This window comes from Ochotona princeps, chromosome X (genome assembly GCF_030435755.1).
Source record: "Ochotona princeps isolate mOchPri1 chromosome X, mOchPri1.hap1, whole genome shotgun sequence".
NCBI lineage: Eukaryota > Metazoa > Chordata > Mammalia > Lagomorpha > Ochotonidae > Ochotona > Ochotona princeps.
Window position 1 is genome coordinate 43,952,079 of NC_080865.1, and position 72,089 is coordinate 44,024,167.

Here is a 72,089-nt window from a genome sequence, read left to right on the forward strand (position 1 = left end):
TATGCTTCAACACTATATAATGCTAAATACTATAATGAGAATAGACACGAGACAGCTGAATAGTAATCTGTACCCATTTTAAGGTGTATAGAACCCAGTCATGTATAAACTAAAATTGAAATGTCAACGAAGGAGTCACAGGATGTGGTAAAGAACTTGCATTTTTTTTTAACATGTTGGTTACTCAATACCATGTCAATTAATTCCATAACGTTATAAATTGTTGCTGATGTTGTGTTAGGGCTTTTAATTGATAGGGATGATACTCTCTCGGCTCTACCTTCAGACCAGAGATGGTCTCCCCAACAAGCCGTTGAATTTGGACAATAAGATGCTGGACTCTATGCTTGGTATATGCTTGCAATGAAAGAATCTCAACTGAACTTGAACTGTGGTAATGCAACAAGGTGGAGGAATCCACCATGGGGGGAGGGTTTGGGGAGGGGTGGGGAGAATCCCAGTACCTATGAAACTGTGTCACATAATACAATGTAATTAATAATATATATATATATATATATATATATATATATATATATATATATATATATATATAAAGAGTGATGTGTGGTGACTGTGTAATGGAGACTATCATGTCCAGATGTGAGGATGCAGTGCAGTGTGCATCTCTACTTCCAGATCAAAGATGAACTACTAATGAAACTATTAGCTGTATCTTGCCAATGGGAGGCTAGACTCTCTGCCATTGCCCATGCCCACAATGATGAACATGTGACTGTTAATGAAGAGCTATGCTATAGTAATAATATGGGGGGAATGTGGGGAGGGGAGGGGATTTGGGAAGGGGGCGCAGGAAATATAAATAAATAAATAAATAGATTCTGTATATCTGCCTTTCAAATAAAACTTTTTTAAAAAAGATTTTATTTATTTTTATTGGAAAGGCAGATATACAGAGAGGAGAGACAGAGAGGAAGATCTTCCATCCGATGGTTCACTCCCCAAGTGACTGCAACGGCCAGAGCTGAGTCAATCTGAAGCCAGGAGCCAGGAGCCTCTTCCAGGTCTCCCACGCGGGTGTAGGGTCCCAAAGCTTTGTGCCATCCTCAACTGCTTTCCCAGGCCACAAGAATGGAACTGGATGGGAAGCTGGTTGCCGGGATTAGAACCGGTGCCCATATGGGATCCCGGTGCGTTCAAGGTGAAGACTTTAACCACTATGCTGTTGCGCCAGACCCCAAAAACACTTTAAAATAAAATGTACAGGGGGGTGGGAGTTTGGGGGGGGGGAATCCCAGCCTATACGAAATTGTACCACCTAATGCAAAATTCAAAATAAAAATATATTTTTAAAATGTACAGTAGATCACTGCATGTTTACAAGTACAAATCTGTATCTACTGAGAACATGGTAAGTCCTTGAAACAGCCAAGATTCATCTGAAAGGTGACAAAGTGAATGCAGTGGAGCTGTTTCTCAGTAGCTTATCAAACCGGTCATGAAAGCAATTTAAGCAGGTCCTAACCTAAGTATCTTCTGAACAATAACATTTTTGTGATGCCTATGGCTGTCCAAGGCAACTAACTGTAAAGTACATTGAAGGGGAAGCCAATAAGTTGGCTGAATGCTTAAAGAATCCAGCTGTAATTCTTTCTAACCTATTTCTATTTCAGACCAAGTTGTAATTGGGTCAAGGGAACATTAAAGGGTTGAAATCAAGACTCCCCCAATTTTATTTCAGCCTACTTAAAAAACTTTGGGAAATACAGCAACTTGATAATTTTTACCCCAGGGAACAGTACAAGATTTGAAACCTTCTAAAATGAAGGCTGACATTATTCATGGCTAAGGTACAGGTGGTAACTTGCAAAGTGATTTGCTGAATTTACAATACATGGCCTCTAATCCTCCTCAGAAGGAATGATTTGTCCTTTTAATTTTCCTTTACCAAAACAGCCCAAACTATGGTATGTTCTGAGAAAACATAACTTATAAGCCATATATCTAGAGCTTGGAGGGAAAAAACAAACAAAAAAAACTAGAGGCCATACAAGCAATGGGATTAAGATACCAAGAACTGGGTAAAACTGCTACCTGGTATCCCATATGGGTATCTCATGGCTGCCAATTTGAATCCCAGCTGCTCCACTTCTGCACTTCATCTTATTTAAAAGGCAGAGAAGGGATGCTCCATTTCTAACCCAGTTCTCAGCTAGTGTGCCTGGAAAAGCAGCAGATGGCCCAAGTACCTTGGCCCCTGCTAGTCATGTGGGATACCAACAAGCTCCTGGTTTCAGCTGAGCCTTGCCCTGGTCATTGTGGCCATTTGGGGAGTAAACTAGCAAGATCTCTCTCTCTCCTCTTGATAAGTGTGCAAATACATCTCTTTCTAAAAATCCCAAGAAACCTTGACTCTGAAATCGAAGATCTGCATGGCAATACACTGCCATCCACCATATAACCACAGGTAAATTCAAATATCTATTTCTCAACTGTGTCACCAATAGTGGTTACACTTCTGCCGTAGTCACTGTGAAGACCAGAATAAATTGTCCTAATACAAAGTCTGATTGTAATCACAAGTGTATTTTTTTTAAATTAGTAAGGCATTTGCAGGGTGCCTAGGCACAGACTCACACCGTACGGATTATCCAGTGGTGTTGCTCAAATAATACGGTCATGAGGACTAGAACTAAAACCTGGGGAGGCTGTGGAGTGAACGGACTCCATCAAAACTACCCTGAGGAACTGAGTTCCAACTCTAGGAAGAGTTTTTTGTAGGCAGCAAAGGAAATGCAACTAGGGAATTGTTATAGTTTATATGGTAGGTACAGCACCAGCATCCCAAGTGGCCCCCCTTTAAGAATTCAAGACTACTTCACTTCCTTCCGGGAAAAGCGTGCAGTCTAAGTGTCTGGGCCTCTGTAATGCATGTGATGCAGAAAAACCTCCTGGATCTGGCCTGGCACAGCATTAGCCCTTGTGGCCATCTGGGGATGGAAAATATCTTTCACATAAATAAATCTTTAAAAAAAAAGTTCATGGGAGTGTTCCATACTGGAATGAGTGGGTTAAAGGCTCGGCCAGCTGTGCTCCTGACTCCAGTTTGCTGGTAAAACAGACTCTGGGAGATAATGGTGATGGCTTGGCTAACCTGAATCCTTTTCACCCACATGGGAGACATGGATTGAGTTCTGGCTCATGGCTTCAAATGCCAGGCCTGATGCCATTACAAGCACTTGGGAAGTAAACTAGTGGATGAGAGATTTCTCTCCGACCTAACACATAGCTTGTGGGAAATGCCTATTATGAAAAATTTATGCACATAAAAAATTTCTCACACCAAAATAAACATTTTAATTCCATTTTCCCACAAACTTTCAAAAGGTCATCATATAACAAAATTCATTTACCAGTGAAGTGAATACTAAGGGAAAATCTCACAAAATGAGATTGGACACCTTCGTGGTTTGAGCTGCATATTTTAAGAGGCGGGGGGTAGGGATGGCAGACAAGCTGAAGGAATAACATGCATCCCTACATGTTTGGGCATAGAGGATCAAGCAAGTTCAGGGCAATGATGAGAATACCAAGAGCAGCAAAGACGCATCTACTGAAAATATCACTTAAATTCTTGTACCAGAATATTGCTTTAGTCTTATTTTATCGAAGATTGGGCTGTTCTTGATATTATGCTGATAAAATGGAATTCTCACATAAACCATTAGCTGCCCATACTCAAGCAGTAAATGGGGACTCAAAATCAGAATTGCACTGTAATTGCACTTGGGTCTAAAAATCAAGCTTCTTTAATATTGTTTTGAAGCAGAGCCTTTATCAGATTTCCCTTTTGAAAGAAAAACTCAAGATGATCAAACCAAATGATCACTTCATGCATTTTATTGATAGTCTATATTGTAAATCTGCAGTATGACATTTTACATAGGGAAAAAGCTTCTTCCTAAAAGATAACTATTAATAATCAAACCAGCTTTAATATGACTGACCTTTCAAGGTCTTATTTTGCATTAAACAAGTTAATTTTTAGCAGTTGTAAAGCACTGTACAAAAAAAAAAAAAAAAAAAGAGGAAAATTGGGTACATTCTCAAGATTTAACACAGGGCTTCCCAACCAGGAGTCTGCTAGATACAGATATTGAAAAAGGGTATTATGTCCAGATTGAAACTGAAAGAAAATGAGAAACCAGATAAATCACGCCAACCAAATTCATTTCATTTTGTGCTCCTCTCTGCTTTGTGCAGTCTCTCCCAGAGGTCAGGAAGCCCTGGTATCACAATCACTTTAGTCTTTACAGAACTACATTTATGTGCTTCATGTTCAAAGACATAAAAGCGACCTTTGTTACTGCCCCCTTCAAATCCCTTCAGGTTCTTAAAGGCTTCAGAAAGCAAGCTTTCCAACATTGCTGCCCAGTTCTTTACATGAATCTAAGTAAATGTCCATACCAAAGCAGCACTTCCTGGGAGAAGATTAAACAGGCACAGATATATAACCAGGCCAACTGCGTACCTACTCAACTTGCAATCCAAACATGGGACAGTTAAAATACACAAATCAATCAGTTAAAAGAATGTTAGTAACAGGGCTTAGAGTTAAGGCTGGGCAGCTGGTTCGACCATACCTTGCTACTGGAATCAATCTGTAAGATAAAGAATTGACAGAGGAACCTTCCCAAAATGAGGCACAGTGGTAGGACTGGGTTCACATTCACTGCATGTCGTTAAGATATCCACCACTCGACCCAAGTGACCATAACGTAGCTTAGCAAACTCATGGTAAAACAAATTCCAATTAAAAAAAACGAGTATATCACTATAATTTTGGATGATGGAGGGTATCCTGTTTCCTTCAGACTTAACTGAAACCACATCAACAGGAAAACAATGACAAAATTCACAAATTTTGAGCATTCTGACACCCTGGATTAACTGTTCTATGCTCTACTTTTACATACAAAAAGGGTTAATTAAATAAGATCACTCCATTGTAGGGATTATCTATTTTAGAAACGTTCAAGTGAATGAAAATCTTAATTTCAGAACACTAAAAAATGTCAAGCACGGGGACTGAACTCACAGCTGTTTCAGCTTATGTCCAATTGAAAATGTAGTGAAATACTACCTCCTCAGACCTTCCACACTTCAACTTTCCAAATGAAGCATGCTACATCAATTTACATTTTCAATTCTTTTCAAAAGAATACAAAAAAATCACTAGTTAATTTATCACAAGTTATTGAATATTAAACATACTAAAAAAAATCATAACTCAAGGAAAAAAAAAACACCACACCTGACATGTGTTTTCTCGAGTTCCTGCATTTAGGTTCAGAACGCTTCAGAAAAGCAGCTATCAGTATAGTCTCACAAGAATAAGAAAGTGCCCAGTGAATTTGGCTTCTGTGTACTTAAGTGTCAGCAAAAGGGAATCCAGAAATGTAAAATTTTAAGACATTAAGGTAGATAACATTTTTTCCATACACAAAAGGGGGCAAGAATAAAAACATCCTTCACCCTCCAAATACCAATTACCACAAGGTGCCACTGTATTCCAGCAAGCTGTAAAAATGGCCTTTTAAGAGGCATTTTGACCCCCCTTGTCACATAGGTTAGTTATCTTGTGAACCCATTGACGTCATGGATGATGCTTGACCCATTTCATGTTGTGGACACTTGGGAAATAAGTGGCTAAATACAAAGCAGTGATAACCCCTCCTAAATATAATTTGAGACACTGACACTAGGAGAGAATTCTTGGCACAGTACAGATGTGTTTAAACAGAAAGAGGAAAGAAAAACCATTACTTGAGGCAACACTTAAAGCTAACCAGTTTCCTAAAGCTTGAATGAATTCAAACAATCACAGTTCTGAAATGTGTATGTGTGTTTGTAAAATGACTCCTGGTGCTAAAGGGTTTTGTTGTGGTGAATTGTCTACATTCCAACACAAATGTGAACACTTTTCTCAAAATCCCAATTTCCATGAATACCACTGAGATATAGCTATTGTGTTCCTTTTAGTGCAAATATTCCAAATTAACAACATGGCTCATCTTCTAGTGTTGCTACAGATCAAAGTCTGCGAACTGCTATCCTAACTTGCTCAATTTTGTCTCTAGTACTAATAAATCCCAACCTGCCAGCTGCTTGGAGTTCAGTAACAAAACAAACATTTCAGACCAGTAAAAGTGGAGTTTTAGAAGATATCTGAAATACCCAAGAAAATTCAGGTTTTGGTACTTTCCCCTATGCTTTGAACAATGTCATGTCTCAACATTGCTTTTTCTTGTTCCTATTTACTGCATGAAGTTCAAACTAGGTCTCAGAGACAGACTTTTTTGTAATAAAGTAAAAGTGCAAAGATACAAAATGAAATGTAGTCTCCTGCAGGAAAATGCTCCCTTCAAAAATAGGTGTTTGGATGTTGGTGGGGAAAAAAGATTTTTTGTTCTCCATTGTACATCTGACACCTACAAAAGGACCTAATCTCCAATGTCCACAACGCTAGTATGCTTTAGTCATAGACTTAGCAAAAGGAAAAATTAAGTAGCAAATTTCACTAAAATGTTTGTGTCCATTCTATACAACCCAATGGCAATTACTGAGTGCTATTGAAAAAGGTGTCCACACGCACATGTTCAATGTGCGTTCTACTGAAGGCTAAACACATAAAAAAAGTCTATTTCCAGTGTTTATGAGTAGATTGAATATCTACATTCAGAACCAGCATTCTGCTCAAGTTACCTCTTAGTTTAATACTTCACAAAGGAGTAATACATTTTGGGAGGTTAGGGAGGTACCTGTTATCGGTAACTTTCTTTTATACATAGAATGTGCTGCAAATGTTTTTAGATTATTTAAGAATGAATATTTTTATACCAAGAGGAAAATGGATTTTTTTTTTAGCCAATCGGGACTACCCTGCAGATTTGAAACCATAGATAACACCCTTAGGAAAGGAGACAAGGAGGCTCACAATATAAAAGGAATCCTGACTTTTGCATGGACAATTTTTTTAAAAGATAAAATGTATTACATAAGCGCCATAAACAGTGAAATCTGCTTATATTAAAAAAAATAAGTGAAGCTTTGTTTCAACATTATTTCCTTGCAAGAGCAGTACATATCTGTTATAGTAAACAACTACTATATTTACAGGTTAATTTCCTTGATACTTAGGTAGGATTGAAAGTGAGAAGAAAACATGATAATGAATGTTGAAATAATCTTTACAGTGAAATTGCTATCAGTGAAGGTAGCCAGGTTAACAATTATTAAAGCAGTCTTGTTTATTTTCTGAAGATCCAAGTCTGGGTAATTAGCTCATTTTGTTAAAGGCCAAGGACATGTTCAAGCCCTTTTCTGGCCTGTTGGCTTTTCCCAGAGAAACAAGTATCTGCTTCAGACTAACCCCAGCCAGCCTTAAGAAAGGAAATTAGGCAAAAATGCTGGGGTTAACATTATTTACTCTTACTACTAAGAAAACATAAAGTGCCTGTCCATAGCAAGTGAACTGTCTCATCTTCAAATATGGACACAATTAAACTTTGAATTTTAATTAAGTCAACATGATACATCTTCAAGGAAAGGAAAAAAATCCCATAATTGACCTGGTCATTACATGCGAGACGTCAAATGTGCATTACACAGGCTGCAATGAAATATTAGGAAGTGTGCACTAGTACCTTAAAGGACAAAAATCTCGAAAACTGCAAATCCGAGACCTTGCTATGAGTGCACACATCTGTACCAATTGCAATTGATGCAAAAAGTGGTTTGTAGTCTCTTTCCTCCACCGTCTGAGGAGCAGACTTGCAGAAACACCAATTTGATTTGATGTAGTGGTTTGTCTCTCTGAAACCAGAGTCCTGCCGATCTGCCTCATCTGTTCCCATAGAATGCCAGGTCAGCAGTTACAGTATTATTGTCTTCATGAAAACTCTGAATTCCTCAGAGCAGTTTTCTTTACTCCAATCTGTCATTTCCTGCCTAAATTCAAGATAAACAATTCCCGTTGGTCTTTAGTGCAGTTTGACTCTGTGTTGCCTAATTCTAGGCATGTCACGGTAGCTGTTCACATACATTAAATATTATAGATATGTTCTGCTCTTGACGCCTACACACTTACAAAAGCAGCTTTGTACTTTGGGGTGTGTGTGTGTGTGTGTGTGTGTGTGTGGGTGTGTGTGTTTTAAACTATGTCGGCTCACAAAAAGCAGTTCTCTCATTTCTAAGCATGGTACTTTACAGTTTTTTATGCATTAATACAACAGTGCATTGGAAAAAGTACTGAGCCTCTACAAAATAGCTTTACATTTTTTAAACAAATGAATGTGATTTTTTTTTCACTTACACAAGCATAGGCTTTTTAATATTTCCACAAGATAAATATCTCAATTAAACTATAAGCTCACTCTACAGTGTGCCACAGTGATGGGCTTAAGGAGACGGTTTATACACTTAAAGGACTCTAACCTTAGTGTTATTTACACTGACATGTCCAGTATCACCTAGTCTGAGAGGTGAAAAAAACAATACTCAGAGTGTGACTGAATTTTATCAACCAGTAACTGGGAATGGTCCGGCTTTCAGTAATCACTTAGGAAACACGTACTGTCATTTAGCCTGAAGCGGGAAGTTCCTTCACCCCTCTCTTTTACGGGGTATGAAACCTTATCAGTACAGATGCTATCAATTTAGCTGGTACTGACAACAGATTGTTAGGTCCTAAAGTGTTGTTTTTTAAGTACTTTCTTGTGTTCTGGAACAGAAAACTGGAAAACGAACAATGATTCCTTCAGAAAGCAATGACTCAAGTCAGGTTGTAACTCAACATTTAAGCACCACTCAAAAAGTGGACATAAAACAAGTGATTCCTGCTTGCCCATCACTATATCAGCTACATAGCTGAGAGTTCAGATCTGAATTACACAACACTTTCTCTGTTACCAGAAGCTAGAACTGCTCTGCGACAGATAGGGCAGGTAGAATTCTCAGACAACCAGCGATCGATGCAGTGCACATGGTACTCATGGGAACAAGGTAGTTTACGTAGTTTGTTGCCTTCTGTATATTCTGTAATGCAAACACTACAGGTTTTTAATGCATCATTTTCACCAAAACTTCTCATTGCCAAGTTGTCGATCTGTTCTTTGGTGAGTCCTCTAGGTTGGTCATCATCATCCTCATTTAAGAGGAAAAACTGAGCCAGGCTAAGGAAGGGCAAAGAGCCACTTTCATCAAATGTGACCGGGGCTCTATGTCGACCCTCTCGCCTGTTGCCTGATGATGAGCTTCCTTCATTACTGCCTTCAAAGACCTCCGAGCTACTTTCTGAACTTTCACCACTGGAACTGGAACTAGGGCTTGAACTGGAACTTGAACTGGAACCAGAACTGCTACTACCACCAGAACTCCCTCTTCCATTCCGTGACTCTGCCCTCTCCGTATTTCGACTTGGGACTGAGCCACCAGGTTCAGAATCACTATCACTGTACATGAAGTAGCTTAACTCACCAAAACCTGTCATAATCTGTCTTAGCATGGTCTGAATTGCAACAGAAGTAGTCTCACTTAAACCAGTATTCAAGATTCTACGAATGGGAATTCTGATGGTACTGACATAGGTTCTCACACCTGCCCGTTCAGAACGTGAAAACGTACGCCTAAAACCCCCTCGTTCACTTTCATAAGTGACAGTGTTGTTTGATGTCTGAGACCGTGACCGAGTTCTACTAGCTATACTATCTCTTTGCCGATATTCTCCAGGACGAACTCTTCTCACTTGAAGGTCAAGGACTATGGTTGGAGGTCTTTGCCCTGATCCTGTGGCTTCACCATTGCTGGCTGTATCGGAAGAACTTGCTCCTTGAGAGGCATTTCTTGTTCCAGAAGCTGCAAATAGACCTCTACTTAGCAACTCTGGTCCAGTGATCTGCTGTCTCAATGTTACATGGTGCCTGGTTCTAGAACTTCCCTCAGTCTCATTTGCCAAAGGATGCTCAAAAGTCTGAGATGAGATATTATGATGAGACCTCCGTGGAATTTCACTCATTGGATGCAGAGGTGACCTACTTCTTTCAGCTCGGGCTCTGGTTCTCCGATGGTCAGGACTCCTGCTTCTGGCCCTCCTCAGACCTCTGGTAGGTGTAGCTTCTGTTACTGCTTCAGCTGAATTTCGTTCTGATCTCGATGATCTTGTAGATGCGGATTCTGACCGCGGATTCTCCACCTGCCTTTGACTGTTGGTTTCTACATTTTCTCCACTAGAACGTCTTACAGGTGGCTCATTATCATTCTCTGAATTTTGGCTCCCATTATTACGGTTAACATTTATTTCTAAGCTGAATCTGAAATCACCACTGTTTGGATTAGTCCGGCTCACTGCTCTCCAAGACTGGTTTCCTCTCTGTCCACTTCTTGTTGTGTTTCCGGTTTGTCTGACAGAGTTAAGCCAGTCTATTATAGAGTCACCATTAGACACGTCATCTGCGGAATCTCCACCTGGTGAAAACACAGGGAGGAAAGAAGGAGAAAAAGCAACTACTGAAACTAGGACAATCACGCTACTATTCCAAAATCTTGTAGTAAAGAACTTTTTGAAAAGTCTGAACACATTTCACAACTACATTGAATAAACTTGTTAAGGAAAGCAGGAAAATTTCTACCCCATATTGAAAAAGCAAGTTAATCTCAGAGAAATTTAGACGTTTTATGTCAAAGGGGATCTGCAATAATCCTTTCGCCCAAGTGTTTCATTATATACTAAGCTGGGCAAGCTACGGTGGGACTGTCAATAGACAACTTTTTTTTTTGTTTTTTAGCTAATGAGCAAAACACCAATATAACCAAACCAGGTAAGCTCTAGTTAAGGTATCTGCCAGTATTTGAGTTCACATCCCCTCCCCCTCAAATTTTCATTATTCTCTATTTCTTCTAGGCTCTTGACATGAGTGGCTGATAATGCATGAAACTGTTTTAAAATACAAGAGTTTTAGTAATAGTAAAAACATAAATGCTTACCATTTACAAACACTTGAATATTTCTTAGCATCAATCTTAGAGCACATATCAAATAAACATCCTGAACATGGCATGTCATATATAATGGCATGTTCAAGAACCAAACTGTTTGAGTGGGCACTGTGGCACAGCTAGTTAAACCATTGCTTGAGGTGCTAGTCTGAGTCCCAGCTACAATCTACGTCCCTGCCAATGCACCAAGGAAGGCAGTCGAAGACAGCCCAAGTGCTTGGGGCTCTGCCACCTACAGAGGAGACCCAGATGGAGTTCAGGCTCCTGGTTTCAGCTTGGCCCAGTCCTGCTTGTTGCAGATATTTGAGGAGTAAATCAACAGATTAAGATTGCTTTCTTTCTGTCTCTGTCTCCATCTCTTTTCCCATCTCCACTTCTCACTGTCACTCTGCCTAATAAATATTTTCCAAAATATCTAAACAGTTCTCATTAGCATTTTAGGTTACACAATCAAATTTCCTATTTCATGCTAGGAGGAAAACACCAGATATGAAACGAACAGAATTTCTTAATAGCAAGACTATTGACATTTTGAGCCAGTCAATTTTTCTGTCAGCAGGGGCTGTCCCTTACAGGATGTCAGGCTATTTGTAGTCATCTTTGCTCTGCACCTGCTAGATGCTAGTAGCAAACTTCCAATAAACCAAAACTGTCTTCAGATATCACTAGCCCACCAGCAGCAAAATTACACCCCACTGAGAACTGCTATGTTAGAGAATACACCACTTCTTTTTGCTGTTGAAGTCTCATGTTTATAAATACAAAATTAAACAACAAAAAATTTCCGTGCAGGTAAAAAAAAAGGGGAGGGGGTGGGGAGAAACGGGACCACACTTAAAAGGCCTATTTCTCACTGCCTCAACTGACACAGATAATAAAGGTGAGGCAGAAAAAAACATACCGACATTCTCATCAAATACCAAGAAAATGCCAGTTCTCTTTTTATGACCAGATACTTGGCACCAAAATCATTTGTGCCATTTCTGGATAATCTTTGGCTGACATTTACTATTATGAAGTTCCTATCATTCCAACCCCTCTGCCCATCTCCCAAAGAAAAACATACCTCTATTTTCATCTGGGCTTTGTGGTGGTGGACCCTCTTTAATCTGCTGTAGTCGTCTCAGCAATTCCTCCTCAGTACTTTCACCTGAAAAGTTGTAAAATGTTTTCTAAATTACAAGTGAAAACCAATGACTCTTGGCTGACACACTCTCTCTCCCCACAGCTTAGAGGCAAGGCAATCAAATATCTTAGCAGTCCATATTAATGGCAAAAAATATCAGTAAAAACTTAGCAATTTTTAAAAGCTAAAATTAGGAACCTACCTAAAATTCACTCCTTTGGGAGCACAGAATTAGAAGCTATATATAAGTGTCCAGCTTATACAGCTTTTTGTATGTAATCCTCTTTTAAAAAAAAATTTCAACTCTAAGAAGTAGATCTCATTACCTGCATTTTAAAATCAGTGCACAGAGGTAGATATCTGGCACAGCAGCTTGAGATGCTTCCTAGGATGCCTGCATCCCATATCAGAGTGCCTGGTTCAAGTCCTCCTAGGTCTTATGCTTCTGATCCAGCTTCCTGTTCATATACATTCTGGGAGGTAGCAGATGATAGCCTAAGTATTTGTTCCTTGCCACCTATATGGGAGACCCAAATGGAGTTCCCAGCCTGGCACTGGCCTGGCACAACCTTGGCTACTGAGAGCATTTTGGGGAGTGAACCAGCAGGTGGAAGATCTCTACGCATCTATCGCTCTGCCTTTCAAATAAAAGAAAAATAAATAAAAAAAAAAATTTAAATGAGGACAAGTACTAAAATGACAGGCCTGAGAACATTCCAAAGAATAGCAGAGCCAGAACTCCAACTACAGCATGTTGATTCAAGTCTGGTACAACTGGCTCAAAATGCACCCTCTTTCCTAACATTTATGCCAAAGCTTACTTTTGGAACCAACCATCCAAGGATTAGTGGAATAGAAATGAGCAGCAAGAGAGATACTGGATTTTAATCAGGCTCAAATGAGATTTAGTATGGTAAAGACAATCACTACAGACCACAGTTGTGATTGCCATTTTCTCACAGCTAGTTTTAGAGCACTGCAACTGGGATGCAATCACAGAATCAGAGACAACAAAACAGTCTATCTGAAGAACTCAAGTTCTCACTAGCTATTCTCACTAAGACACATGTCTAATAGTTTTTTTTTTTAAACTGACTTTGTTCAGCTCCATTCTTTTCCATTCAGTTCATTAAAACATCATAATCAGAAACTTAAAAAGTCTAACACACTATGTCTCATACAAATATAAGATATTAAGCAAAGCAGTATAGGCCATTTTGTATTCGTTGTACTAAGCAATCATACTTCATAATCGCTAAACCTTTTCAAAGCAGTACTTTCAAAGAAAAACAGGCAATTTATGTTGATAAAATACATGCAACACACCTGGGGTGCCCAACAAATTATTATCTCTCATAAGCCTATATTCTTCTTCACTCAGGTTATTGACAAACTGGTAGAAAGCTTCTTCCCTATCCAACCGATCCATCTGACTTCTGCGCTGTGCTGCAGACCGGTCACCACTTCCTTTATCGTTGGACTCTGAGTTTTCCATCTTGCCGAACAAGTGGAAAATTACCTACAAGAAAGGAGACCAATCTTGAAAACAAGCATCAGTGGCTTTTCTACACAAGCTTTAATTATGTGAAAATCCAGAAAGCAGGTTGAGACGTGGAATTTTTAAGACCTCAAATGAATGCAATTTCATGTAACAGGAAAACTCCTGAAAAGCATTACTGTACCACTATACCAGGAAAAGACTAGGTCAGGGGTTGGCAGACTATAGCCCTTAAGCCAAGTCTAGCATTGCTGCCTGTTTTGATTTTCATTCAAATCTAAGAATGTCTCTAAGAGATCAGAAAGTATTTTGTGATGTGTTAAAATCACGTGAAACTCACATTTCACATAGTTTTACTGAAGCACAGCCATACACATTCATTTACATACTGTCTATGGCTGTCTCAGTCCTATAATGGCAGAGTTGAGCCTTTGTGACAGAATGTAAGTGATGCTCCCCCTTGCTTGGCACTGCTGCTGTGTACTGTAATTTGCTATGATGCAGTTGTAACACGAAAGCACTGTTAAGTGTCAGCAGTAACACTACTCTAACTTTTTAAATTACCAGTATATACTCTTCATGACAAATGAAAAGTGGACTATAAATGTCAGGCTTAAAAGCACAGTAGGTAACTTTTTTTTTTTAAACAGATTAGAGGGCCAAAATTGTATTTATTATGCAAAGATACTGTAATTGTGCTAAATACAATACACATTGATCCCCCAAATTATGAAGCTAGTGAAATATTAGAAATGATAAAAATTTAAATAGCCTAATCTTTTAAAAAATGTTTATTTATCTGAAAGGCAGAGTTGAGAGTGAGACAAAATCTTCTATCCACTGGTCTCCCAGATGGGTGGTAGGAACCTAACCACTTGGACCATCATTTACTGCTCTCCCAGGGGCACTAGCTGGGAGCTGGATCAAAAGTGGAGTATCTGGGACATGAATCAGCATTCACATGGAATGTATGTGTCACAGGCAGTAGCTTAGCCCCCTGCACCAAAATGCTGGCCCCTAAAGTAAAATATTTAATCACAAAAATAGAACCTGTAGTGAGGTTTCAAACAAAGTGAATGTGTCACATACTGGCTAAGCAAGGAAGGCAGTTTACTGATGACAAGTCAGACTGTGTTCCAGTACAGAAGTTGGAAAAAATAAACTTCTTTAAGAATATCACTCTGGGGCCCGGTTCTAATTCCGGCAGCTCCACTTCCCATCCAGCTCCCTGCTTGTGGCCTGGGAAAGCAGTCGAGGATGGCCCAATGCATTGGGACCCCGCACCCGCATGGGAGACCCAGAAGAGGTTCCTGGTTCCCGGCATCGGATCAGCACAGCACAGCACAGCACCGGCCCGTTGCGGCTCACTTGGGGAGTGAATCATCGGATGGAAGATCTTCCTCTCTGTCTCTCCTCCTCTCTGTATATCTGACTTTGTAATTAAAATAAATAAATCTTTAAAAAAAAAATATCACTCTGGGGCTGGCACTGTGACCTAGTGGATTAAGCTGCAGTTTGTGACATCAGCATCCCATATGGGCACTGGTTTATGTCTCTGCTGTGCCACTTCCGATCCAGGTCCCCGCTAATTTGCCTCAAAATCATCAGAAGATGACCCAAGTGTTTAGGTTCCTATGACCACGTGGGCGAACTGGAGGGAGCTCCTGGCTCCTGGATTCAGCCAGTCCCAGCCCCAGCCATTGCAGTGAACCGGGAGATCAAAGATCTTCCTGTCTCTACCTTTAATTTCGCTATATATATATAATTTATATAAATGCAAATATATATTTTGCAAGTGCAAACGCATATATATATTTCATACATTACCCTGTGATGAACTTGAAAAAGCACAGTAAGATGGCTCTAGTACTTCTGCCTCTGCCCACTCATGTGGGAGACCTCGTAAGGGTTTCTGACTCCTGGTCTCATCTTAGCAAAGCAATGACTGGTTGTAGAAATTTAGGGAGTGAAATAGCAGATGGAAGATCAGCCAATTATTCTTTCTTTGATTTGTAGAGAAACAATTCAGCATAACCTGAAGTAGAATCTGTTAAAAGGTGTTACAACTAACATGGCAAAAAGTTGTGTGAAAAAGACCTACTGATTAATTTTCCAGAGCTAATGAAGACTTTCCAAGTAAGTCTATGGTTATTTATTATATTAATCAGCAGATACTTTGCAAAAACTAACTGAATCTATTGTTATTTCTGAATCAGTAGTGTTCATGGTGACTTTCACTTTTTGTGGACTTAAAAGCACATAGCACTGTGATGGCTTAACGTTGGCATAAAGATTTATTGTGATTTACTGTACTCAGAACAAAGATTAAATTCTTTTCTCTAATAATCATCCTTCAACTACTGTCATCAAACAATGAACAACTTAGGATATTAGCTTTTACTAACAAATAACAATGTCTAAATGTGATTTATACTGTGGAAAGTAATTTCAAGAGCAGGTACAGCACAGCACAAGCACTGTCAGGCTGTTTTATACATTTCTTGTACTCCTAAGATAAACTTCATTCCCAAAACAATTTGGAGCAGATCTACACAACTAGAGGGACTTGCATTATGGCACAGCTGCCACATCGGCATCCCGTATGAGCACCGGCTGCTCAAACAAACCAAAAAAAAAAAAAAAATCTACAATAAAAAAAGTGCTTTTTCTGGACCCCAGTAAGTGCAAAGGTAATTTCTATTTCAAAATTCATTTAAACCTGCAACTGAGGAATTTCTATGTAACCTTCAACTGGAAACAGTAACTGCAATGTGTTGATGAACTAAAAAGGTGTATGTAAAAACTCTAGCTAAAGTCTCTAAATGCAGTAACCACAGGTGAACATTTGAAAATGACTAGTAAGGAATATAAACCTGACTGTCAAAAAAAATCAAATGCTATATACCTTTGCAACAAATGCTATACACCTTAGCAATAAACTTGTATGGGAGAACACTACACTCAAATTACTACTACATTCTATCACGAAAAATGTTGTGGAAAATCTGGCTTCTCTCCAGTGAAAGCCTAAACATTTACAACCTGGCCTTTTATAGTTTGTCAGCCCCTGTTCTTGATAATATCTTAAGTAAACGTAATCCAAAGTTCTTAAATTGTTATTTGCATAAACTTAAAGAAATTAATATTAGATGATTTCCATACACTCTTAATTAGCCATACTAATGAAAACCAATGGCAGAAAACAATCTAAAATAAGGAAAAGCTTCAAATAAAAATTTCATTCCTTAGGTCCCAGTGTGTTGGTTCAACTGGCTAATCCTCCACCTCCACTTCCAAGCACAGGCATCCTATACGGGTGCTCGTTTGTGTTCGGATTGCTCCATTTTCCATCTAGCTCACTGCATGTGACCTGAGAAGGCAGCAGAGAATGTCCCCAAAGCCTTGGGACCACGTACCAGTGTGGGAGACCCAAAAGAAGCTCCTGCCTTTGTATCAGTTCAGCTCTAGCTGTTGTGGCCATTTAGGAAATGAACCAGCAGAAGGAAGATCTTCGTCTCTCCTTCTCTGTAAATTTGCTTTTCCAATGAAAATAAATCTTTTAAAAAACAAGAGAGGGCTCAGCGCAGCGGCCCAGCAGCTAAAGTCCTTGCCTTGAACGCACCGGGATCCCATATGGGTACCGGTTCTAATCCTGGCAGCTCCACTTCCCATTTAGCTCCCTGCTTGTGGCCTGGGAAAGCAGTCGAGGACGGCCCAAAGCCTTGTGACCCTGCACCCATGTGGGAGACCCAGAAGAGCTCCTGGCTCCTGGCTTTGGATTGGCTCAGCTCCAGCCATTGCAGTCACTTGGGGAGTGAACCATCAGATGGAAGATCTTCCTCTCTGTCTCTCCTCCTCTGTGTATATCTGCCTTTCCAATAAAAATAAAATAAATCTTAAAAAAAAAAAAAAAAGAACAAAGGACCTCCTCAGGTTTCTTTAAAAGAAGAGAGAAAAAAATAAAATAGAAAATTTCATTCTTTAGTTTTCTGCTTCCCAGTCTCAGGTTTACCATCTTTAACATTGACAAAACTTAATTCTACACACGTCTGTACCATGATCGAAATGTTTGTGCCTGAAAATCCATGTTGAAGATCCAACCCCGATGATATTAGATGAGGCATTTGTGATTAGATCGTGAAGGTGGAGCACCATCCCTTTAATGCAGTGACACCGTGAGATGGTATTGTCTATGAACCTCCACAACAGCTCTCTACAGATGTCAAATGTGCTGCCACCAAGATTGGACTTCCTGACCCCCAGCACTCTAAGAAATACTTTTCTGTTGCTTACAACCACCCAAGTTATGGATGAAACCCAATCTGAGCAGTACAGTCCAAAAACTTGATTTGTAGCAAATCAAGGCCATACTGCTCCTAGGATTTAGCCTCTGACACATAAACACACAAACTACTAAAACTTTCACAAATCCTAAAGAGAAAAATGAAAATCCTCTTTCAGACACAAAAATGCAAAGAATCCTATCTTTTCGCACTCTGATTGCTTACTGAGCATAAACACATTTTACAGACACAGGCACAGCTAGATCTCCATCCCATTTTCCACTATGACTATTTTAAGAATACCCTAACGTTCTTTTAAAAAAGATAACCATGTCAAGAAATTGAGGTTGGCAGGGGGAAGACACCATAATATTTCTGCAAGGTCTCTCCTAGTCTCAAGACTAAGATTTCCTAATTGTGTTAAGTCTAAACTACATAAATATCTGACAAATTTTGTTTTTATATCTTAAACTTTAGGAACACTAGAAACCAGCAGCTTAAGTAAAACATTCATAAAAATTATATGGGCCAGACAGAAAAGCAAAACAAGCACCCTTCCTACCTCCCTCCAAACAGCAAAAGCAACACCAAAAAGAAGCCAAAATTCTTTTACATGTATCTCAAAGTAACATCATTTCATATTTTTAATGGCGAAAATAGCTGATCTTTGAAAAAAAAAAAAAAAAAGAGGAGTAACCAAATAAAAATACCAGTAACATTTGATAACGTTCTTGAGCAGTTAGTATTCAGAAGGCTGGTAACATGAAGGGACAAAACCTACTTGTAACAGAAATCATTGGTAAACTGTTCTGAGAACAACTGCGGAGTAAGATGCTTTTAAAACTACGAATCATCTTTAGATAGGCCTTTGGCAGTGACTAAGACATCTCTTGGGCTGCCCATATTCCATATCAAAATGGCTTTAAGGCCTGTCTCTGCTTCCCATTCCAGCTTCCTTCTGATAAATAAATACTCTGAGAAACAGCACATGCTGGCCCAAGCAGTTGGCTCACCACCCATGTGGGAAACCTGCAATGAGTTCACTGCTCCTGGCTTTAGCCTAGAAGTTAAGATGTCTGCATCCTACCAGACCGCCTGATTTTGAGCTCTAGATGCCAGCTACCTGCCAGTGCATAGCTGGGGAGGCAGCAGGGGATGGTTCAGATTGAATCCCTGCCACACAAATGCGAGACATCAACTAAGTTCCAGATTTCTGGATTTGGCCTTGCACAGGTCAGCTGTTGTGCACATTTAAAAAGTGAACCAGCAGATGAAACATCTCTCTCAGTGTGTGGCTCTGTGTCTGCCTAAAATGAACCTTTTGTATGAATTAGCGAAAAGATCTGCTAACCAAATACAGACAACTAACTCAAAGCTAGGAGTTAGCATAAAAGCATGTCATAAATAATATTCTGAATCCTCAGTGAACTGAGGGAGTGGACTGAAACAATAAAAATGATGACACCTTGCACATGTGATAAGTATGAGTGATTGTTAGATTAAAATAATCAATAGTAAAAGAGTAAAACAAAGTATTTCGGCAGGTCTTATGAAAACAGCTAAGTTTTTAGCCAATACAAACTCAATAAAGTCTGTTGAATTGGGCAACTAAAAGTCACAGGCTGCTCTCCTAGACCACAGTGTTCAAATAAAAGCAGGGCTAAAGTGCCACTGAAACATACTGTTTGATTATATGTAGTAGTTGAAATTTTTTAAAAAGTCTCTTGAAAAGAACACTGACAAATATTAGAAGTGAACAAGATGCTGAGAAACCTGGGAATATCAGAAAAGAAATGGCTGAACTACCTGGAGATGTTTTGCCTGAATAAAAATGGACACAGATTACCACTTTTACGTATTTAGAGGTACAATATTGAAGAAGGTACAGTTGTAAGGTCAAAGAAAACCTACCATTTACATATATGTGAAAGCAGATAATTCATTTTAATAAAGCAGTCTAACAAAATCCTCCAAAATGCACACAGAATCAGCCTTCGAAGCAAGCCAGTACCAGTTTCTAAAAACACACCAGGGGGGAGGGTGGCTATCAGAAGAGGGGACTTTGAGGGGTGGTGCTGAGGCTCATCATGTTCAGCTGTCACCTGCAATGCCAGCATCCCATATGTGTGCCTGTTGGAGTCTAGCAGCTCCACTTCCCATTTAGTTCCTTATGAATGTGCCTGGGAAAGCAGCAGAAAATGCCCCAAGTACATGCTTGTGCCCTTGTAACCTACATGAGAGATCTGCATTGAGTTCCAGGCTTGTGCCTTCAGCCTGGTCCAGCCCTGCCTCAATAAATACACCTTAAAAAAAAAAAAAACAACAAAAAAAACAAAGGCCCAGCGCAGTGACCTGGTAGCTAAAGTCCTCGCCTTGAACGCACCAGGACCCTATATGGGCGCCAGTTCTAATCCCGGCAGCTCCACTTCCCATCCAGTTCCCTGCTTGTGGCCTGGGAAAGCAGTTGAGGATGGACCAAAGCCTTGGGTTCCTGCACCTGTGTGGGAGACCCAGTGAAAATTCCAGGCTCCTGGCTTCAGATCAGCTTAGCTCCAGCGTTGCAGCTCACTTGGGGAGTAAATCATTGGACAGAAGATCTTCCTCTCTGTATATTCGCCTTTGCAATAAAAATAAATAAATCTTTTAAAAAAACACTCACAAAAACTATGAAAGTCAACTAAAAAAGGATAATTTTTAAGGAAAAATAATGAAGTAGTAATATCCAAAAGAAACAATGCAAACCACAATATGTAATTTTAAAATCAGAAGCAGCTCCACTAGAATAAAAAAGCAGGTGGGGTTAACTTGAATATCTTATTTACCCAACACAGCCATTCCATTATTTCAACATGTTACCAATACGAAAATCACTGAGATGATTTACATCCATTTTTCATAATGCTAAGTCCTCAAATTATGTATATTTTACACATACAGCATATCTAAAATTGGATGCTAAATTTAAAATGGAACAGTGTCCAAAATAAAGTTATTTAATATAAAAAGTTCATACTACTGATTCAATTTTTAAACTTAAAATGAAAGAAAAATAAGACTGTTTCAAAGATACTCTAGCCACATTTCAAGAACCCAACAGCCACATGTAGTTTGTGACTAACACAGAGAACAGCTGTGAAACATTTCTTTATAAGGTAGAGAAATCTCACACACAGTTTTAAATATTCCCAATATACCGTTCATGCTCCATAAATTCACTATTTATATATTTATATACCCTCTTTTTTTAAGTTGAGTATTCCACAGACACGCATGGGCTAATTCTTGCTATGTTCACCATTATTCAGGAACTCACTTTTGAGCTTTTGGAATTCCTACAATTTCTCACATGGAAAACACAAACATTATTGGGGGCTTCAGAAAGTTCAGGGAAAATTCTCATCTTTTCACTCCATATTTCCATGAATTTTCGAAGCCCCCACATCTCTGTTCAAAATTCTCTTGGCACTGAAATTTTCCTGGATTCCATTTGAGATTTTTTAAATCTTAACTTCCTAATGCAAAATTTTTATGAGACAAAGTAACCTGTGAACAAACCTAAATTCCTCCTTCCACACAAAGATTCTGCTTCCGTTTGTTCCTATCTTCCTAGATTGAAGGTACTTCAACAAGTTCATGGAAAAATAAAATTAAAAGCTATATTTATTTTGGTGGAAAATAATTTAGAAATCGGGTTGCCCCTTTCTATGAGTTTTATGTATTTAATTGAATGGCACAGCGACAGAGATCTTTCATTTACTGGTTCACTCCAGAAATGGCCAAAACAGTCAGGTTGAGCCAGGCCAATGCCAGCAACTGGGAAATCCTTCAGGTCTCCCACACTGGTAGCAGAACATAAGTACTTTAGCCATCATCTGCTGTTTCTCAGGCACATTAGTACGGAGCTGCACTGGAAGCAGAGCAGCCAGAGCTCAGGCTGGAACTCTGATAATGGGACAGGGGCATCACAAGAGTCAACGTAACTCAATGTGCCGCAAGACCTGCCTCTTTCCATGATTTTATTTTGAAGACCTCATGTATACATAAATTTCAAAATTTTCTGCACCAAAATCTATCATTTAGTTCCAGTTCCAACAAATTTTTTAAAGTACACTAATAAATGCCAAAGAAAAATCAAGAAATTTTAGTTCTCCAACACATTGACTTTGTCATCTCAAAATCGTAACCAGGGTCCAGTGCGATGGTTAAATCTTCACCTTGCACATGCCAGGATCCCATATGGGTGCCAGTTCGTGTCCCAGGTGCTCCACTTTCCATCCAGCTCCCTGTTTGTGGCCTGGGAAAGCAGTAGAGGATGACCCAAAGCCTTGGGACCCTGTACCCAAGTAGGAGACCCAGAAGAAGCTCCTGGCTTCAGATCAGCTCAACTTCAGGGGAGTGAGCCAGTGGATGAAAGACCAGTGTAAGTCCTGACTGCTCTGTTTCTAATCCAGCTCTCAACTCATGTGCCTGGGGAAAAAAAGCAGAAGATGACTCAAGTTCTTGGTTCCCTGTCACTTACATCACTTATGTGAGCGACCTGGATTGAGTACTGGTTCCTACCTTCCACCTAGTCCAACCCTGGCCATTGTGTCCACTTTGAGGAAAGAACCAGCAGATGGAGGCCCTTAAAAAAAAATCACTTCATTCTTTCCCTAGTTGTGGTAATATCTATGCTAATATTTACACAGCCTTTTACATTTAATCCCATGAAGTAGGAATCACTTCCACTTCATAGGTAAAAAACAGAAGCATGACAGGTTGTGATTTACGAAAGACCAGGAGGCTAGTAAGTGGGAAAGGCAGTGATTACTCCACATTCTGATTCCCGTATTTTCACTAAATGACAACATGCATTCCAAGGACTATATATTCATTCACTCTCACTATGAACTTTCTTTACCATAGTCATTCCTTGCATGCAAATTTTGGAAATGACCTAACAGCTTTTATAAGCAGCATGAATTCAGCAGCTAAAGTCAACTTACTTTACAACTTTTAGTACACTTGTCTGAAATAGAGTATTAAATTAAAATACATCCAAATTCATTCTTGAAAACAAGCAGCCAAATTAGAACTTTAGCCCAGTCAAAAACTATTTGCTTTACAATTAATTTGCATGAAGAAAAGTTAAAACCAACTCTGAGATCATTCAATAATTAGGTAATTTCAAGAAAGCACATCAAAAAGTTCATGAGAAAATGGAATTAAAGGCTAAATTTATTTTGTTGCAAAATTTTTCTTGGAAATCATGTAGATTTTCATAATGCACATGAGCTTTTTGAGGTCCCCTCATATTTAGTATGATACTTTTTAAAGCAGTCAACACTTTCAATTTCTCCTAGCCTTCATTCTGTATTGGTGTAAATTATATAAATGTTTCACTACTGCTAAAAGTACCTCATTTAATTGTCTTGCTCCAACAACATGAATCTTGAAAAAAAATTAACGTTATTAAAGCAAAAAGTCACTTAGAATATTGTTGAGTACTAATATGGGCCCGGCGCTGCAGCCCAGCAGCTAAAGTCCTCGCCTTGAACGCGCCCAGGATCCCATATGGGCGCCGGTTCTAGTCCCGACAGCTCCACTTCCCATCCAGCTCTCTGCTTGTGGCCTGGGAGAACGGCCCAAAGCTTTGGGACCCTGCACCCACGTGGGAGACCCAGAGGAGGTTCCTGGTTCCCGGCTTCGGATTGGCGCAGCACCAGCCGTTGCGGCTCACTTGGGGAGTGAATCATTGGACAGAAGATCTTCCTCTCTGTCTCTCCTCCTCTCTGTATATCTGACTTTGTAATAAAAATACATAAATCTTTAAAAAAAAAAGAATATTGTTGAGCACTAATGTGTCAGGAGGCCTGGTGCTAAGTATAAAGACACATACATGTTATATTTGATACACACTCCATCACAGAAGTCAATTTAGAAGATGTTAGTTAAGGGTCTCCATCAATATTAGAGAACTGGATGAAACCATCTACAAGATGCCTTCCAGTTCTAAGAATATGATTTTGAAGTAATCCAATACTGGTGATACTAAAGCAGTGACAGATCACAAAATATTATCTGAATGGCAGTGTTAGCTTAGACTCATTGATAATTGATTTTTGCTGCTTGTAAAGGGCAGCAGAAACAAATTCAAAAGGCTCAGATTGCCCATGCATCTAAACTCTTGGCAGCAATTCTGATTACACTAGAAACCTCTAAAACGTTAAGTCAAAAGAATTTTAAGAAGTTCAGTAAATCAAAGGTCCAAAGACCATACCAAATGCTGTCAATTGACAGGATCATATCAATTCACAACAGGAAGCCATTATGACAACATTTTATCTCACTCAAGTATTCTAATTTAAATAGTTAATTCAATCTTCAACTACCCATACTGAGCTGTATCACTAAGTTATAATTTGATTTCATCCATTAAAAACAATTTTGACTTCTTTCATTATTCCCAAGAATGAAAAAGCTTCAAAACATCCAAGTTCACTTTAAGAAGTTATTAATGAAAAATCACCAGTTTCAAGCAATGCTGGTGCTCATGAGTAACAAAAGTGCTATTTTAAGAATCTAAGTTTCTGGAGTTTGCTCTGTGGGAACAGTGGGTTAAGCCACCACCTGTGACACAGGCATCCCATTAGTGCTAATTTAAGTCCCAGCTGTTCCACTTTGTGTCCAGCTCCCTGCTAATGTGCCTGAGAAAGCAACAGAGGATGGCCCAAGTGGTTGGGCCCCTGCACCCACAAGGGAGGCTAATCAGCCCATTTAGAGAGTGAAGCAGTGAAAGGAAGATCTGTGCCACTCTGCCTTTCAAATAAATAGATACTTTAAAAATCCCCCGAAGTTTCTTGCCATAAAACTCGACCTTTTAAAAAAGAATGAAGCAAATTTTTAAAATTAAAATCACTGGGCCAGAAAAGACAGTCCTATAGCAATCACTGTTACATTTGAGGAAAACAAGTGCATTTAAAACCAAACATACCAACCAACTGTCCTTGCCCAAGCAGTGCTCCTATAGGGAAATGACACAACAGAGACAACGCATCTCTGCTCTGTTCAGGACAGTAATGACTTCTACTTAAATTTTGCTAAAACAGGTATTAACATGGTTCCCTTTCCCTCTCAAAAGCATCCTAACTTTCAGTAATTTATACAGTCATACACGGGTTATAACTGACACCAAGTAGAATTTGGTCAAAGATGGAAATTGGGGCCAGCACTGTGATACAGTGGGTGGTTAAAAGCTATTGTCTGCAATCCATTTGAGTGCTGGTTCCAGTGTAGCTACACTTCAAATCCAGTTCCCGTAATACTCCGGGGAAAGAAGCAGCGGATGGCCCAAGCGCTTGGGCTCCTGCCATCCAAGCAGGAGATCTGTTTCTCCATCTTAACTCTGCTTTCAAATAAATAAGTCCTTAATTGTAGTTAACTTCTTTTTTTTTTTTTTCTTACAGTCAAGGAACAATGAGAAGGAGTAAGACTTCTTCGCTCCAGGCAAAATTTAAAATATTAAGCACAAATATCTCCTCCCCCTACCCCATAAGTATTATGTTCGTCACTATGTAAATACCACTATACTATCAAATATTGTTAACAGCAGCCAAACATACTTGGGAAAATTTCTCCAAGAGATTCACATAAATCTATAATCATAAACCATGTACTAGAATACACACTGTTCTCACACACATATTGGTGCTCTTATGACTACAGAAATTTAAAACTTAGTTTGGGGACTGAAATAAAGAATAAATCAGAGCAAAAGTGTCTACTGTATATTTTAGGAGGAAAACTCAAATTCATAAATGCATTCTAAAAAGCCATGAAAGTGAAACAGGTTTATGATATTGCAAGTTAAGCTGCCACCTATGCCCTGGCTTTTGCAGTCATTTGGGGAGTGAACCAGCAGATGGAATATCTCCAGTCTCTCTCTCAACTTCTGAATAAATCTTTAAAAAAAAAAAAAAAAAGGAAATAAACGAACATAGAAGTACTACTATGCCTTACAGTGCTAATCAAAATTTCTCAATTTCACATAAACTAGATCTTTTTCAAAATCAGTGTATTGCATGGTTTGGGAAATCTGTTACATAAAAATGTTGAAGAACTGAACTGAGGGCCTGGCACAGCAGCCTAGCAGTCCTTGTCTTGCTCGGGCTGGGATCCCAAATGGACGCTGGTTCTAATCCCAGCAGCTCTGCTTCACACCCAGCTCCCTGCTTGTGGCCTGGGAAAGCAGTTGAGGATGGCCCACAGCCTTGGGACCCTGCATCTGTGTGAGAGACCCAGAAGAGGATCCAGGCTCCTGGCTTCAGGTCAGGGCAGCTCCAGCTGTTGTGGCCGCTTGGGGAGTGTATCAATGGATGGATGATCTTCCTCTCTGTATCTCCTCCTCTCTGCATATCTGACTTTCCAATAAAAATTAAAAATAAATCTTAAAAAAAACTGAACATGAACAAAGCTTGTCCCTATCTTAGTGCTCCAAGATTCTAGAATCTCAATGGTATGGGTGTAATAGAGGACTTCACTTTCTAGTCTGCTATGCATTCAATCCACAGTAAATCCAGGAAGCATGAAGTCATTTGTTGATCTGTTCTATCTACCAGGGCTAAAGATAAAGTAATGCACATATAAAATAATTCCATAAATAAGACACTCCATTTGACCTACTCTATTTTCTAGGGCTTAACCACATGTTCATTAACCTGAAAGATGGCCACCAACCTAACATTTCTAGATACCATTTTATTATAAAGCAATTTCTTCAAACAATGTCTGATTTCAAATTAAGTTTCTCAAATCATATCAAGGGCCCTCACAGCTGAAACAAGAACAATTCACAGCCAAAAAAGAAGGCCAACTGTCAGATAAGTTTTATTTTCATGAGGCAAACCATCTTTTGAGTATTAACCAGTTTCTGGTGCATTATGAACTACAGATTTTGCATAGAACCTTTCATTCTCACTGCATTACCAACCTAATTTACTAGCAACTTCAGTGTCAGACATGAGACAAAATGAGGGCTCTGCCGTTTACCAGCTATTTAACTGAGGATATAGTACTTTGGCTCTTTACTGAGCCTCAGTTTCCTCTATAAAACACCTAGACCCTCATAAGACTATGCTATGACGATCAAGAAATATTGCACATACAGCACAAGGCCTACCATGTAAGCCTTCAACAGCAATTAGTATTAGTTCAGGCCAACAATCCATCCCAGTTTGCCTGGGACTGTCCAGGAATAATTACCAAGGTCCCTTTTGTTAGCCTAACAAATTATGTGGCTATGATGATAATAAAGTAATGATGATAAAGTAATGATGATAAAGTAAGGTGTTAATGCCAATTGTATTATTACATATCAATTAGGACTTTTCTACTGATATTTCACTTATTCAATGAACATTCTATTTCACTTACATCCATGTCATTCCAACAATGTATGGCCATTAATGCCTTTTTTTATTCTTTCTGTTCTAAAAGTTTTTGTAAACCTCAAACATTATTTTAGAAGAGTAAAATTCACAGATAAAGCACTGGTGGGTTCCAGGTACTTGGAAACATTACCCTTGAATTCCCAGTGAAAAGTACCCATTCTCATCATGAAGAATGCCCAACACCAATTAACATATATCAATGAGCCCATCCAATCACAAGGCCTGCAAAACAGAACAATAAATATTTGTAAACATGCATTCTACATATAAATTATCAGGAGACGCAACAAAAAATAAATTACCTGACTGTTATGACATAGTATTGAAATACAATAAACTGGATTTTAGTTTTCTTCACACTCTGCTCTAGAAAAAAAAAGAATTCATTATTCTTCCTCTTTTATAAGATATACATTTTTTGACACAGTCACATCCTTTAAAAATACACATCCTATGTATGTAAATTGCACACCATAACCCAAATCTAATTCATTATTATTAAGATACTTGGGACTGAGAGCAATTCTTTTAAATAAACTTACTTAAAATGGACCTGCTCTTATCAAACCAGTATCTACTTTCAGATTCTTATAATCACTTTCAAGGAGATATCTGGCACATTACATTAACCCAAGCAGGGAATAGGAAGTATTAAAAAGCATCAGGACCTCTTCAGCTAAAGACTGCTAACATTTTTCAGTAAGAGGGCAGTGCTCTACAACCACATTTGGCTTGGCCTCTGCATACTTCATCTCTATCGCCAGTTTAGAAACTGCCGGTGGGTGGATGGAGGAGGAGGTGGGGGAGTTAGAATCATTTTTGGCTGTTCTCAAAGTCCTCATTCCAGGACAGACAATGTATCGGATAGAGGTAACTCGAGTACTTTTGTCTGTTGTCAAGGAAACTCCGAAGAAATGAGAACAAGTAGTACCTTCATGATTTCTCTCCCACTTCAATCATCAAAATGTACTGCAGTTCTAATAAAAACAATGCAGGCTTCTGATTTCAAGCAAAAAATTACTTTGGGGCCTTGCAAATGGTAGATGACAATGTCACATAAACGTCTCCTCTTGCCCCCAAATGAGAAAAATGACCTAAATACCAAGTTAGCTAGGCCTCAGATGCCCGGACTAACCTGTGGAATAAGTATGGTGAAATTGTCTAGGGAAGGAACGTGGCTGTCTCCTCCATCTTGAAATTAATCAGCATAAGGGAAGCAGAAGCCCAACCGGTTAATACTAGTTACTAAGCTATGGTGTACGTGGCAGGTACCGCCCGCAGAAGTCGAGACCCTTAGGCATTTTTTTTTTCACTAGGGTTGGGGGCAGGAGGTTGAGCTGTCGGCAAATTGAGCGGAAATTAACTTGAAAATAATTTGGCCTAGTTTCTGCTCTCACCCAGGGAAAAACAACAAACACGCAACGGCTTTTCTCTCCCTTTTGGAAGCAGGGGGGTGGGGGGAGAGGGAATCCTTCTAGTGGTGTCTGGCCAAGGATACACCAGGGTTATAAGAGCAAGGGAGTAAATCACATTTGCCTGGAAGCTCAGGGAAGATGTCATCACGGCCCCACAGAGCGCCTAATTGACACTGCCCTGCAAGAACTCCAAAATGGGCTCTTGCAAATAAATCCGGGGAGATCTACAGGCCCACGAGTTCTCGGCATACCTGACTGGGAGCAGCCTGCTCTTGTCCTCCTGCCTCCAAAACCAAAGCCACCCTGGAATGCGCGGGCCAGCAGGAGAAGCATTCCGAGAACACAGCAGAGGAAAACCTGAGACGCTCTAAGATTCTCATGCCTGAGGCCAGAACTCGAGAACCGCCTGTCCCGAATCTTAGGGCTCCGAAGGGCCCCGACTGCGGCTCGCGCGGCTACGAAGAGGAAGTATACTCCCACCTCCTTCCCCTTCTTCAATGAGCCTGTCGACTACCATCCTACTAAAATGGCAGCGGCGACTACGCCACGGAGCCCCCCACAGCAACGGGCCTGGGGTCCGGAGGCGGCGCTGAGGCTCCGCCGCGACGCGTCACTCGGGCCATTTTGGGAGAACGCGGCAGCCGCGACTCCAGTCCTCCTCCTCTCTCTCCATCCATTTACCGGAGGAGCTGCAAATCTGCACTTACTCGGTTTGGGAGGTCAGATTCCAACTCGGTTCGTCGGCCGCCGCCGCCGAAGCCGCCTCTTGCAAACCCGCCTCTGATGAGTGGCTGGTGGAGACCCGCCTCTAGCCCAGCGCCTGCTCCGAGACGTTGCTCAGGCAGCCATTACCTTCCCCATTGTTACCAAGCAGCGACAGGAAACCACTGCCCACAACAGGAAGTGATGATGTCTCCTCTCAGCCCCGCAGCCCCACTCCCAGCCTGTTAGCCAATCCCAGGCGATTCCTCGAAAAAGCTCGGCGGGAGGAGGAGGGGGACGGCCGACGACGCGGCAAGGCGGGCCGAGGTTTGGAAAAGGAAAGCGGCTATGACGCCCACCATGTGACAGGCCCCACCCTCCTCCGCCATTTTGAACTGGGGCGAGAAATATGCGTTCAGAGGATTGTGGGAACCTGCGCTTTCCCATTTTGAGAACTGAAGGACGTCATCGCGTGAGTGCTAGAAACCTATTTTGAAGAGCGAGGAAAATCTCACAGACCAGTTTACACAGCATCCTGGCGTTTTACTCAGCGTTTACCGTACTCTAAATGGAGATCAAGCACAATTATACATGATGGAAAAGTTAGACTAAAGTTTAAAAGTATAAATAAATAAACAAACAAGTAAATAAATAAATAAGTAAAATAGACTCAAATCCCAGTTCCCACGACTCAGCAATCTACTGGGGGAGCGGCATCATATTAAAAAAAAAAAAGGCAAGCCCTTAATTGTGGCGGCTGTGTAGGCACTCCGCATGGGCACAGGTTCAAATTCCCACAACTCCACTTCTGAGTCAGCGCCCTGCAAATGCTCCTGAAAACGCGGGGGGCAATGGTCCAAGAACCTGGTTCCCCTGCACCCACGCAGGAGAGCCAGATGGAATTCTTTGCTCCTGGCTTTCTGGTGATCCAGTGTGCTGCAACTAAGAGCGAACCAGCAACTGAGAGCTCTCTCTGGGATGCGAAACCCCTCTGTTTTCTTTCCCTCTGCGTATCCCTCTTTCTTTAACCCTGCCTTTCAAATAAATAATTTAAAGTCAACAATATGAATGCTAGGGAGGAAAATTGTGATCAGCCTGGGAGACTTTCCTGTGGGACAAAGGGCAAATGCAATGTTTAAAAGACTGATAAGTGGGCTCTTTGAGGTCCTTAACTCTGAAATTCTTGCAAAGGGGCGGTGATTGTAAAAGGCTGGGAAAATCTGATAACATCAGAATCTGGACAAAGTAGGTTAAAATGAACCTTTCAGGCCCGGCGGCTGCAGCCCAGCGGCTAAAGTCCTCGCCTTGAACGCCCTGGGATCCCATATGGGCGCCGGTTCTAATCCCGGCAGCTCCACTTCCCATCCAGCTCCCTGCTTGTGGCCTGGGAAAGAAGTTGAGGATGGCCCAAAACATTGGGACACTGCACCCGCATGAGAGACCCTGAAGAGGTTCCAGGTTCCCGGCTTCGGATCGGCGCGCACCGGCCCGTTGCGGCTCACTTGGGGAGTGAATCATTGGGCTCACTTGGGGAGTGAATCATTGGAAGGAAGATCTTCCTCTCTGTCTCTCCTCCTCTCGTATATCTGACTTTGCAATAAAATAAATAAATCTTTTTAAAAAAAGATTTATTTAAAAAAATATGAACCTTTCTCAAGTGGTTAATGCCTGAGGGAATAAGGAGTACAGTACACAGCCCACTGTCTCAGTAAAAGGAAAACAACCTTACTCAACTTTTTAGGTCATTTCTTTTTCTAATCTCTTTTCCTGATATTGGCAAGCCAGATAACTAGTCTTATTATTTTTAAGATTTATTTGACTTACTTGAAAGGTAGAACAAAACAGAGATCTTCCATTTGCTGATTCACCACCCAAATGGCTGCAATATGTAGAGCAGGTGTCCAAGTACTTGAACCATTTCCAAGACCTTCCCAGGTATATTAGCACAGAGTTGGATTGGCAGAGGAGTAGCTAGGACTAGGGAGGGTGTTTTTATGGATGCTGGTATTGCAGGTGGCAGCTTAATTTGCTGTACCACAATACCAGCACCATTTAAAATTTATTGAAAGGCAGAGTTACAGAGAGGGATACACAGAGGGAGAGAAAGATGGGTCATTCCACAAATGGCTGCAAAGTCCTAGCAAGTACAAGCCAGGAGCCTGAAGCTCTATTGGATTCTTCTGCATAGGTGACAGGGGTTCAAAGACTTGGCCATCTTATGCTGCTTTTCTCATGCACATTGACTGGAAACTACCTCGGAGGTGGAGCAGCTTGAAGTTGAACTGCAATGCTAATCACTATGCCAAACACTGGCCCTGGGTTATCTTGTTAATGAAAAAGCAAGAGTTAGTGTAGTGGTTAAGACTTTTGCATTCCACATACCTGATTTTCTTGATTTCAACTTCCTGCTAATGCGGACCCTGGCTATCAAGAGTGATAGCTCAAGTACTTGGATTCCTGTCGTCCACATGGGAGACCTAGACAAAGTCCCTGGTTCCCAGCTTTGGGCTCACCCAAACCACAGCCTTTGAGAGTGCACCAGTGGGTGGGAACACTCTGTCTTTCTGACAAAAATATGCTTAAAAAAAAAAAAAAGCAACTTAGGAGCCAGTTTTATGTCATAGTGGGTTAAGCCCCTGGCTGGGACACCACCATCCCATAGGAGCACCAGCTCATTTCAGTTAATCTACTCTGATCCAGTTTCCTAGCAATGTTCTTGAGAAAGCAGCAGAAGATGGCCCAAGTGCTTGGGCTCTTCACCCATGTGGGAGACCCGGATGGAGTTCCAAGCTGCTGGCCTTGACCTTGCTCAGCACTGGCCGTTTTGACCACTTGAAGTGAAGCAGCAGATAGAACAGACATGTCTCTTTCTCTGTTTCTCCCTCTCTATATCATACTGCTTTTAAAATAAATCTTTAAAAAGGTAATCTATGAAAGTACATGTATTACTCTATCTTTATATTGAAAGATACATGTACATTTATACCTAGAAAACAGTCCAGATGACAGTGCATGCAAATAAAATGTAATAGGATTATTAAGCAGTTTCATTTTCTTGTTTATCTCTTTCTGTATTGTCCTTTTCAGTCCCTTTTGATCAATGAAGCCTTAGTAGGAAAAAAAAAAGGCAAAGATTTTTTTTATCTTCCTCCTGTTTGTTTCTACAAAATGTGTTGATCTATGATATGCTGGTCATGGGGAATATATCAGTAGTTCTATCAGTAACCGCACACAAGAAGTCCCTGTCCTGGGGCAAAACAGATACTGAGCAAAAATTTGCTGTGCAGAAGTAATGAACATTGCAATGGAGATATCTGGGCACAATCCTGAGAACACAGGAACATTTAAGCAAAGGAGTTTACAATTTTTGGCTGAGATCTGAGGGAAAATGATGGTTCAGGAAGGCAGGAAGGTGTGGAAGAAACCCTGTGAGAGGACTAGTCAGTATATGTATCCTGTGCTAAGAAAGTGGCACCTGGAGGACTGCAAGAACAGCTTATTTTCCCTATCAAATATTTCATTTTCTTCACTGTACTCACTTCATTAAAATTTCTCTTGTCTGTTTATTTTGTTTACTGATTTTATTTAGACATTTTGGTTTCCCACTGGCTTGCCACACCTCGTAAAGGTAAGCTCCTTGGGAACTGAGGCCTTGTCCCACCCACCCTTTCTTTACTGTATTTTCACAGCCTAAAATACCTATTAAGCCCCCAGTCAGTATTTTTTGAACAGATCAACAAAATAGCTTGTAGGTCATATTAAATACTTTGGGTTGTATTCAAAGAGCAATTGGAAGCTATTACAGGAATTAAAAAAAAAAAAAAGAAGAAGAAGAAGCAGCAGCCATGGGCATGGTGTGGTATTCTAGCGGCTAAAGTCCTCGCCTTGAACACACCGGGATCCCATATGGGCGCTGGTTCTAATCCCGGCAGCCCCACTTCCCATCCAGCTCCCTGCTTGTGGCCTGGGAAAGCAGTCGAGGATGGCCCAAAGCCTTGGGACCCTGCACCCGTGTGGGAGACCTGGAAGAGGCTCCTGGTTCCTGGCTTAAGATCAGCTCAGCTCCAGCGTTGCAGTCACTTGGGGAGTGAATCATCAGACAGATGATCTTCCCCTCTGTCTCTCCTCCTCTCTGTATATCTGACTTTGCAATAAAAATTAAAATTTTTCAAAAATAGAGAGAGAGAAACCGTTTGATCTGATTGAAGTAATTTTTAAAAAACACCTCCATGGCTGCTATACGTTTGAAACTGCATTTTTATTTTTATTTTTTTGTTTTTGTTTTGTTTTGAAACTGCATTTGTCTTTAGGGTGGATAAGTGCACTGTTTTTTGTTTGTTTGTTTTTAAAATTTCAATAGTTGTTTCATTATATTTAAGGAACTTGACCGGTTTGGTTTTCTGATATTTGTGTGTGTTTTTAAAGGCACTAATTTATTTAGGTTAGATACTGCCTCTAATGTCTAGGGAACTTTCAAACATTTTTTTCCTTTGAATAAAACTCACTGGCCAAAATCAATCTAACCAGAAAACCAACGTATGTCTCTTACTGATTCCATTTTTACCTAAACTCACTGCTTTAGGAGTTCATGATAAAATAATGCATTCTAAATATTTTCTTTATTTTGCCTGTGGAATGAGAGGGCAGGATGAAGAGTAAAAGGTAATCATTTGGTCTTTTTTCATTCAGTTAAGTTAGTTACTGAAAAAAGAATGTGTGCCATTGCTGGGTGCTAAGCCCTGAACTTATTTATACAAGGATATTCAAAAATTCATGGAAAATGAACTTTTTGAGGCTTCTCTAATGGATTTTAAAAATGTAGCTTATGGTGTTTGCACCATGACATAGCCAGTTAAACTGCTACCTGGAATGTTGGTATTCCATATGGGCTCCAGTTTCAGTCCCAGCTGCTCCTTTTCCTCTGCAGTTTTCTGCTAATGCTCCTGGGAAAAGCAACAGAAGACAGCCTAAGTTCTTGAGCCCCTGCCACCCACATGGGAAATCTGGATGGAACTCCAGGCTCTTGGCTTGGGCCTGGCCCTGCCCAGCCTTTGCAGCTATTTAAGGAATGACCTATCAGATGGAAGATCTCTTGTTCTCTCTTTCTGTAACTCTGCCTTTCAAATAAATCCTTTTCCAAAAAAGTAGCCTCTATTCCAAGCATCTTCACAAATCAGAAGAGAGGCATTCTGGGAGGATGCAATTTATTTATGGTCATTTTGTAGAGATGCAAAGAAGCTAAAGCTGATGCATTGCTTCTGTTGCAAGGATCAGGTCAAGAAGTTGCTTGTAAGTTTGTGTTTGTAAAATGTCAGAAGTCTTAAAGAAAATGAAAGATTGTGAAGTGAGACACATAAAGCATACAAGGTAGCCATGTTAGAACATAGTTTTAACCTAAATTCCCTAAAAGCAGTATCCTCTATATTCACTTTAGGTTAGTAAACAAATTATAGTTACTTCCCTTTATTTTGAAAGGAGTTATTTTTATTTGAAAGGTAGATTTACAGAGAGAAGGAGAGGCAAAGAGAACGATCTTCCATCCACTGGTTTACTCCCCAAACAGAGGCAACAGCTGGAGCTGAACCCATCTGAAGCCAGGAGCCAGGAGCTTTTTCCAAGTCTCCCACGCGGGTGCAGGGTCCCAAGGCTTTGGGCCATCCTCGACTGCTTTCCCAGGCCACAAGCAGGGAGCTGGATTGGATGTGAAGCAACTAGGACATCCCACATAGGATGCAGGTGCTTGCAGGCAAAGCATTAGCCAGTGAGCCATAGGCTGCTGGCCCCAGTTTCCTTTCTAACAGCACAATGCACCATTTGCGCAGACATTGTTATTGAAAACCTAGTAATTGCTGTAGAATTGTTTCTTTTTAAAAAGATATATTATGATGTATACAGTTCCTCTTTCAAATGCCTGGGTGACTTATTAGATAGAATTGTTAGAAGGAATGTTACTGCAAACGTACCTGGGAAAGCATTAGATGATGGCCCAGGTTCTTAGGCCTCTGCAACCCAAGTGAGAGACCAGAGTGGAGTTCCTGGCTCCTGGCTTTGGTCTTCCCCAACCCTGGCGGTTGCAGCCATTTGGGCAGGAAATTAATGGATGAAGATTCTCTCCCTCTCTCTGTCTTGTGTCATTTTATCCTTGAAATAAACAAACATTTTAAAAAATGAGATTCTATTTCAAATATCCACACATAATAAAAGTAAAGCAGACATATTCTGTTAATTACATTAATATCAGGGAACTCAGAGCAGATTTGCCATCATACCTTTTTTTTCTGTCTATTAGAGCAGCAGCGGAAGGCCTCTCTTTACATTCTATGTTTTCTGGAAATATAAAAGGAACCTGCCGAGTGAAGCAAGGCAAGCACATTACACATTCACCCACAAAGGTTTCAGATGCTTTGCTTTAGAAAGCACAGGGCAGTTTTCCAACTCAAAGCAACAGGGGAGTAATTAAGAGCAGCATAATAGGAAGAAAAGAGGCTTGGATTTAGAAAAGATATATTCATTTCCAATTAGTAATTTATTGAAATACATAGAGGTACTGTGCTTCATTATTTAAACTATGAAGAGTAAAAAATTTAAAGTAGACTAGTTTGAGGACAAACTGACAACAAGTGACTTCACACTATCTCTTTTTTAAAAAGATTTATGTTATTGTGTTTTTTATTAGAAAGTCAGATATACAGAGAGGAGGAGAGACAGAGAGAAAGATCTTCCACCTGCTAGTTCACTCCTCAAGTGAGCACAACAGCCAGAGTTGAGCAGATCTGAAACCAGGAGCCAGGAGCTTGTTCCAGGTCTTCCACGTGGATGCAGGGTTTCAAGGCTTTGGGTTGTCCTCCACTGCCTTCCCAGGCCACAAACAGGAAGCTGGATTGGAAGTGGAACAGCCAGTGTTAGAACCAGTGCCCATATGGGATCCGCAAGGCGAGGACTTCAGCCACTAGGCTATCGCGCCAGCTATTAGTACACTCTAGCCTGCCAACACTATGCACTGGGCCCACTAATAAACTGTTTTCTTAGGCTCTTCCTAAAAAGATCTCTCCTTGGGGCCCAGCGGCATGGCCTAGCAGCTAAAGTCCTCGCCTTGAACGCGCCGGGAACCCATATGGGCGCCGGTTCTAATCCCGGCAGCTCCACTTCCCATCTAGCTCCCTGCTTGTGGCCTGGCAAAGCAGTCTAGGACGGCCCAAGGCTTGGGACCCTGCATCCGTGTGGGAGATCTGGAAGTGAGACGTTGCGCTCACTTAAGGAGTGCATCATCAGACAGAAGATTTTCCTCTCTGTCTCTCCTCCTCTCTATATATCTGACTTTGCAATAAAAATAAATTAAATCTTAAAAAAAAGATCTCTGCTTTACATCACTTTCTAAAGTACCAACTTCCAGAAAACTCAGTTCCCCCAAAGATTCACTGGGAAAAAAACCCCAAGTGCAGACTCATCCTTCCTATCTAAAATCCATGGTAGATGAGGAAAGGGGGTCCAACATTATAACACAATTTCCAGGCCTTATTCTAGGATTCCAATCAGGCATTTTAGGATGGAACTTAGGACTCTTAGTTTTAAATCAACTTTATAAATGATTCAGATACAGGTGCAGGGTAGTGTTTGAAAAATAATTTTAAAATAGTAACAGGCTCACTATTTCACTCAATTGGCACCAAAAAACTTCTTGAAAGACATGATGAGTATTTTGTAGTTGAGGAAATGAAGTCCAGATCATTAGAAAACAATAAAATTTGCCCAATATTACATTACTGGTAAATAACAAACTGTATTTGAAAGCTGCTTTTCCCAACCCAGTTCTTCTAACTCCTTAAGCTAGATCTCAAGTGAATAATACTTACAAAAATATTTTCTGGCCGCTGGCATCATGGCACAGTGAATTAAACTGTCACCTGTGACACCAGCATCCCATATTATGAGTGTCAGCTCAAGTGTCAGCTGCTCCACTTCTGTTATACATTCCTGATAATACCTGGGAAAGCAATGAAAGACAGCCAAAATGCTTGGCCTCCTGCCACCCACATGGAACACCCAGATGCATTTCCAGGCTCCTGGCTTCAGCCTAGCCCTGAAGTAGCCATTGCGGCCGTTCAGCAAGTGAACCAAGGGATGGAAGATCAGTTTATTCTTCTCTCTTTGTTACTCTGCTCTCCAAATAAGTAAAATAAATACATTTTAAAAATCCTACAAGGAAGCGATACATTTTAAAAAATAAGCAAAATGAAAGAATCTTGATTGAATTTGAACTGTAATACTGCATCAAGGTGGAGGAATCCACCGGGGGGAGGGGAGGGGGAGGGAGGGGGGGATACCCAGAGCCTATGAAACTGTCACATAATGCAAAATAATTAACAATAAAAAAAAAATGAAAAAAAAAAGATGTGTTTATTTTTATTGGAAAGGCAGATTAGATTTATAGAGAGGAGAGACAGAGAAAAGATCTTCCATCTGCTGGTTCACTCCCCAAGTGGCAGCAATGGCCAGAGCTGTGTCAATCTGAAGCCAGGAGCTTCTTCTGGGTCTCCCACACGAGTGAGATCTCCTAGTTGGATAAGAAGCAAAGTAGCTGGGACTGAACTCTGATAGGAGACATAGGCGTTCCATGCAGCAGCTCAACCCACAGCACCATAATGCTAATCCCAAAATATTTCCTTAAAGACAATTTAGGAGATGAAAAACCTGGCTCTTCTGGCAATTTCATTCCTCAGAAGTTCTGTTTATCTTTTTTTTTTTTTTAAACAAAAATCCCTGTATTGTGAGTGTTTCGGGAAACTCTTTTTTTTTTTTTTTTAAGATTTATTCATTTTTATTACAGCCAGATATACAGAGAGGAGGAGAGACAGAGAGGAAGATCTTCCGTCCGATGATTCACTCCCCAAGTGAGCCGCAACGGGCCGATGCGCGCCAATCCGAAGCCGGGAACCTGGAACCTCTTCCGGGTCTCCCACATGGGTGCAGGGTCCCAAAGCCCTGGGCCATCGTCGACTGCTTTCCCAGGCCACAAGCAGGGAGCTGGATGGGAAGTGGAGCTGCCGGGATTAGAACCGGCGCCCATATGGGATCCTGGTGCGTTCAAGGCGAGGACTTTAGCCGCTAGGCCACGCCGCCGGGCCCAGAAGTTCTGTTTGTCTTGTGATACTAAAGATCTTGAATAGTGATAGTGTTTTGAATATAAATTCTTTATTTTTCTTCCTTTCCAGCCCACCCTTAACACCTTTTGTTTTTCTCTTTAATGCAGAAATCAGCAAGTCATATATTTATTTAGCTATGTTTATTACTTGCTTATTTGCGGAAGAATAAAAGTACATGGAAATACCTGGAAAGAGGATACAACCTTTTGACTTGAGCAAAGGAAGAGTAGGTCTCAACCACTTCCAAGCATTCAAGACAATCCAGCTGTAAGCAAATGGCTGTCTTCCATAACTCAATAGTTCAAGGAGAAAATATAAAACCACTTAAAATATACCTTACGGCTTATATGTAAAAGGAGTTAATAAAAATAAATATTATGTCTTTAAAATGTGTCTGGCTCTGTATAAAATGTGTCCTATTTAAGGTTCACAATAAATCTAAGCTTAGGTCTTTTCTTTCTTTCTTTCTTTCTTCCTTCCTTCCTTCCTTCCTTCCTTCCTTCGTTCCTTCTTTCTAAGGAATCCCTACATTAAATCCACAATCCAATTCTTTAACATTATTATTATTTTTGGAGAGAAAGGAAAGGAGTCTCCATCAACTGGTTCCCCTTCCGAAATCCAGCAATGTCCAGAGCTAAGCCAATGTCAACACTGGCAGATGGGGACTGAATCTGTCTCCCATATCGAGTGGCAGGAATCCAATTACCGAAGACTCCTCCCAGGGTCTATATTAGCACAAAACTGGAATCAGGATCTAGAGGCAGGTATCAGGCATTCTGTAAAGGGGCGTGGGCATCTTTGACATTCTAGGCCCCTGGAGGCATTATTATATCCATTTTACAGCTGAGAAATGTAAAGGTAATTTTATCAAGGCAATCTAGTTACTGGAAAAGCCAGAGATAAACACCAAATCTGTCTGACAACAGCGCAGCCCAGGTGCTTAGGCATTCTGCCAAGACTCCAGGAACCAACCTTTCAGGAAAGCAACGTACCTTAGGCAGGAAAAACAACAACAACAACAACAACAAAACAAAACCGCAATGACCCAGAGTATGGAATGGAGCAGAATGTTTTGTTTTCTCCATGGAGCACTGGGCCAACAGATACAAAGATTCCTGAAATGCTAACTGCCCACTCTGTCTCAGAGCACTTTCACGTTGAACGGTAGTAGTTGATTTGCACTAGCTTGAGCAGTGGGGAAAAAAAAGTGTGTGCTGCTTTTCATTCAACACACTGCCTCCTCCATCATAGTCTGAGTTACTCCCATACCAGAAGATGCTCTCTTACTTTGTAAGAAACAATTACTGCTTGAGTCTGTCTCATTTTGACTCCCTACAAACCTCTTCAATAGAAGTGAGCTTACTTCTTGAACAGCGAAGTTTCTCTGATCGTGAATACCAGATTCTTACATTTGGAAGCAAATCAGCTGTAAAAAAAGCCACATAGCAATACAAATATCATATTAAGAAATAGCTAGATATTTACCATCTTATTTAATTTAGAATTTCACTCAGAAGAGACTTAAAATCAGCAGGAGACTCAGGAAGCATGATAGATGGACTGGTTATTTTCCGTTGTATCATCAAAAGTCTAAAACAGGCTTAAAGATAATTTTAAAAATATTTTTTATTTTTTTTATTGGAAAGTCAGATATACAGAGAAGATCTTCCATCTGCTGATTCACTCCCCAGGTGGCCGCAATGGCTGGAGTTGAGCAAATCCAAAGCCAGCAGCCAGGATCCTTCTCCAGGTCGCCCACGCGGGTGCAGGGTCCCAAGGCTTTGGGCCGTCCTCGACTGCTTTCCCAGGCCACAAGCAGGGAGCTGGATGGGAAGCAGGGCTGCCAGAATTAGAACCGGCACCCATATGGGATCTCGGTGCGTTCATGGCAAGGATTTTAGCTGCTAGGCTACTGCACCATGCCCTTAAAATTTTTTTAAAACATGTATTTATCTTTATTGGAAAGATAGATATACAGAGAGAAAAAGCTACAGAAAGATATTCCATCTGCTGGTTCACTACCCATGTGGCCACAGTGGCTGGAGCTGAACTGAGCCGAAACCAGGACCTTCTGTGTCTCCCAGACAGGTGCAGAGTCCCAAGGCTTTGGGTCATCCACTACTGCTTTCCCAGGAACCAACACCCATATGGGATCTTGGCGCCTGCAAAGCGAGGACTTAGCCATTAGGCCATTGCACTGGGCCCAGACTTGAAGATCTCAACTGGCTTTATTTGCATTTATAGAATTAGATGCTTTTTCATTCCATGAAATAGGCTTGTAGTAAGCAAAAGGGGTTGGTTTCACAGACAGAGAAGGACTGAAGGAAACAAATCAGTAACAAAGAACAGACTGGTCATTTCAAAGTCACTTGCTTATAGATGGGTTTCATTTATCACTTCACTAAAACCATTCTGTTTGGGAAATCTGGCTGTTATCTCTTTCGCCTGATTACTTGGAAGATCAGATAACGATTCAGTTTCAGTCTGGAGATGTGGAAATTTACTATGAATGATTCCCGTTTGATTTTGGGGGCGGGGTTACCAATTTTTTTTTTATTTGAAAGGATGGTACAAATTCAAGTACATAGCTGGATGTTTTGGTACAGTGTATAGAAAAGGTCAAGGTGGCCCCGATATGCATGCACTGCCTTGGTGCACAGCCAGGAAAGCTGCGCCCTGGTTGTGACATGGTTAGCTTCATGCTTTAGCTCCGGTTATCACTGTGTCCCAGGGTGTGCTTGCCGAAGAAGTGCTCTGCCATGCCAGCCGTTGGGGCTCCCATCCTGGGCAGGTTGTTTACGTGGTCACCCAGTTCCTTTATGGCCTTCAGCTGCTCATCCAGGCAATGAGTCTCGATGAAGTCGCACAAGTGGGGGTCATTCTTGTCAGTGGCCAGTTTGTGCAGTTCCAGTAGTGACTTACTGACACTTTGTTCCAGGTGCAACGCACACTCCATTGCATTCAGGCCATTCTCCCTGTCAACACGGTCTGGTTTCTTGACGTCCTGGAGGAAGATCCGGCCCCTGCGCTGGTTCTTGCAGCTTCATCAGTTTCTCTGCATGTTCCCTCTCCTCATGAGACCGGTGGAGGAAGTATTTGGCAAAGTTCTTCAAAGTCACATCATCATGGTCAAAGTAGTAAGACATGGACAGGTAGACATAGGAGGCATACAGCTCCAGGTTGATCTGGCGGTTGATGGCGGCCTCCGAGTCCTGGTGGTACTTTTGGCGCACCTGCGAGGGGGACACAGTCATCATGGCGGGTAGCTGCGAGGTTGCAGTGGCTGCACAGAGTTGGTGCAGCGGTGAGGGCCCGGGGGCAGTCAGAGGGCTCTGTTAAGAAGGTGGCGGAGGGGCCCGGCGGCGTGGCCTAGCGGCTAAAGTCCTCGCCTTGAATGCGCCGGAATCCCATATGGGCGCCGGTTCTAATCCCGGCAGCTCCACTTCCCATCCAGCTTCCTGGGAAAGCAGTCGAGGACGCCCCAAAGCTTTGGGACCCTGCACCCGCGTGGGAGACCCAGAGGAGGTTCCTGGTTCCCGGCTTCGGATTGGCGCAGCACCAGCTGTTGCGGCTCACTTGGAGAGTGAATCATCGGACGGAAGATCTTCCTCTCTGTCTCTCCTCCTCTCTGTATATCTGACATTGTAATAAAATAAATAAATCTTTAAAAAAAAAAAAAAAAAGAAGGTGGCGGAGGAGCGCTGGCTCTGAGTGGCCGGTTGGGGCGGGGGTCGAGCGTTGGTTCTGTCCAAGCACTGTTGAAGCAGGAAACTGCAGCGACTCTCAGCAAAGAGCGTCTCCCCTTTGATTTTCAGGGACATGGTGCAGAAGTCAAGTCCAAAACAAGTGTCTCCATGTTTTTATTTTTAATTTAACAGTGTGGAATTGAACTTGTGTAGCGTGACATGCTGCCTACTGCATAGTTCGCTACAAGCCAAAAGAGGATAAGAGATACCAATACAGTTAATGTTAGCTGTGACTGAGCAAAATGAGATAGACAAAGCTGATTTTGGTTGTCCCTTGAGCATTCCTCCCCCAACTAGACTTCGGAGCATCTATACCTGGAATCTCACTTTTTCAGTGTTTACCCAACTTTAGTCATTCCTAATCATGCTCAAAACCTTTGTTAGATCACTCTGCTGTCGGCGATATTTTCAACTGATTCAGGTTTTTAGGTGTACTATATTTATTAAAAATTGTAGTGTGCAATCACTTAAAATGTATAACAAGCATCATTTGTCATAAATGAACAATACTAAGAAAAATCAAACATATTTATTACAATACAGAATGTTCATCAAAATACCACTTCATATCATGCTAACTACAGTTAACATACTGACTGTTTAAGTGTTGACCTTATGGGTTGACTTGCTTAGTCTGGAACCCATTGTTGTTCAGTTTTGTTATGTTTTTTCCCTGCTTTCTAAATTAAGTCCATTCTATAGTTTTTTCTTTTAGGATTTAAGCCTGTTTGGTGATCTATTCCAACGTGCTAATTAGCCCAAATCAAATAAGTTAATTTCCAGCTCTGGAAAGAAGACTGGAGGACAGTTTCTAGGCAATATATGTAAGTTTTAACTCTTATCTTATGGAGATAACTTTTTTTCCTGAGAAATCTAAATCACTGGAACACAGCAAGTCTGATTCAGCAGTCCTGGAGTCCAGCTAAGATATCTACATATTATTAAAAATTATTTGAATATACAACCTGCTTGGGCACTTTGTATAACCCAAAGGAAAATCTTTGGGAAACCATAGCAGATTGGTGGGTAAGATACTTCCACATGGGATAACTTGATGGTTTTTGTCCCAATATGCTGTAGGCAGTTACTGCAGGTAAGATTAATTCTGTAGCCTTGAGTCCCCAAAGAAGAACGTGAGCATGGATGAAGTAAACCATTATCATTTTAAGAAGATTTCAGGGACGCCGTGCCAGATACAAGAATGAATAGAATGCAGGGAGAAAAAGCAGAAACTCCAATGATACACAAATATTCCAAGTAAATTTCTGATAAAGATGGCATTTCCAATCACCTGAACATTAGATTGCTTTTTAATTTGTGATATTGAGACAAATAGTTAACCTCAAACAAAAAGTTCCATAGTTGCAAGCATATGCAAGATTCGGGGGTGGGTGTGGGCCTAGTAGGGAAACTGTGGGCACTCCTCTGCTAGGCTGCAGCTCCCTCTAGTGAGGACAAGAATTTGCCAGAGTTGAGGGTGGGCTAGGCTGGTCAAGGCAGCAACACCCATTGGATATACATGTGGGCCTGGTCTGGGGGTGGGTCCGGCTAAGCTGCAACACCCATGAGTCTGCATGAGAAGTAGATGGGAAGCGAACATAGGCCACAGCACATACCAGCATGTGCAAAAACCGAGAGTGGGAACAGGCCTAGTGAGTGTTAGTGGGGTTCCCCCAGCTAGGACACAGCTCCCACTGGTGAGCATGGGAGCTAGGATTGGGGGCAGGCCAGTCCAAGGCTATGTTGCAGCACCTATCAGCATACATGTGGGTTAGTTTTGGGGACAGGCTGGGCTGGGCCATTCCACAGTACATGCTGGCAGGAGAGCCTGGATGGGATACAGGCCAGGAAAGGTTGGGCCGCAACAACTGTCAGTTCACATGAGGGCTGGGGGTGGGCCAGGCTGGGCTAGCCTACAGCACTTACTAGCAAGAGCTGGGACTGAGGGTGGGCTGAGCTGAGCCAGGCTGTAGCACCTGAGACTGGGATTGGGCCATGCCAAACTGGGCTACAGCATCCATCAGCACAAAGCCCAAGGCTGGGAGTGGGCCTGGTAAGGGAACCTCAGGAACTCCTCTGCTAGGCCACAGTTTTTACTGGTTAGCATGATAGCTGGGACTAGAGGCAGGCCAGTTCAGGCAGGACTGTGGCACCTATTGGTTGACATGAGGGCTGGATTTGGGTGGGCCAGGCTAGGCTAGGCCATTGTACCCTCTGACATGTATAAGAGCCAAAATAGGTACAGGCCAGTCTGGCTAGGTTGCAACACCTGCTGACAAGTGCTGGGACTTGGTATGAGACATGTCAAGCTGTAATGCAGTTCCCCCTTCATAAGACCTGGGACCGGGAGTAGGCCTGGTAGGGGAATTGTGAGGACTCCTCTGCTAGGCTGTAGTTCCCCCTGGTGAGCGTGAAAGCCAGGGCTGGAGACAAGCCAACTGGACAAGGTGACAGCACACGTCAGCATACATCTGGGCAAGGTCTGGGGGCAGATTGGTCTGAACTAAGCTGTAAAAACCATGGGCAAGCACAAGAGCCAGATGAGTTGTGGGCTGAGCTTGGTTAGGCCACAACGCCTGCTGGCACACACATAAACTGGGGCTGGAGTGGGACTGGTGAGAGTTATTGGGAGTCACCCAACTAGGCCACGGCACTCACTGTGTGTGAGGGCAACACCCACAGCAGGCTGGGTTGAGCTAGGTCCCAGCACTCATTGGTTCATGTGAGAGATGGGGCTGGAGGCAAAACTGACCAGGCACTGCATCCATCAGTATCCAATGGTGCAGGTGATAGACTGAACCTGTCCTTGCATTGGCTGACATATACACGATTCAAGTCTGAGACCATCCCAGGCAGTGTTTCTTGGGGAACTCCCCAGCTTGATATCCGGATTCAAACCCTAGGCAAAGGGAAAATTACAAGATAAGGAGTGCATGTATCAAGGACTGGACTTTCGCTGTTGCTGATGCATGTGTGGTGGACAGCATGCCTAGATGCACATGGGAGATGTGACAGTCGGCTTATCTAGGCCAGCAGAGGACATCAAGTGCCTCTTCAGAGGATGGAAAGCAGAACAGGTTGGGTAATTCTCCTGGCCAAACTAGCAGCATGTGCCTGGCTTTGAGGAAGAACTAAAGTGGACTTGGCCAGGATATCTTGCAAAGATTTTCTCAGCCTTGGTGCAACAAAACCAACAATGTCTCATAACTTTCAAATTGCTCGAGTAACACCCTTGCAACTTTCTGCCCCACATTGGGATCTCTAAGGTGTCATGAAATGACTATTCTCCATCTCCAGATGTTGATGTAATTTGACAGTAAGGAGAGCCTTCCCCCCATTCCACCTTTGCAAACACAAAAGGAAAAATTGAAACATTTGTTCCCTTTCACCTTCCTCCATGCCTGGACCCTCCCCATTCTAATTGGAGACCCACATGGACACACAACCCTCTCAACTATGTGAACAATATTACAAATAAAATTTAAAATTTAAATCTTTTTTTTAAGATTTTATTTTTTATTACAAAGTCAGATGTACAGAGAAGAGGAGAGACAGAGGGGAAGATCTTCTGTCCAATGATTCATTCCCCAAGTGAGCCGCAACAGGCCGGTGCGCGCCGATTCGATGCCGGGAACCAGGAACCTCTTCCGGGTCTCCCATGCGGGTGCAGGGTCCCAATGCATTGGGCCGTCCTCAACTGCTATCCCAGGCCACAAGCAGGGAGCTGGATGGGAAGTGGAGCTGCCGGTACTAGAACCGGCACCCTATATGGGATCCGGGTGCGTTCAAGGCGAGGACTTTAGCCGCTAGGCCACGCCGGCGGGCCCAAATTTAAATCTTATAGTAACATCTATATAGGTAAAATCATGTGATGTATATGTGTGCATATATACATATACATATATAAATATATGATCAAACTCATAAAATTGGTGGAAGTGTACACTGGTGCACCCTTTTGCAAAGTTTGGTGTGACATCCCTAAAACCTAAAAGAGAAGCCTACTCTTATACTTAGTAATGCTACCTTTTAGATTTTTAAAAAAGTTATTTGTTGATGTAGTAGATTAAGCTTGTAAATACTAGCTTGTAGTGCTAGTATCCCATGTGGCCACCAGTTCAAATCCCTGCTCCTCCATTTCTGATCCAACTGTTTGCTAATATGCCTTGGAAAACAGTGGAAGAAGGCTCAAGTCCTTGGCCCCTTGCACCTATGGAGGGAGATCTCGAAGAAGCTCCAGGCTTCCAGCTTCACTTGGGCCCAATTCCAGCCTCTACGGCCATTTGGGTAGTGGACCAGCAGATGGAAGATCTCTTCTATCTTTTCTTCTCTCTCTCTCTGAAACTCTGCCTTTCAAATAACAAGAAATATTGAGGAGATTTATTAATCTTCTAAAAATATTTTTATTTGAAAAGCAGAGTGAGAGAGAGAGAGAGAGAGAGAGAGAGAGAGAGAAAGAGAGATCTTCCATCATCTGCGGTTTCATTTCTCAAATGCCCTCGGCAGCAAGAGTTGAGACAACCTGAAGCTAGAAGCTGAGAACTTCATACCCGTCTGCCATTTGGATGACAGGGACTCAAGTGCTTGAGATGTCATCTGCTGCTTCCTAAGCATATTAGCAGAAATCTGGGTTGCAAGTGGATTAGCCAGGACTCAAACCTACACTCTGGGATAGAGGTGTCCCAAAGGTGGCTTAACCTGCTATACTATAGCTCTTGCCCCACACATCTTAAGGAAATTATTATATCAGTGTCAAGATCATTCATCAAAATGCCCTCTGTTGCAAAATAGATCAACTGAAATGCTAATATACTGTGTATTTACCTACTTTAAAAACCCAGAAGATAGAATTTTGGTTATTTCCACCATAAAAAAATGTTAAAATTTGAGGAGATGGATATATTTACCATGATTGGACAGCACATCATACTTACATAAATCAAAACACCTCACAGTACCCCAAAACATATACATTTCCTCTATGTTAAAAATTTTAACAAAATAATAAAAAAACATGTGGTTAATAATGCAAAAATTAGAACCACTACAAATCTTAAAAACGAATAAATGGAAGTAAAGAAAAAAAAAACAAAAAATAAAGGTTGCATTGATTGCATTACTTTTAGTATAATGATACAATGAAATCTATTCCAAAAATGAAATGTGATTCTGTCTGCCTGGAAAGACACTTATTGACAAAATATGGAAAAAGGGTTATCAAATATAGTAAATATTATCATTTTGAATATGCTTAATGAGAACTATAAAGACAAACTCTGGATGATTATTTATTTATTTATTTTATAAATTTTATTTTTTAATAAGGATCAGACTGGGAAGGATTGAGGTTTAGGGAAAATTGGGTGAACTCATTGCTTCCAAATTTGCTATTTCTTCTTGTTGTTCCTGGGGAAAGGGGTGAGACAAAGGGGGAAACCACTCACGACTTTCCATACGTTCCAGTACCCAGGGGTGAGGAACTGCCACCTCATATCAACCCAGAGTCTCAATATGTACATATTCTGAGGGTTCTGTCCAAGTGATTTGAATAGTTCTGAAATGCTGCCAATTTCACTGATCCAAGGATGATGTCACCCTCCCAATGTCCATTGGTTCCATTCACCGAGATTTTTTGCTGTCATCATTTGTTTGGGGTAGCTGTCCAGTTAGTTCTGTTCTCCCTCTTCTGCTACAGCATCAAATGTGCTGCCATATTCTCCTTTTACAACAGGACCTGTTTTCACTGTTCCACCTTTTTCCTTAATGGGACATGTTGTTGCAGGTGAGTGTATTTATCAAAATATTAATAGTATTTATCTCTAGGTGCAGCAGATAAGTTGCCACTTGGGACACCTGCATCCCTTATTGGAGTGCCTGGGTTCAAGCAATGCATTCAATTCCAACTTCCCACTACTACACACCATGCAGGCAACGGATGATGCTTCAAACATCTGAGTCCCCGCCACCTACATGGGAGACTTGAACTGAATATCAGGTTGGCTTTGGTTAGTCCCAACCCCACCTGTTGCAGACCTTTAGCAGACTGAACCAAATGATGAAAGATTGATCTATGTCTCTCTCTCTCTCTCTCTCTCTCTTTCTCTGTCAACCAAAAAGAGAATAAATAAAAAAATTTAAGGGCCAGCATTGTGGGATAGTACATTAAGATGCTGTCTACCTCTGGAACACTCCACCACTGTCAGCAAATTGTACTAGTATGCCAGCCATCCATGTGGATCGATGAGGAGGACTCCAGCTGGGGACATCAGGAAATGTGAAAATGTGGGGTTGTTTTTGTGCTGATTTACGTGCATGGCAAGGGGTCTGCACTGTGGCATAGTGGATTAAGCTGCTATATATGATGCTGGCATTCCAATATGGGCAGCAGGTTCAAGTCCTAGCTGGTCTGCTCCCAATCCAGCTCCCTGTTAATGTGCGTGGCAAAGCAGCAGAAGATGGTACAAATGCTTGGGCTCCTGCAACCATCTGGGAGACCTGGAAGAAGCTTTTGGCTCCTGGCTTCAGCTTGATCTAGCCCTGGCTTTTGTGGTCATCTGGGAAGCGAATCAGTAAATAGAAGACATCTCTCTCTCTCTCTCTCTTTCTCTCTCTTTCTCTTTCCCTCTCTTTCGCTCTCCCCCTCCCACCCCCTCCCACCCCCAAACCCTTTCAAAATAAATAATACATTTTTAAAGTGAAAAAAAAAAGAGATGCCGTCTACTACACCAGTTATCTGATAGGGGTGCCAGTACATGTCCCAGACCCTATATTTTCCTTCCCGCTCCCTGCGTGTGGTGTGGGAAAGCAGTAGAGGATGGCCCAAAAGCTTGGGACCCTGCACCCATGTGGGAGATCTGGAAGAAGCTTCTGGTTCCTGGCTTTGGCCTGCCTGGTCCTTTGTGGCTATTTGGGGAGTGAACCAGCAGATGGAAGACCTCTCTCTATATCAATCTTTCTTTCAAGCAAATACATACATTTATGTTTTTCATAAAAACAAGTTTAGCTTATAAAATAAATTAAAAATTAAAAAATGTAAAAACCTGGGGCTGACATGGTGGCTGTCTGCTCCATCAACTTCCCATGCAGCTCGCTACTTGCGGCCTGGGAAACAAGAGGAGGATTGGCCCAAAACCTTGGGACCCTGCACCTGCGTGGGAGATCCAGTGGAAGTTCCTGGCTCTTGGCTTTGAATCAGCTTAACTCCGGCCATTGCAGCCATTTGGGAAGTGAATTAGTTGATAGAATATATCTCTCTGTGTGCATAAATCTGGCTTTCAAATAAAAATGAATACATTTTTGAAAAAAGATAAAAACTAATAAAAGGCAGAGTCAGGGATATGAACATACACAAAAATAACACCCAAGGATTGTTTGCAGCAGAACTATTTACACATATTTTAGATTTATTTATTTATTTGGATTTATTTCAAAGTCAGAGTTACAGGGTGGAGGGGTGGGAGAGATCTTCCAATCTGCTGGTTCACTTATGTTTTATAAGCTTGGGGAAAACCAACTTACTTTCTCATTTGTTTTCATGGGTTTTTGTAAATGTTTTATCTACTTGAAAGGCAGAGCCGACCAGAGTTATGGCACAGCAGGTTAAGCTATTTGGGCTCTGGTTCAAGTCCTGGCTGCTTCACTTCTTCCTTAGCTCCTTGTTAATTACCTGGGAAAGCAAAGGAAGCTGTCTCAAGAGCTTGTGCTCCCACCATCCACATGAAAGAACCTGGATAGAGTTCCAGGAGTCTGACTTCGACCTAGGTCAGCCCTGGCAATTGCACATATTTAGTGAGTGAACCAAGGGATGGAAGAGTTCTCTTTCTCTCTCCAACTTTCAAATAAATAAAATCTTTTAAAATATTAATCCTACTAAGAGAAAAAAATGAGAGCTTATCCATCCACCAGTTCATTCTCCAGATGCCTGCAACAGCCAGGGCCAATCAAGGCCAAAATTAGATTCTTGAAGTTCCACCTGAATTTCCCACAAGTATGACAGGGATCCAAGTTCTTTTTTTTTTTTTTTTTTTTTAAGATTTTATTATTATTGGAAAGCCGGATATACAGAGAGGAGGAGAGACAGAGAGGAAGATCTTCCATCCGATGTTTCACTCCCCAAGTGAGCCACAACGGGCCGGTGCACGCCGATCCGAAGCCGGGAACCTGGAACCTCCTCTGGGTCTCCCACGTGGGTGCAGGGTCCCAAAGCTTTGGGCCGTTCTCCCAGGCCACAAGCAGAGAGCTGGATGGGAAGTGGAGCTGTCGGGACTAGAACCGGCGCCCATATGGGATCCCGGGGCGTTCAAGGCGAGGACTTGAGCCGCTAGGCCATGCTGCCGGGCCCAGGGATCTAAGTTCTTGAGCCACATCTGCTGCCTCCTAGGCTGTGCATCAGCAGGAAGGCAGATAAGAAATGGAGTAGCTGAAATTTGAACCTTTCCTGACACATGATGTGGGCATTGCCAACCGGGAGTTAACCCACTGCTACACAATGGCCTGCCACACAATGAATTTATATATAAATGTTAATAAGAGGGATTCAAAAGGCCTGTAGGCAAAATGGAATTAAAATACAAGCTTATTTTGGTGCAAAAACATTTGAGATCTATGTATAATTTTTGAGATGATATACATTTTAATAAACTTTTTGAAGTACGTATTTCTGGATAATGTTATTACTGAAGATTATTTTCAAAAGTTTTTGCAAGAAACATGCACAACTTTTGTACTCTGAAGAAAAGTTACAGGAGAGAGGCTTTTATCTCTAGAGTAATCTTTTTGCTCGTCTTCCTATGCATCACAAATTGTCCATTAGACTGTAACTATCATGTGGGCAGAGATTAGGATTTTTTCATTTAAATTTCCCCTGGTACTTTCTGCCACAGTGTTCTGCGTTCAATAAATGTTGACTAACTGCATTCGTGCATATGCATACACATAAGGCTATGTACCCTATGTGGGCATGCATATTTAAATATGCCAACCTCTTTCTCACTGGTAATGAGAAAAAAATAAAAGGTAAGCTTTTGGAAAGTGCTTTACACTTTCTACCCTACGTTGGGAAAGAAATAGTGTTCTATACCTGTCCAGGCTAAGAGTTCAGAGTCACCTTAATTAAATATTTGAGATCAGGTTGGTCAAGTTTTTCCATTTCAGTCCAAGCAGTCACCCTCATGTACCATCTGTGCTTGGGTGAGATTGTGTCTAACTCTTCTGTCCTGCTAATTAGCTGTCTGAGCACTTTACTGGACATATTTAAATAAAAAACCTACATCCCACTGCTACAAGTAAATGGCTGCCTGAATGGTCTGGGCTCCTTGCTGCAACCCATGTTAAATGAGCTGAAATGACAAGAACCATGTCCTGTTTGGAGGCCAGCAAGCCAGACAAGTTATCAGATCTTTAGTCACATTTCATTTGTCATCTCCAGAACTCTATACATTAAAACTGAGATAAGAATACAAAGCTTGCACTTCAGGATATCAGCAGGTACCCAGGAGGGAATGAGCATTAAAACTCCCTCAAACCACTAAATTATTAAAAGCTCTCAAACAGGCTCTTCAGAATCCGACAGCAGAGCTCAAGGATTTACACATTTGATATCAGAAATAGGAGGACAGGATAAACACCCAATCTGAACCCTTGATGAAAAGAGTTAAAGCGATGCAAAGAGGGTCTGGAAACTGGAGGACATTTTAAAGGCAGATTATGGCTTCTGCTTAATTATAGCTGCAGCTGAGCTGAGGAGAAGGGTTGGGGCTTAATCATGACTCTAGCCTACCCTCAGAGACACAGCAGGTAACTGAGCAAGGCTTCTTTTGCTTCCTGAGTGCCTCTGATAGAGAATTATTGATTCTAAAATCTCATGGAGGAAATTTTTACACAGGAACGTGGACAGTTTCAAAATCTGGGCAGATTGACCAACTGTGAATTTATACTGCCTCATTATGTTAACCCATTGGAGGCTGTTATCTGGGGAACATACTAATGCTGCTCTCTTTTTACATATTTATTAGGATATCAAGATATAAAACGTCACTATTAAAATCCAAAGTACCAGGCAGCAGGCCTTGCCTTAATAGTCCCCCTGCTCACCAACAAGTGCTGTAAGTCTCCCAGGCAAATATCTGGAAGCAGGCACCCTACTCTTAGCACAAATCTAACTACACTGAGCACTAGCAAGAGCTCATGTGACCCAGCTTCACTTGTTATTCAAATTAACCATAAAGTGTTATTCTAGAGAGTGAAAGCCCTAGCTCACTCTAAGGCTTGTCAGTCACATCAAATAACGCATAGGGAATGACATCTGCAAAGACTTCCCAAACTTCGCATTTTGTGGGGAGAGGCATGAAGTACACTTGTGATGGAAAAAGCAAGATAGTTTAAGACTCAATCAGAATTATAGAATTTTTAAGCATTATATCTACTAAAATAAAACTGTCCTGGTCCAAAATTCAATGGTCCCAGGTATACCTTTATCCTGTGAACTGCACATGTTAGTAGCAAAGTTTGCCCCCTTATACAGTACACTCAAACCCCCGATCTACTGACTTCTTCCTCAGTCTCACTCTTGCAATATGAGGTAAAAAGTACTCATTTGTTTATTTTTTTTAAAAGAGAATTATTTATTTTTATTGAAAAGGCAGATTTACAGAGAGAAGGAGAGACAGAAAGATCTTTCATCCACTGGTTTACTCTTCATGTGGCTGCAGCAACCAACACTGAGCTGATCTGAAGCCAAGGGCCAGGAGCCTCTTCCAGGATGCCCCAAGGACTTGGGACATATTTTGCTGCCCTTCTAGGCCACAAGAAGGGAGCTGGACAGCAAGTGGAGCTGCTAGGACATGAGGCAGCACCCAAATGGGATACTGGTGCTAACAGCATTGCACCTGACCCTGCATATTCATTTGTTAGATGAATGAATAATTGAGCCTAGAAACACGGCATTTCTGAATTTCTACTGATGCTAATTCATTATTAGTGGGGCCAGCACCTGTTGCAGAAAATTAAACCTCTGCCTGGGACATCAGCAGCCCATATGGGTGCTGGCTTAAGTCTCAGATGCTGTACTTCCAATCCAGCTCCTGGCTAATGTGTCTGGGAAACTAGCAGATGATGGTGCAAAGACTTGGGCCCCTTGTACCCACGTGGGAGACCTGGATGAAGGTCCTGGTTCCTGTTTTTGGATAGGCCCAGCTTCAGCCATTGTGTTCATTTGGGGAGTGAAGTAGCTATGCCATTCACACAAATAAATCTGCATCTCAAGCATTTTTGAACAAAACACACGGAACTTCAGGAAAATAATCAGCATAGCTATGTGTTAAAGTTGCTGCCTACAGGACCAGCATTCCATATGGAAATGTTAGTACAAATCCAAGCTGTGCTGCCAATGATGAAGCTCCTTGCTCACAAGCCTGGGAAAAGAAGAAGATAGCACATGTATTGGAGAAATGTAACCATATAGGGAGACCTGGATGAAATTGTGGCTTCCTGGTTTCTCCCTGGTGCAGAAATGCATGATAGGATAATTTGGGAGTGAACTTTGATGGGAGATCTCATCTATATGTCTCTATTATCTCTTCTTTTGGTCTTTCAAATTAAAAATAAAAAACCTTTTTTTTGTTAAAGATTTATTTATTTTTATTGGAAAGTCAGATATACAGAGAGGAGGAGAGACAGAGAGGAAGATCTTCCGTCCGATGATTCACTCCCCAAGTGACCGCAACGGCCGATGCTATGCCGATCCGAAGCCAGGATCCAGGAACTTCTTCCAGGTCTCCCACATGGGTGCAGGGTCCCAAGGCTTTGGGCCTTCCTCGACTGCTTTCCCAGGCCACAAGCAGGGAGCTGGATGGGAAGTGGAGCTGCCGGGATTAGAACCGGCGCTCATATGGGATCCCGGTGCGTTCAAGGCGAGGACTTTAGCCTCTAGGCCATGCCGCCGGGCCCAAAACCTTTTATTTTTAAGATACACAAAACAGTACCAATGTGTACCATTTGCATGGCCCCATACATGATTTGCTCCTGTCAGAAAACCATGTAACTTTCCAAATTCTACCAAACATTCGGGTAAACACCTAGAAATATTGGACCACTGCTATGAATATATCAGCTAGAGCCTGCTTTGGACACGTGCCCCTCAGCCTTGCGCCAAGGGTGAGCCCAGAAGAAGGGATCAGCAAACCTCCGCCCACCAAGCTTACGCTCTGCTTTACTAGCCGGTCTCATCTGTTCTCCCACTGGCAGGCACATTTATCCAGCCATCCAACAAACACATTTTGAGAACCTTCTACGTGTCCAAACTCTTGGTACGGGTCTGTAGAATGAACTCCAGAGATGCAATCCTTGTTATCAAGGACGCACCTGTTCAGGGAAGAGCCCAAAAGGCTATCGAAAGCACCTTGTCCTGCTTTCACACGGTCAACACACCCTACAGACCACACCTTCCTCTGCTTCCACCCAAGCTGAAGACCTCCTGTGTTCCAATTCCTGCCCAGGTGTCCCAAGTGCAGTGCCGCTGGGGCTCCTGGGGACACCACAAATCCCATTACACACACCAAACCCGTTGGGAGGGTCACTGTTACCTTTCTATTTTCCTTTGCAGATCTCAACGTACCCTGCCTAAGCACGCCAGCTCACCACAACCGCCTTCCTTCTGTCGTTTGCAGCGCTCGCCTCTTTCTACCCGCAAAGTTCTGCTCCCTGCAGAGTCAGCCTCCAGACAGATCTGGTCACAACTGGCCTCAGGGTTCCCACGCCTACTTCGCTCAGGATGCCTACTTCGCTCAGGATGTATCCTGACGATTGGTACTCGGCAGTGGTCTTGGAGGCCCACAGCCCCTTGTATGCACGTGGACTCAGCCTTGCCCACCTTTCTGGGGACAGACGTGCACCCAGCAGGTGTGTTTGGGGTGAATGAGAATCATGGCAGCCGCTATGGTTTGCCTGGGACGCCTGTCCTCCAACAGCATACTGTCTTTAATTTCACCTCCACAAAGTTCTAACTCTGTTACACACACCCCTTTTTCTGTTAATAATTTTTATTTTGTTAGAGGCCGACTCTCTCTCTCTCTCTCTCTCTCTCTCTCTCTCTCTCTCTCACACACACACACACACACACACACACACACACACACACACACACCCCTACACAGAAATCAATAAGGAGAAAACAAGCTCGCATTTTCTGGTTGAGCCAAGGGAGCTTGGCATCCCAAATGCCCTGACCACTGGCGCTAAGCTCAAGTCAACGCATCTGGGAACTCAGTTCAGGAACCGCACTAGGAAGGATCACTGATGCCTCCTAGTGTCTGCATTAGAACCAGGTCTTGACATCAAGCACTCTCAGAGCACATGGACATCCTGGCCGGTGTCTTCACTTCTAGATCAGATTCCTGCATTTTTCACATAGATTTTTTTTGTTAAAAAGGATTTATTTATTTTTATTGGAAAGGCAGATCAGATTCACAGAGAAAAAGAGACAGAGAAAGATCTTCCATCTTCTGGTTCACTTCCCAATTGGCTGCAATGACCGGAGCTGAGCTGATCTAAAGCCGGGAGCCAAAAGCTGCTTTTGGGTCTTCTACACAGGTGCAGGATTGGATTCCAAAGCTTTGGGGGCATCTTCCACTGCTTTCCCAGGCTATAATTAGGGGGCTAGAGAGGAACTGGAATAGCCGGGACATGAATCGGCTCTTAGCCATTGAACCATGTGCCGAGACCCTCTCATAGGTTTTTGAACAATCACAAATATGCAGTCTTTGTAATTCGTGGTATCTCCACGCAGCATATATCTCTATCTATATCTCTATCTCTATCTCTATCTCTATCTATATCTATATCTATATCTATATCTATATCTATATTTAATATTAGCTATATCTATATCTATATCCATATCATCTATATATAGATATATCGATATATATGTGATATGTATGATATATATATCATCTATCTATATCCATATATCTATGTTTGTATGTATCTATTATTTTATCTAAATATTTTATTATTGTCCATGATATGATTTCATAGGCAAAGGGGTTCCTCCCATTCCACCTCCCGCTCTACCCTCATTCCCCTACTCCCACTGCCCCCCATGTTATTACAATAGTATAGTTCTTCAACAACGGTCACAAACCCAACATTCTGCTAATTAAGTGTATCATGGATTTATAGATATAGACATGGTAGAAAGTTTAGTATCTTATTGTCAAGGTATATTTTTAATGATTTCATTGGCTTTTAAGTTTGATATTTTCCAACTCCCTTTGGCATGTGTTTGTAGAAAACAAATAGAAGTAGGGCTTGGCAGCGTGGCCTAGTGGCTAAGGTCCTTGCCTTGATCCCATATGGCCGCTGGTTCTAATCCCGGCAGTTCCACTTGCTCTCTGTCTCTCCTCCTCTCAGTATATCTGACTTTGTAATAAAAATGGAATAAATCTTTAAAAAAAAAAAAAGAAAACAAATAGAAGTGAAGTACATTGCATTCAAAAAAGCTTCAGATTTGGGAGCATTTTAGATTATACATATTGAATTAGGGTCACGCAACAGGCAGTCTCTCCACAACTTGAAAACTTCAGAATTTGAGCTTGTGGCAATTGTACTTCTGAGCATCTTATAAAGTGTGATTAAAATAGAGATTTTTAAAAATCTGATAGTTAACACATACTCAACAGAGGTAAGACTATACACAACTAGGAGGGGAGCACAAAGTTTTGTTGAATCAGCACTGAGTTGGCCAACACAATACTTGCAGCTTCACTCAAAGTGTCCAAACAATTTTCTTTCTCCATTTAGGTTATGGCCCCTTGGTCTGTTTGTCTTTCTACGACAACTATCTTAATCCATCTCTATGAAAATCCAACTAATTACTTCCATTCCTTCCTTCACTCCAAATCTTGGGGTTCAGGCATCATCAGGGAGAGTCAGAATGCCCCAATCTGTGCACCCTACTACTAGATGTACTTTCTTTTCTTTATTTTTTTAGATTTATTTATTTTTATTGGAAAGTCAGATTTACAGAAAGGAGGAAAGACAGAGAGGAAGATCTTCCATCTGATGGTTCACTCCCAAAAAGACTGCAACGGCCGGAGCTGTGCTGATCCGAAGCCAGGAGCCAGGAACGTCTTCTGGGTCTCCCACGTGGGTGCAGGGTCCCAAGGCTCTGGGCCATCTTCGACTGCTCTCTCAGGCCACAATCAGGGAGCTGGATGGGAAACAGGGTTGCCGGATTAGAACTGGCACCCATATGGGATCCCGGTGCACCCAAGGCAAAGACTTCAGCCACTAGACCATCCCACCGGGCCCTAGATGTACTTTCTAAATTGGCCTATAACTGGTTCAGAACTCTGAGTCTTGACTCAAGTCCTCCCTAAATTTCTATTCTTAAAGCAGCTTTCAAAAATCTTGTTCACTGTCTGCAAATCTCCACTCTTGCTCCAACTGTCTTTCTCTAATAGTTGCCTGTTTATGGGCATCTTTCTCTCAGTTTCCCCCATTGCCTTGACCAGTTTTCTTCTGGACCTTTAGTTTTCAACTAATAACATATGGTTTCCATTTTCCAAGGATTACTTTTCCACTTGTGACATGAATCAATCTTCTTTCACTTCCCCAGGACTGATTCCAAGTATCTTCTCTGAATTCTGTAACCTCATAAGCCTCTTCTCTTTTAAGACTACTAATACTTTCTTATCTTTAGCCCTAAATCTACCCTGGCTCACCCTCAAACAAATTCTTTCTTCCAGTCTAGTTTCTGTGAGAGGAAGGACTTTCAGCATGCTGAAGACAGGTGCCCAGAATTTATCTTCTCTGCACAGAGAAAACTCGAAAGATTAAACTACTGCATTTCAAGCTGCACACCCAACAGAAAATGTTGGAGATCAGCAAGGGAGAAACAAGAACTCCAGAGGACATGGAGACCCTAGATGACAATGTAGAGAGAGTAGCAGAGCCGTGGCACCCCTTGTCCCAGGGCTGAAGGGAAACATTTGAGTGTAAGGATAAATACTGGGGGTGCCTCAGCAGAGACCAAGTACCTTGAACTAACAATTTCAACTGCAGGATGACTCAATACATTTATTACATTAATACATTAAATACATTTATTTAATTGAGTTCTTGATTTCTAACATGTCTGTTTGGCTCTTTTTTTTAAAAAGATTTATTTTTATTGGAAAGTCAGATATACAGAGAGGAGGAGAGACAGAGAGGAAGATCTTCCACCCAGTGATTCACTCCCCAAGTGATCGCAACAGCTGGTGCTGCGCCGATCCAAAGCCAGGAGCCAGGAACCTCTTCCAGGTCTCCCCCGCGGGTGCAGGTCCCAAGGCTTTGGGCTGTCCTCGACTGCTTTCTCAGGCCACAAGCAGGGAGCTGGATGGGAAGTGGAGCTGCCGGGATTAGAACCGGCACCCATATGGAATTCCGGTGCGTTCAAGGCGAGGACTTTAGCCGCTAGGCCACGGTGCCAGGCCCCTATTACTTTTATTCTGGTATTTTATCATTGTGTCGCAGAATTAGGATATTTCTAATTCCTGTCTCACTTGAAAGAAGGATTTCCACTGACAGGAATAGTGGAAGATTTTTGAAACCAAGCCACCTCTTGTTCCAGCAGACAGTAAGGAAGCTTCAAGGGAGCAATAGTCAAGGATGCTTGCTAGTGATAGCCCTTCTATAGACAGATTTTCTAGACACATTTTCTAGACATAACTTAGCCTTTTATTAATCCCGATTGCAAAAGATCCACCAATTGGGCTGTGGGTTGGTGGTTAGCATAAATCCCAGAGTCTATGAAACTGTATTATAAAAAAAGCAAGCAAGCAAGCAATATTGCAAAAAGAAAAAAAAACCCCAAGAGGCCTTTTAAAAATATATTTATTTATTTTTATTGGAAGAACAGATATAAAGAGAGAAGGAGGTAAAGAACTGCTGTCCACTGGTTCACTATCCAAGTGGTAGCAATGGCTGGAGATGAGCCGATTTGAAGTCAGGAGCCAGGAACCTCTTCCAGGTCTCCCATGTGGGTGCAGGATCCCAAGGTTTTGGGCCGTCCTCGACTGCTTTCCCAGGCCACAAGCAGGGAGCTGGATGGGAAGTGGAGCAGTTGGGACAAGAATCAGCACCCATATGGGATCCTGGCACATGCAAGGAGAGGATTTAGCCACTGAGCCATTTTGGGGGAGTTTTTATGTTGCGTAAATTTTATTTTTTGATACTTTTTACACATTTGATTAGGGTGTAAAGGGTCAAGGATTAGAGGAAAGTGGGTGAGACCATTGTTTTGACATTCTCTTTTTTCCTTCCTGCATTTGGGGGGGTGGGGAGACGTAAGGTGAGAACTCATACCCAGGTCCCAATCAACCTGTTATGGGGTGCAGCCAGTGATAGCCAGCACCCATTGACAGTGGGCAAATGAACTTTGGCTGTGTCCCCCAACCTCTGTCCTGAAGGTGGGTCCTAACAGCAATGGAATAGTAATTGCATCCTCAACCACTTCCCCCACATCCTAAATAAGCCAGGATATTGGAAGTCCAATTGGTCTAGGTGTTTTTAGCTACCAGCCCTGTTCCTGTTCCTGTCCATCCTAACGAGCACTAATCAACTCCTTAGCCCACAACACTTAGGTATTCGCTCCTACCCACCTGTGACTCACCTATCAACTGAGAGGGGACGGTATTGCATTGTCGTGTAACCACTCCCCTCGCAAGCCCCTTTAAAAGGCCTATGAAGCAGGGGCTCTCACTCTCTTTCTGGCCAGGTGCTTCCATTACACTAGCACCTCGACTCTTGGCTGACCCAGGGCAGGTAACCCCCTGATCATGGTCCCTGTGTGCTGCTTAGATGAGGCAATGGTTATAATAATGTTGTTTCTGGTCTGTGTGCTGTCTGGAGTTCTGGGAGGGGTGAGGCCTAGCAGTAGTGGGGTGTGGGCAGAGAGGCCAGGGAGAGGTGGATGTCTGCAGCTTTGTAAGTGTGTCCAGGTTCTTTGTGAGTGTGTCCTGGTTATTTGTTGCATGTCTGTTAGGATAACATACATTGTTGGGGAAGCTGGGACATAGGTCTTCAGCTTAATGGATGGACTTAAGGATGATGACCATTTGTTTCTTTTGGGATTATGATTGGTTGAATTATGATTAGGTGGATTGCTGTATGGACTTATAATTTGTTATTGTGCTCTGTTGTCTTCAAGCTTGATTAATAAAGACTCCTTAATAAACCTTAGACATGTCTGGTGTGATCTCGCTCGCACCCTGCAACAATCCCAGGGTCCCGATGTGGGGCATGCTCCTAGGGTACTGCTCAAGTGATTTTCATAGTTCAACAGTTCTGTATTGCTGCCAATCTTGCCACTCCAATCACAAAGAAATCTCTCCAGAATCCATCAGTTGACATAGTCTACTTTAGATTCTCTGTTTGCCCAGTTATTCACTGCCAGCTCCTTGCTGGTGTAGTTGATTGATTTGTTCTGTCCTCTGTCCTCTTTTATGGTACCAGGTGTCCTCTGCAGGCTACACTGTACTGCCAAATCCTCCATTTGCATCTAGATATGCTGTCCCCTGCTCCATCTAAGCCAATGCAGAAGCCCAGCTCTGACACGTGCACTCCATGTTCAAACCATGGAACCTGCAAATTCCTCCATGGTTGGGATTCTGAATCCAGCAATTCAGTTGAGGGGATTCCCAAAGAAACTTCATCTGAGGTTATCACAGACATGATTCTTGTGTGTGCATGCCAATACAGGGTGCTGCACAGTCCATCACCCAAATTGGCCTAAGTGCACACTGTTAGTTGAAATTGTTGGATCAATTGTCTCTAGACCTATCTTCTACGCAGACTAATGGGTGTTGTAAAGGAAGCCTGATGCTTCCCACTGCACACTCGGCCCCCACGCAAATCCGTAGGAGTTGCAGCCTAGTCGGAGCGACCCATAATAACCCCCACCAGGCCCACCTCCTGCCCTGGTTCTTGTGCTTGTCTGGAGGCCATTTTTTAAAAAAAGGCTTATTTATTTATCTTCATTGGAAAGTCAGATTTACAGAGAAGAGAGACAGAGAGAAGGGTTTTCTATCCACTGACTCATTCCCCAAGTGGCTGCAACAGCCAGAACTGAGCTGATCCAAATCCAGGAGCCAGGAGGAAATGCCTCTCTTTTTTTTAGATAATTATTTTTATTTTTGATGATTTTTTACATGGTTGATAAGAAGGATCAAGGGCAACAGGAAGTTGGGTGAGATCACCATTTCCACATGCTCTTTTTTTCCTTCCTGTATCTGGGGAAAGGAGGGAGAGACAAGGAGAGAAGCCACACCCAGCCTCCCAAGAGCCTCTGTACCCTGGGTCCAGCCACCTGACACCACCCCAGGGTCCCCGATGTGATGCATGCTCCAAGTGACCTGGGGAGCTTCTTCTGGGTCTGTCATGTGTGTAAAGGGTTCCAAGGCTTTGGGCAATCCTCGACTGCTTTCCCAAGCCACAAGCAGGAAAGTAGAAGGGAAGTGGAATAGTGAGACATGAACTGGCACGAGTATGGGATCCCAGTGCTTGCAAGGCAAGGACTTTAGCTACTAGGTTACTGCACTGGGAGCATTAAGTCATGTTTAAATTCAGTGATATTCTTAAAAAACAATCCAATGTATTATCTTTTTCAGTGTGTGCCTTTTCAGGGTATGTAAAAGGAATTGTTCTCAAAGTACCCACATTATTCTTAATTACTACCAACACTATTTATGAAGATGCTGATTTCCCAGTTTTTACACATCATCATCAATACTTGTCACTGTCTATCTTTTTGATTATATGGTGGGGTTGGGAAATGGTGACCCATACAATCTTTTAAATATTATTTGAAAGGCAGAAAAACAGAGACAGAAACAGAGATAAATAGCTTCCATTTGCTGATTCACACCTCAAATATCAGTAACAGCCAGGCTGAGCTGGATCAGAGCCAGGAAGCCAGAACTCCGTACTGGTCTCTCAGTAGGGTGACAGGAACTCAGATACTTAAGATATCAGCTGTTACTTGTCAGGGTGCAGAGCAATGGAAGTGGATAGGAAGTGGAAAACCCAGGACTTGAATCAGGCAGTAGGAAAAAGTATGAGTGCCCCATGTGGCGATTATAACCATAGCGCACAACACCTGCCTCTGTAGTAAAATTTTGATATTCAGAAACGTTTGTTCTCCAATTCGACCCTTTTTTTCAAGATGCTTTCTGCTACCTTGCACTGTTTCAATATCCATGTGTATTTAAGATTAATTTGTCACTTTCTGTTTATAAACAAGCTGAGACTTTGGTGGGAATTGTGCTGAATTGTGCAGAGATTGCAGTTCTACAGGGGTGAGCCTCATATTCCCCACAGATTCTGCTACCAGTCCCAATTCTCTCATATCCTAACATCTCCAGTCCCCATTCCGATTCTCACTGGTGGGCACTGTGAACTTGCCATGCCAGGTAGGCCCCAGCCTTAGCCTTAGTGTGTGCCAGTGAGTGGTGCTTGGTGATGGTTGATGCTAACTACCCCAGCTCAGGTTCCCCACATGTGCTGGTACTTTGGCTTGGCCTTTAAAAGCCCCGCTGTTACCCCCTCCAAACCATTTGGTCTCAGCCCCTCCCTACAGTGGCCTTATCCATGGATGCACCTCAACAGTAATTCCTCACCTGGGCATGAACCCACAGGTCATCTCTGACCCCTACCTGTGTGACCCTTACGTTCCTTTGCAAATCCACACTCCCAAACCCCAGAGCACACCACTGGGTGGCCCAAGGGTTGACCTGGGTAGGAAAGGTCCCTGGCCCTGCAAGGCAGCTGGAGGTGACTGAGTCTAAACTAATTTTTATGACTTATCTGCTTGTCTTTAATACCATTATCTTGTATCTCATGACTGCCCATTTGGATCCTGGTGGCTCTGCTTCTGATCCAACTCCCTGCATCAGGGAAAACAGATACATTGGGCCCTGTGCCTCCACATGGGAGACCAGGATGGAGTTCATGGTGTTTGACTTTGATCTGGCTCAACTCTGGTTATTGCCACCATTTGGAAAATGAACCAGTGAATGAAAGATTTCTCTGTCTCTCTACAACTTTGCCTTTCAAATAAATGAATAAATATTTTTTAAAAAGATGTCTCTGTTTTTTAAACTTTTACCAACATGTATTTTTTATCTCTAAATTTATCCTACTTGCATTTTATTATCTTAAATGTGTAAGTTAGTGTTTCTCATCACAATTTCAGAAATGTTCCATCTTTATAGTCTTTTAATTTTAAATATCTTTTTGCTCTTTTTCTCCCTTGTCACCTCCCTTGTACTCCATTTGTGCATATGGTGGTACACTTAATGTTTTCATACACATCTCTGACTTTGCTCAGATTCTTTTGTTCTTTTAAAATTTATTTCATTTTTATTGCACAGTCAGATATACAGAAAGGAGGAGAAACAGAGAGGAAAATCTTCTGTCTACTGATTCACTCACCTAGTGGCTGCAATGGCCAGAGCTGAGCCAAACAGAAGCCAAGAGCCAGAAGCCTCTTCTGGGTCTCCCACGTGGGTGCAGGGGCCCAAGGATTTGGGCCGTCCTCGACTGCTTTCTCAGGCCACAAGCAGGGAGCTGGATGGGAAGCAGGGCTGCTGGGATTAGAACCAGTGCCCAAATGGGATCCTGGCATGTTCAAGGTGAAGACTTTAGCCGTTAGGCCATGGTGCCAGGCCTTGTTCTTTTTTTTTTAAGATTCATTTATTTTTACAGGAAAGGCAGGTTTATAGAAAGAAGGAGATAGAGAGGAAGATCATCTCTCCGTTACTTTACAGCCCAAATGGCTGCAACTGCCAGAGCTGAGACCATCTGAAGCCAGGAGCCAGAAGCTTCTTCCGAGTATCTTATATGGGTAAAGGGTACCACAGCTTTGGGACAGCCTCTACTGCTTTCCCAGGCCATAAGCAGGACACTGGATGGGAAGTGGAGCAGCTGGGATACAAACCAGTGCCCATTTGTGATCCTGGCACTTGAAAGAGAAGAGTTTAGACATTGAGTCACCACACTGGGTCCTGTTCTTTTTTCTTTACATACTTAAATTTACAGAATCTTATCAGTCTTTCTTCAAGTACACTGATTCTTCTGCCAGTTATTAACCCCCAATAGTGCATAATTCTAGTTATAGTACTTCTCAACTCAAGCATTTTGGTTTTAATAAAATGCAAAGTTTATGCAATCTGAAGAGAAACTAAAAAGCATTTTGCTTTTTAAGAATAATTATGTTTTTGTTGATGTTTTCTTTTTATTGAGATATTGTTATCAGATCATCCTTTACTTCATTGTGGAATGTTCTATTAGTTCTTTGAATGACCATAGCTATTCTGAAAAATTTGTCTCTTAAAGTTGACATCTAGTTCACAGCAGTTACTGTTTTCTGTATGCTTTCTCTTTCTCTGTTTCTTACAGAACCAGTATATTTATATTATAAAAGCTAAAATGCACATAGTACAATTGGCTTCCTAGAGAAAGAGGGACCAAGATGAAGTTATCCAAGGGAGCAAATAAATAAATCACATTGACTCACCTATACTTCAATTTTAGTTTATACACAACATATAACATTCAAAACATAACATGTTATGGTGGTCACAGAAGGTGGCTGGGAACCCGCATTTACTTTTAACATATTGGTTACTCATTACTATGTCAATTAATTCCATAATGATGTAAATTTTTGCTGATGGTATGTTGGAGCTTTCAATTGACTGGGATGATACTCTGCTGGCTTTGTCATCAGACCAGAGAGGGTATACCTAAGAAGCCGTTGAACTTGACGGGACAATAAGATGCTGGACTCTATGTTTGGTATACGCTTGCAATGGGGGAATCTCAACTGAACTTGAGCTGTGGTTATGCAACAAGGTGGAGGAATCCACCATGGTGGGAGGGTTTGGGGAGGGGTGGGGAGAACCCAAGTATCTATGTAACTGTGTCACATAATACAATGTAATTACTGAAGTTAAATAATAAATAATTTAAAAAATATATTAAAAAAAATAAATCACATTGATTCAAAAGGTAGGGAGGGTTTGGAATGAGTTTAAGAAGAGCAGATTTGGGGCTATTCTTCTAACCATTCTTTTTGCCAGTTATCACAACTCATTGTTTGGAACAGTTCCCAGAATATTGTCCCAGGGTTTGATTATGAGAAAACACCACATGGAAAATGCTACCATACTCCTGAGCAATTCCCTCTCACAGAATACAGGGGCTGTGGCTTGGGTCCAGTCATCCAGTTTTGCTATCAATCTTTGTACCATGTGGAAGGAAGTATTAACCCATATTCTTCCTTGAAAAGACAACTTCCCTATCCAGGCTATTTTCTTTTTAAAAAATTATTTTTATTTTTGATGATTTTTACATAGTTGATTAGGATGATAAGGGTCAAGGGCAATAGGAAGGTGTGTGAGATCACAATTTCCACATTCTCTTTTCTTTCTTCCTGCATCTGGGGGAAATTAAGGGGGTAAGGGGAGAAGCCATACTCAGCCTGCCAAGTGCCTCTGCACCATGGGATGGAGCACAGCCACCAAACGTTACTCCAGGGTTCCCGACATGGGGCATGCTCTGAGGGTCCTACTAAAGAGGTTTTGATAGTTCAACAGTTCCGAATTACTGCCAATCTGTCTACTCCAGGTATGATGAAATCTCTCCAGAATCCACTGGTTCACATAGCCCACCTTAGAGTCTTCATTTGCCCATTTATTCACTGCCAACATGACTGGGGGTAGTTGATTAGTTTGTTCTGTTGTCCATCCTCTGTTGTGGTACCAGGTATCCTTTGCAGGCTCTGATGTACTACCATATCCTCCATATGCAGCTGAATATGCTGTCCACTGCTGCATCTAAACCACTTAGGAGGCCCAGCTCTGATACATGCACTCCACAGTCAGGCCATGGAACCCACAATTCTTTCCATGGTTGGGGTTCTGAGTCCAGCAATTCAGTCGGGGGGATTCCCAAAGTAACTTCATATGAGGTGATCACAGATCTGATTGTTGTGTGTGATGACAGTACAGGGTCTGGCACGGTCTGTAACCCCAATCAACATATGCATATGCTGGTGGTTGCAATTGCTGGGTCAGTTCTATCTTTAGCCCTGTCTTCTACACAAACCAAATGGGTGTTGCAACCAATCCCGATCCTGCCCACCACACACTCGGCCTCCACTCAAACCAGTGGGAGCTGCAGCCTAGTCATGACCCACAATAACTCCCAACAGGCCTACCCCCTGCTCTGGTTCCCATGTTTGTCAGTATTACAGCAGACTGATTGAATCTGTCTCACATCCCATTCAGCTTTCATACATGTCAATGCGCATTGAAACCTGGTTCAACCCAACCAGCTCCACTGTGCAGCCCACACGTGTGCCGGAGGGTACCATTCTCTGTCTAGCCGTGCTTGCCCCAGCCCTAGTTCTCATGCTCACCAGTGGGAGTGGCAACCCAACAGGGAGGTGCCCACTGTTTCCCTACGGCACCCTCTCCAACTCCTGAATCCTGCACTTTGCAGGTAGTTGTGCAGTTTAACTTGATAGAATTTGCCCTCCATTCAGCATCTGCCAGCTGATGTTGCAGCAAAGTCCAACCAACTCACACCCACTCTGGCTTATGCACGCAACAGTAAGAACAGTCAACCCAGCCTGGTTTTTGCCTAATCCAGCTCACATGTGCCCAACACGTGTTGCAGCCCTGCCTGGTCTGGTCTGTCCCCACCCCAAGTCACACTCTCCAGTGGGAGTGGTGGTCCAGCAGGGGAGCCCCATGCATCCTTCCTATTGGCTTTGGGCCCTCCTATTGGGGTCTCACGAGTATTGGTTGTGTGCTGCGGCCCAGTCTGGCATGGCCTGCCTCTCCCCAACATATGCTAGTGGGTGCTATAGCTTGGTAGGCCCCAGCCTACCTCTAATCCCAATTCATGCTACTGGGGACTACAACCTAGACCAGACCTTCTGACCCCCCAGTCCTGGCCCTCATGTGAACTGGCTTGTGCTGTGTCCCAATCTGGTATGACCCACACTCCATTCTGGTGCTCAGATTCACCAGCGGGTGAAATGAGCTGGCCCAGCATGGTTTACCCCAAGCCTGCACCAAATGTATGCTGGTAGGTATCGTTCCCTGGCCTGGTCTGGGCTGCTCCCTATTGTGGTTCTTGTGCTCACCTGCAGGAACTGCGTTGCAACAGAGGAGATGCCCAAGCTCCTCCATTTGGATCCCAATACCAGATCTCATGCCCTTCGGTGGATCCATGGGTCAGCCCTACTTAATCCACCTCCTGTCCTAGCAGGAACAGTGGTCTTTCCTGACTGGCCTTTACCCATTCTGGTTTTTACTGTTGGGTCTTACAGCCTAGCCATGCCTGGTCCATACCCAGACACAGCTCACACATGGCTCAGCAGAGACAGAGCCCTAGCCCAGCCTGTCCTACACCTACCCTGCTTCTCAAGAGCCCTGTCTGACGCACCCCAGACCCAGCCCACACTTGCGCAGAGGAACACTGCAACCATGCCCAGTGTGGACAGAAACTCCCACTCTGGTCTTCGTACTAATCAGTGGGAACCACAACCCAGCCAGGGTATCCCGTTTGCTCCCCAACTAGGCCTCTATCCAGCCATTGATCTTGTGTGTGCCAGTGGTTGCTTGGACCCATCTCAGCATAGCCCCTCACCTATCTTGGTTTTGAGTTTGGATGCTGTAGTCTGGCTAGAAGCAGCCTGACCCCAGTCCCAACTCTCACTTGTGGGTGCTATTGTAACCTGACCTTGCTCAGTCTGCTCTCATCCCTGGCTCAAGCAAACTGGTAGGTGTGACAGCCTAGTGCAGCATGACCTGCACTCCAGCCTGGTTTCTGCACTTGCCAGTGAGCTAAGGTTTGCTTAGCCCTGGCCAGATTGCCCCTCTCCAAACCAACCCACATACTTGCCAACTATTGGAGTTACCTTGCCCAGCTTGCCCAACCCCCAGGTCCGGACCACATGCTCATCAGCAGGAGCTATGACCCACTAGGGGAGTTTTCCAAGTTTCCCCATTCGGCCCACTCCCGGACTCAGATCTCACACATGTCAGCAGGTGCTAGGCCCTAGCCTGGCATAGCCTGCCCCTCCATCTTGGCCTTGTATGAGCTGGTGAATGTTGTGGCCCAGCCCACCCCATCCCACACCTTGTTTTAGAATGCACATGCGGGTGCTACAGCCTGGACCTGCCCAGCCTATTCTCAGTCCCTGTACCTGTGAGTGTTGTCTGGTTCCATGGTCACACCTAGCTCAGCCCATCACCACCCCAGCTCTTGAGTTGACTATGGGATTGTAGTTCCACAGGGTTTTGCCTACTTATTCCCCACACAATATGAACCCTTGACCTGGTTGTCTCACGAACTGGTTAGTGACATGGTTCTGCCTAATGTGACCCATCCCCTGTTCTGACATTCAGTCAGGTACTGGGATCTTGTCCTGCTAGACAGGCCCCCAGCCATAGCTTTCATGTGTACTGGAGTGTGGTGGTGAGCAATGTCCTATGCTAACAAGCTTTACTCCAGGATTCCCATGTGGGCTGGTGCATGAGTCTGACCCATACAGATCTTTTGATCCTTCCCCTCCAAGCCACCAGATCTCAGTCCCCTCACTTACCTGCAATTACAGTGGCCCTGTTATTGAGTGTCCCTCAGGATTCATTCTTCACCAATATGTACAGTGGCCTTATTCATGGATGTTCCCAGGCAGTAATTCCATACCCCCAAGTCCCCAGATCTTGCCACCCGGTGGGCAGCAGATAAAACTTGGCTGCTTTGCAGCAGTGTCTCTGGCTAGCGCCCTGAATATTGAGTCCGACCTGTCTCAGATCTCCCCAGCAGCCACCAAGCTGCTGGAATGTCCATTCACCTAAGCCCTGAGGTCGAACTCACCTGGCCACTCCTACTCAGGGTACTTTCTAAAACTGGAGATTTTGCATGCAAAGCTCCCAATAAAGCATGCATAATAAAGCATGTAAGGTAATGTCCCTCTCAAATTCTTCACTTGCATTTGGGTACAACATCATTCTAATGCCTTTGTGTCATTCCTTCTTCTAAGCAAAAGAGAAAATGGAGTGATGCTGTGAAGCCCAACATAGATATGTGGCAGTGGTTAATGACTGCTCCTTAGAAATTTCCAATAGGCACGCTGACATGCCAGCAGGCTGGCACACTGGCAGACCAGGTTTGAGCATTCTTGTGCTTGTGAATGTGAGGGCTATGACTGCTCAGGAAGGCATTATGGGGATGTGTTAGAGGGGCAACTTCTGAGGGAATATGTTAAAGTACCTGCCAGTAAGTGTAAGAACAGGAGGTAAGCCACGTTAAGCTGGGCCATTACATTCACCTGTGAATGAAAGAACTGGGTCTGGAGGAAGATTTTGTGGAAAAATTTGTGGGCTTACCCTTTTGGGATTGCAATATTTGCTGATTTGCTCAGGAGCAGGTGTGGTGACAGGCCAAGATAGGCAAAACCATGGAACTTACTGACACTCATGGGAACTGGCGATGGGAACAGGCCAGGTTGGGCCAGGCTGCAGCATCTGCAGGCACACACAAGAACTAAATGTGGAGTGGGCTGGACTGCCACACTCATCAACACTCACAAAGGCTGATATTGAGGGGCAGACTATATTGGTTAAGGGCCTAACACCTGCTGGCATGCATGAGATCCATGTCTGGGAGTAGACTTGGTGGGGGAACCAGGGGAGCTCCCCTACTGGGCTGAAGCTTTCGCTGGTGAGCACAAGCAACAGGACTGGGTGTTGGCCAGGCCAGGCAAGGCCTTTTGTCAAAAGGTGTGTGGGATAACTTAAGAGGCAGACTGGGCAAGACCAGGCCAAGTCATAGCGCACACTGGTTTGCATGAGAGCCAGGATGGAGGGCATACCATATCAGACAGGTTATCACACTCACAATTGCATGAAAGTCAGGGATGGGGACAGACTGGGTAGGCTTAGGTTGCAGCACCCACCAATAAGAATTGGGGCTGGAGGTGAGCTTGGTCAGTCTAGGCTGCAGCATCTGATGACAAGGAGCAAGATGTCGGGTAGGCCAGGCCAGGTTAGGTTGGAGCAATTACTGGCATGTGCAAGATCTGTGGCTGGGAGCAGGCCTGGTAGGGGAACTAAGGAGACGATCTGGTGCTCTGTTGTGAGCATAAAAGCCAGAATGAGGGGATGCTGACCAAGCTGTACACGGCTATAGCATCCCTCAGCATGTGTGTGGGCTGGGTCTAAGGATGTGCCAGACTGGGCTAGGATCCAGCACCTGCTGGCATTCACCAAAGCCAGAGAGGTTGTGGGACGAGCTAGGCTAGGTCATGGCATCTGCTGGTCCACATGAGAGCTGGATCTGGGGGTGGACCAGGTAGTGCTGGGCTGTAGCACCCATCAGTGAGACCCCCAATGGTGTGGGATGGTCTGGCAAGGCTGCAGTACCCACTGTTGAATATTTGGATTGGAGGTGTGCTAAGTCAGGCTGAGCCAAACACCCACTGGTGCACACAAGATCTGCTACTGGGATCCTGTCTGACAGGGAAGCTTGGGGAACTCCCTGTTAAGACACAGCTCTGGCTGGTGAGTGCGACAACTGAGATGGGGCAGCCCAGGCATATCTGTGAGTAAGGTCTGGGCGGTAGGGGGAGGCAGGCTGGGCTAGTCTGCAGTACCTACTGGTAGATGTGAGAGTCAAGACAAGGTTCAGGCCAGGCCAGATTGGGATGAAACTCTCACCTGGGGGCTGGCCAGGCTTGATTAGGTTGAAGCAACACCCCTCCCACCCCTGCCCCCAGTATGAGCTGGGACTAGGGGCAGGTTGGGAAGAACAGATTGCAGCACCTGCTGGCAAATGCCAAGGTGAGGCAGGCCATGCCAGACTGGACTGTAGCACCCACCAGCATAAAGCCTGGGATATCCTGGGAGTTGGAGCTTCCCAGCACTGGGCAGCACCAATCCCAGGGCTACGAGAACTCCTTAGAAGGGACACTCAAAAGCTACCATAATTATTGCCCGGTTTTTAAGAATCCACAGACCGCAGACTGAAGAAGTAGGGAGAGGGGAATCCAGGCACCACAAAGAAGAAAAGAAAAAATCTAGGTCAGCAAGACTTAGGTGGCAGCAGAGGTCAAGAGTTTGAAGCCAGCAATACCTTATATCACATAGACATGGGACGAGGTCACAGGAAAATAAAAGAGTCAGAGGAAGGAGCCTGTGCCACCCCAAAAGTCACCAAAAGGCCTGGTCAATTGCAGAGATTACAGATGAAGAAATTGAAGACCTATCAGACAAGGAGTTCAGAAAAATAATTATGAAACTCTTCAGAGACAATGAAAAACGATGGGAGGAACTTAAGGAATTAAAAAACCACATGATCACAGAAACAGAATTAGTCAAAAATGAGATACTTGACCTGAAGCACAGAGTTGAGAGCTTAGCCAACAGAATTATTGCAGCAAAAGACAGGATATCTGAATTGGAAGATCCCCAGAATGATAGCAGGCAGATTATTAATCAACTGGAGATACATTTGAACGAAACAATGACGGCTTTACAGGAAATGAATGATAACATCAAGAAGTCAAATATCAGAATTATAGGCTTTCCAGAAGGAGTGGAAAGAGAGACAGGTATACAACTGGTGCTCAATGAAATTATACAGGAAAACTTCCAAAACATTTGGAACATGAGCCCAGT

At 42.6% G+C, this 72,089-nt stretch overlaps 1 protein-coding gene and 1 pseudogene across 3 annotated transcripts; both read right to left on the reverse strand.

Moving 5' to 3' along the window:
- Window positions 1-3,843: 3,843 nt before the first annotated feature.
- RLIM (ring finger protein, LIM domain interacting) lies at window positions 3,844-29,984 on the reverse strand. 3 transcript variants are annotated; one of them, XM_058658192.1, is made up of 5 exons: window positions 29,474-29,984; window positions 27,654-27,712; window positions 13,469-13,661; window positions 12,083-12,166; window positions 3,844-10,485 (listed from the first exon to the last, which is right to left on the reverse strand). In XM_058658192.1, the coding sequence occupies exons 3-5, from the start codon at window positions 13,635-13,637 to the stop codon at window positions 8,909-8,911; spliced, it is 1,830 nt and encodes a 609-aa protein (XP_058514175.1). In that variant the 5' UTR covers window positions 13,638-13,661; window positions 27,654-27,712; window positions 29,474-29,984; the 3' UTR covers window positions 3,844-8,908. The 3 variants fall into 3 exon arrangements, with proteins under 3 accessions (XP_058514175.1, XP_058514174.1, XP_004592818.1); XM_058658191.1 differs by having other exon boundaries at window positions 27,654-27,717; XM_004592761.4 differs by lacking the exon at window positions 27,654-27,712.
- An 11,181-nt stretch (window positions 29,985-41,165) lies between these two features.
- LOC101529629 (ferritin heavy chain-like) lies at window positions 41,166-41,874 on the reverse strand (annotated as a pseudogene).
- Window positions 41,875-72,089: the final 30,215 nt, after the last annotated feature.

Coding starts and splice junctions, on each gene's coding strand:
- RLIM (XM_004592761.4), bottom strand. CDS start 13,637: ATGGAAAACTCAGAGTCCAACGATAAAGGAAGTGGTGACCGGTCTGCA. Junction 12,167..13,468: donor TAATTTGTTGGGCACCCCAG/GTGTGTTGCATG, acceptor ACAACTTTTCAG/GTGAAAGTACTGAGGAGGAA. Junction 10,486..12,082: donor AAGCCCAGATGAAAATAGAG/GTATGTTTTTCT, acceptor TGTTTTCACCAG/GTGGAGATTCCGCAGATGAC.